This window comes from Staurois parvus, unplaced genomic scaffold, assembly GCF_062004578.1.
Source record: "Staurois parvus isolate SC_StPar_1 unplaced genomic scaffold, SC_StPar_1.0 ptg000025l, whole genome shotgun sequence".
Taxonomy (NCBI): domain Eukaryota; kingdom Metazoa; phylum Chordata; class Amphibia; order Anura; family Ranidae; genus Staurois; species Staurois parvus.
In genome coordinates this window covers 9,337,498-9,409,586 of record NW_028317821.1, presented here as the reverse complement: position 1 = coordinate 9,409,586, position 72,089 = coordinate 9,337,498, and the positions used below count along the sequence as shown (strand labels likewise).

The following is a 72,089-nucleotide window of genomic DNA, read 5'->3' as shown; positions in this document are numbered from 1 at the left end:
AGGGGGTTCCAGGGTATTCCACTAAAATAGGAGAGGACTGATTTCAGTACTTTCTTAATTTGTAAGTCCATTTGGGACCCAGAATTTGGAGGCTCTGACAAAAGTTTGGGTGGAAAAGAGCCTCCAAACCCAGATTAGAGGGACTTGCCTGCCTGCAAGGGAGGTTTGAAAAGCATCAGGAAGGAATCAGCATGTGTCTTTGAGGTGGAGTGGAGTAGTCCACAACTGAAATTGTGCAGGGATGTCTGGTGACTGAGAGAAAAGCTCATATGGCTCCTAGATTGTAAGCTCGAAAAAGCAGGGCCCTCAATCCCCTCATGTTTTGCATTGTATTGGTATTGTTCTGTCACATGTTCTGTTCCCCTCTGTAATGTACAGCGCTGAGCGAACTATTGGCGCTTTATAAATACTGTATAATAATAATAATAATAATATGGCTTTTCTTGTACCTCAAAACAGATGGGTATCCTAATCCCAAATGTGAGGCCTGTATACTGGTGGTGAGCCTTTTATTTTTGGTCCTAAGTAGACCAGGACTAAAGACTGTTTTCATTTATGTTTGCTGAAGAAAGTTGTTTGTGTTTTCTTGTTTTGCGAGACCTATAATGACCATTTACTTTTACAAGCAGCTGTGTAACATACCTGGTGGTAGAACCTGAAGTGCAGAGGAAGGCCTCCATTACAGCTCTGGCTCGGGGGCCCTGGTAGAGTAACAGGGAGCACCAGAGCACAGAGAAGCATGAGTTCCTCGTAGGACTTCTGCAGATGGATGTTGATGTGTGTCTGGAGTGCAGGAGCAGCTGGTGAATGGCACACTGGCAAAAGTGCAGGAGCAGCTGGCAGATGGTACACTGGCAGAAGTGCAGGAGCAGCTGGCGGATGGCATGCTGGCAGAAGTGCAGGAACAGCTGGGCAGATGACACACTGGCAGAGGTGCAGGAGCAGACTGGCAGATGGCACACTGGCAGAAGTGCAAGAGCCGGATACTGGCAAGGATCAGCTACTTTGGGTGCAGGAGGTAGAGTATGGCAAGGTCAGACAGACCCGGTCAGCAACTAGCAGGCAGAGCAAGCATAAACAATAGGCAGAAGAGTAGTCAAAGGGCAGGCCAGCGGTAAGTACAGGCAGCGTTCAAGCAGGGTCAACAACAGATCAGATCGGCAACGGAATCATAGGTAAGAGAATGCATGGGTGCTCAAGAGTAATAGACCAAATGGCCCTAATGCAAGTCCCTTGCCCAGCTTAAATAGCCTGCCTGCCTCCAATGCGCTGTCGCGCATTCACACTTGAGTGCATGATCGTGCATGCACATTTGCTAATCGGGCACGAGCATAACTAACAGGGGCTCTGCGCCTGCGCATAGATATGCACATTCCCTGACAGGCTGGCTGGTGATCTCATGTTTTACATATTACCGTCGTTTTTGAGTCTTAGAGAGACTGTGTTATGCAGCCACATGTTACCCTGACTGAACCACAGAAACATTGATGTGAATAGTTCATGTTTGTGTAGCTTTCCTAATCTATTTTGTATTACTCTGCAGTATATGCATGCTCTTTGCCATCCTGAACCTATTTCATATTATTGCTATTAACCTTGCACCTGTTTAGTAACATGTAAGTTACTGTTACCCTCTGTCAACCAAATATTCACACTGTTAAAGTATTATTAATATATTCTATTAACATTAGTTTGTGTTCTTCCTGCTTGAAAATATGTGGGACTCCAGCCAGATTCTTGCTTTTGCTTTTTATTGGGTAGGAAATGGTTTGAACCCTTGTCAAGATTTAATTGGCGCCTATGTCCAAATTGGGGTATTTTATTAATTTCCTGCCCCAGAGGCATGACAGGAAGTGAGAGGAAAATTCCACCTTTCAATGTCAATGTTATCACCCTAACAAATATATCATAACCCCACTGGGGTATTTCCCCTCTTGTTAGCCAGCTTTGGATTTCCTCTAACTTTTTATTCAGGCAATAACTGGGACAGGAAGTGACAAAAAATCCCCCAAATAGGGACACAGAATGCACAGAAAACAACAGAGGTTCTACCCTTTCCCAATCTATTCAAAAGTAAAAAAAAGAAGGTTGGGGCTGAAGTTCACACTAAAAGCACAAATCACACAAAGGGGTAGATTTACTAAAACTGGAGCACTCCAAATCTGGTGCAGCTGTGCATGGTGGCTAATGAACTTCTAACTTTGGCTTGCTCAATTAAGCTTTGGGAATAAAACCTGGAAACAGATTGGTTTCTATGCTGAGCTGCACCAGATTTTGCATTCTCCAGTTTTAGTAAGTAACCCCCAAAGTGTCTTGATTTTAAAACTGATAGTGCTTGTTCAAAAAAAAGCTATTAAGATAGCTTAATTACTGTTATTGGAAATGTTAATTAGTGTTATTGGAAATTTTAATTATTGGACGGAACAAAATAAATGTTTTCTGATTTTAATCAATAGACTGAACTAGAGATAATCCACATTTCATCTTGCCCTATGCAAAAACAAGCACTGCTCCCATCCAGCTAATGAGCGGATTTGAAGAGCAGCTACAAGGCCAACTCCAGTATCTTCATTTAATGAAATTAAATCAGCCTGCTGCCAGTCTAATACTATTGTCAAAGCTTTCTCTTCAGTCAAATATTTTTTTTCTTTCCTTCTTGTAACATTTAAAATTTTCTTTTATGCTCCGCATCACATTGTATATTTGCAAGAAAATCACAGCGCCATCAATTATTATAATTTAACATAAAATGTTACATTCATTCAGCATGACTAAGTTGCTCTACTTGGAAAATGAACTTTTTACCTGGGTAGTTCTATTTTCTTGGGTAATGAAATTATCCCATTGGAACAGGCTATGCCCATTGTAAATAAGCAATGCTCATTCAACTATTGTAAGCTTTTACTATTCAGACATTGCAGGACCACAGATACACTTACGTAAGGCCTAACGAACAGTAATTATCTTTTGGCCAAAGAAAAAGCCCAAACAAATGCTAAGCTGCATTATCGCTTGGCTTCTGACATGAGCTGATAATCAGATTTTCGTGTTTAAAACCATGATCCTTAAACAATGCTACTCACTGTCTGTGCTTTCCGATATTACCCTTAATTAGAAAGAACAGAAACACAAATCTGAATTATTTGAAAATCTGGTTTCTCTGGTCAGTGGTTTGAGAGGTTTAACTTTGTTACAAATGAGGCAGGCTTTGTGCGACAGTGAAAGCTGAACCAGAAAATCGGAATCTTCACTTGTATCATAACAGTTTAATACAGCTGGATAACATGTTTTGAAAAATGGAATTGAGAGGAAATGTGTATAATGTCAGCTATTCCTGGCCACACAGCAATAAATCACATACAGTACAGTTAACGGCTCAAAAATTAAACTATCTGAATATGGCACAGCTGTCCATTTATGTTTCTGTGAAATTGTCTTGATTTTGTGTGCAGATATAAAGTCATCCATGTGCTTTATTCCATCCAATTTTTCCGCCTCTTCTAAAGAGGGGAACTGCAGGGTTTATTTTGCTTGACTAGGTTGTATACTATGTAGAGTGCTTGTATGTATGGGAGATTGAAAAGCAAAAATACATAAATTGATATTAATGGAGCCAACGAACATTGGCTAATATATTTGTTGTAACCATACAGTGTGGATTGCAATATGTCCCAAGATAAGTCAAAACTCTTGACACAATCTTCCTGCCAGACCAAGGGTTTGCCAGTTTTCCCCTCCCTGTTTGCCCCCATTGAAACACCATTGTAGCAGTAAAATAAAAACTCTACATGTACCTTTTTACAGGTGACTTTAAGTAAGATTCCATCTTCAACCTAACTAGTTGTAAAAATGTCCCCTTACCCTTCCTAACACCTATGCTCACAAACCTGTGAAAAAAAGATGTGTATGTTCTCCTATTCTCAGCCTGCTTTAGTCCAGTCACACAATCCCTTGTGTCAGACAGTGGAGGCTGCAGGGGAGAAGAGAGACCACTCAATAATGGCTGGGAGTGGTGGCATCACCCATAGTCTTCCATGTCCCAGCTGTTGTTGGCAGTCCCTCCTCTCTCCTGCAGCCGCTACTGGCTGGCACAAGGGAGCTGGATCATGTGACCAGACTGGAGAGTCTGAAAATAGGTAAATATATGCATCTTTGTTTACACAGGTTAGTCAGCATAGGTGTTAGGAGGAGGGAATAATTTTTAAGGCTAGTTTGATTGAGCCTGGAATTTTACTTTCAGCTCTTTTTGCCCTCTTTTTAGAAATAAAAAACAACAGAAACTAATGGCTAAGGATGAAAAAAAGTTAGAATCCTATACCCACAGTTGATCCAGAGGAAGGCAATAAAAACCCAGCAAAGCATGATCCAATTTGCTCCTGCAGGGAGAAAAAATTCCTTGCTGATCCTCGAGAGGCAATCGGATATTCCCTGGATCAACTTTACCTATAAATGTTAGTATCCATTTATATTCTGTGTATCATACCACCTGTATTAATGAGACACCAATCTGGAGGAATGAGCACAGTACACAGCAGACAGCAGCATTGTCTGTCTGGGTGGGATGGGAGTGTTAAATGCATTAGCAGACTTGAATACAACAAGAAATTGAAGCCAAACGTCAGCTCACATTTTTTTTTCTTTTTGGGATAAAGGTTTTACATGAAAAATAAAAGCTGATCATTTTAATCACCTCTGCCAATATTGAATGGTCTCATCCATGTAAACTGTTACATTCTACTGGACAGATTGAGCTTCTAAAAAACAGCAGACTTGCTGGCTGAATCACCAGATGAAAATAGAAGAAAGACAGCCTAAAAAAATTAATCCCTCCATCACATCTAAAGCCTGGTATACACAATAAATGAAGAGCTGGGGAGGAGGTCGGTGTACTAACAATGCGATTTTAGTTCAGTAATCTCCCCGCTGGGCTATTGTGTTCTGACAAGGGGGGACACCCCTCCCCCAATCCAGAACATACACTATATGCTTGCAAACATTGGCTGAGAGCGCTGATCGAATGCCAATTGGCCACTGGTTTTCCAGCAAGCTTGTTTGACAGAAGCTGGCCGTCAAACAAGGGCCCATACACACAGGCCGAATGCTGGTCAGTATCTACTGTACTGGCTGATTTTGGCTGATCTTTAACCCATGTGTGCAGGGTTTAAGTATTGGTAAGCTGCAATATATTGTAATAAGTGTTTCTATCTATCCATTTGTATCTGACCCTTGGCAATTGCATGGACCGTCACTCATAAGTGACTTTTTCCATGAATTCTCTTAGCAATTATTTTACAGGGTAGGTTGCCAAGTCTTTCCCCAACCCCTACCATGCAGGAGATCCTGCATGGCCAGGGATAAAACTAGGACAATTTAGACAGGAGCCAATTACTATACCAGCATGTCTTTGGAGTGTGGGGAGAAACTGGAGGAAACCCATGCAAACACAGAGAGAACATGCAAACTCCATGCAGGAGGCACCATGGGTGGGAATTGAACCTATGACCCAATTACTGAAAGGCAGAAGTGCTAACCACTAAGCCACTGTGCCACCCAAGAAGTTTATATTTGGGTTTAATACTGCTTTAACTAATCTCTGCACATGAAAGAAACAGTATATACAATGCAACCACCACGTTGTTACATTTAATTTTCTTTCAAGATTTTGATCAGTTTGCTTAACATTCTTCAGAAACTCCTTTTTCAAAGTCTCTTCTGTGATAAAGAGCACATCCTGGCCATGTGAGAACCAGGGTTTGCTGGTAATAGAGGCAGTTTAGGAGAATAGGAGCTAGAAAGGACTCTGAGCATTAAAGGTGCACACACTTGCAGCCAAACGCATTCCAGTGCCAGCTCAGGCACACTAAGGGTCTAGTCACACCAGCTGCTCAATTATAATGCAGTAGCTGGCGTGTGGTGGGATGACTACAATGCTGATGCGCCAAACACAGCGCATTGCACGGTTCACTTTTTTTAAACAAAATTTATTGAAATGTCACACAGTGACATTTCATTAAGTTCTATTGGCCATTGCATGGTGCGAGACAGTGAATTGGCTCACACTGCGCTGCACTGGAAAAAGTACTGCCTGCTGTACTTTTTTCAGTGCACACAACTGCAACTCTGGAGTATGAACCGGCCAAATAGGAAACAAGGCATTGTGCCTTGTCTTGCTGTGGGACTGCACTGGATTAGCCACCAACTCCTGGTCTGAAGCCAGTGCTGCTAATCTGGACAGAGGCGCTCTTATTAAAACTCTCCCTTTCCAATGGATGACTGCATAGGTAGGCACCTGAGCTGCGGCAGTAGGGATGTTTTTGTGTCCCTATTATCTGTAGTATGCTATACCAAAGGTGGATGTATGGCCTACCTATGGGTCAGCCAGATTTTGTGTACTGGGGAAGATGGGCTGAGAGATGCTGTTTGTCACAGATTCGGGAATTAAAAGGCCAACCTGAGTGCACTGAGTTGGGCCTGGTGTTTTAATTTACATTCTGTCGGTACAGAAATAATCAGTATCAGCATAGATGCTATGCACTTGACTGCAGCCTTCAAAATTTACTGACAAAAATGAAAACACACACTGAAAGCTTGCTAAAATAGCTTCACTTACATATATGATATTAAAAGACAATAATGTTCATTTATTCAACTCTTCTAAAAGAGAAATTGCCCAAAGGAAAGTGCTTTAACAGAACCTAGTAGCAAATTCTCTGTCATTTGTCATCACTTCTACTTGAAGTGACCATTGAGTGCTATTACATCTGAATGAATTGGCTATAACCAGTACTGGAATAAGTTCACCCAGTCCCCAGGCCAAGGATGCAGAACTGCACCCCACTCCTAATACATGCCGTAGAATGGGTGTACCACCTTGCACCCATTCTTTGCTCTCTTTCTTTGGCTGTCCATGGTTGGCATGGATTATGCACTGCCTGTGCATGGTCAATCGCTTGCTTTCTAGTGGCTAGATGGAAGCTGCACATGCACGGTTTATTTTTGTATCAGCTAAGGGTGGATGGAGAGGAGAGCGGGCATGTTGGAGTAGAGCATGACAGCAGTAGTTGTCAGAGCAGAAATGAAGCTGAGGCCCACTGGTTGCTCACCACTGATCTGGAGCTTGAATGCAGTGAGGGTGCACTCTGCCCTATTGCTGCATCCCGGGTGGCTGTCCTTCCTGCCCACCCCTTATCCCAGCCATGACTATATTGATCCATTGCATCTGAACAGATTGAGCATAAATTGGCATTACATCTGAATGGCTTGTAATAGCACTTTGTTACATCTAAATGGACTGTACAGAGTGCCATAACATCCAAATGGACTGCCTAATTTCAGATTTATCTACAGATGGTGCTGCAGGTGAAACCTGTTTTGGCAACTTCTGGTTTCAAGAAAACTGGGGAAAACTGGGGAGCCATGGAGCCATGGAAAGCAAACAGAGCTTTGTGTTTTGTAGTAGGTGTCACTGCATTCGCGTGTGCTGTATTTTAGAGTACTTATGTACAGTGTTTTCTTTTGAGCACAAGAAACAAAAAAACTTCAGTCACTACTGTAGTTACAGACATAAAGGCTTTCTGTAAATCCACAGAAAATTTGGCCAACACACAATGGAAAAGTACAGGTGCAAGGAGTGTGCTAAGACTCAAAGTAAACACCACTGGCTTTTGTGTTTTTTTTTTAATGAAAGAAGTTACCTTTCTGACTGAGAAATTTATTACCTTTAAATATTTGCAGCTCTCAGCCAACAGTACAGAGCTCCACTTTGTATTATTTCTGGACAAAAGGACTGGCTTGTGGTAACAAGCAGATGCTTGAGTGGGCCGTGTGGCATAAGGTATACTATCAATCAAGAAAGCCAATATTTGCTGTACTAGTATCTTTGTGGAGTACATTCATCCCGCTTGTAAATTCGGCTGTGTACTATATGATATGTAAGCCTCTTACTGGATTTACTTAGTCATTTCTGAAGTGTGGTGTGTGTGGAGGATGTTAGTTCTTCCTGCTTTGGAACACTTAACTCTTGAAATTCTTTACTTAAGTCACTGGGTAGATAACATTATGAAAGTTTGCCTGTTTCATTACACTTAGTATATTGTAGAGCAACGTCCAACTACTGTGAGATAATTTTTTTGAAATACATAACCTACCCCAAGCACAAAAAGTTTAATATTGTGTTTGTTGAATGAAAAAAAGCATTATTGATTTTAATGATTTAAATTTGGCCCAGTTGTTTATCAACTTTTATAAGGTTCATATAAAGATCCAAAGGTTCAAATAAAGTGAAAATATATTTTTATTGCTCTTTATCTCCCTGTTAGGTAGGTGTACTCTTCAACATGGACATTGAAAGTTGCCACTGGAGGGGAAAGTGCTTTAGTAAAACCTGTCAAAAATATAATTTCCCTCACTTTGGAGAGATTTCCTCTCATTTCTGTCATGTCAGTATAAAGTGGTTTTCTCTGAATCTTCAATTCAATAATTTCCCATTACATGAGGCCATACGAGGGACATTCCTCACTAAAATTCCTCATACTAAACTGCACACTAGGAATAAAGCTGAATGTGTGGCTATTAAGCTTTACTCTGTAACTTTTTCTACCCCACCATACGTAATGTTGGACAACATGGTCTAATTTTCACTTTCAATACATTTTTAGTAAGACATATCAAGTGTTTGTTTCAATGTACATTTCAACTCTGCATTGCACACAGTAGGAAAGTATCAAATTGAAATCGCACTGATTGTTCTACAAAGTCTGAGCTTACTAAAGCTTTATATAGATTGCTTAGATTTCTGTGTGGGGGCACGGTTTGGGCATATTGAATGCACAGGTTCCACACCTTGAGAAATGTTTTGTGGGTGTCAGTGAGAATACTGTTGAGTTTTTTGTTGATGAAGAATGTTTCTATGCACTGTCTAACATCTGTAAAGTGTACAAATTGCTTCTTCCAGGCTTTGAGGAAGGTTTGCTTGATTGCCAGCAACACATAGGTAGCCAGTTTCATTTGGAATTTGGTAAGGAGGTTTTAGTTAGGTATGTGCAAACCATAGGTCCCTCAGGACCTCAAGCATAATGGAAAGTGTGAAAGATGGTGGTGCACAAGTCTGGTTGATACCATATGCCATAGGGTGAGGGCTTTAATGACAGATTTTGATGAAGTCATACTAATAGAACAAGAGGCAGCTTTGGACCAGATTTGGTAATATGGTCTAATTTTCTATGCCACAAGTAGGGCAATTGAGGGCCTGGATAGTAGCCCTAGATAATGGCCAAAAACTGCACACAAGGACTTCTTTGCAGCATAATATTATTATGGAATGATCAAGCCATTCAAGTTCCATCTTCTCACAAGGAGACATATGCAAAATCTAGGATTTCAGTACCCAGTATTACAGGTTTACCTCATTATTATATGCTATCTCCATAGGCTTCCAACATGAAAAACCTTTAGCTATAGCTTCTAGCAGCGGTTACATTTTAAGACATACAGTAGATGTTCAAACAACAATATTTTTTTAATATATTACTATATTTATGTAAATATTAAATAGTTGATGGAATCTCTCCTCTAAGACCACAAAGAGGAACTACCTAGTAATCAAGTGTTCTCCGTATAAGGATCGACTTGGGTACAATCAGCCTACCCCTACATGGATCAAATCTCGGCCAGTTCATCTATGGCCAGCTTAATAGAGTTTTGTCTTTAACTTAACCACTTGACCTCCAGAAGGTTTTACCCCCTTCATGACCAGAGCATTTTTTTGCTATTCAACACTGCTCTACTTTAACTGGCAATATGCAGTCATGCAACACTGTACGCAAATTAAATGTATATAATTTTTATTCACACAAATAGAGCTTTCTTTTGGTGGTATTTGATCACTGGATTTTATTTTTTGCGATATAAATGAGAATAGACCGAAAAGTTTAAAAAAACTATATTTTCTACTTTCCGTTAAAAACAACCCATATCTAATAATATCAAATTCCATCATAAATTTGGGCCAAAATGTATTATGCTACATTTCTGTGGTAAAAAAAAATCCCAATAAGTGCATATTAATTGGTTTGTGTTAAAGTTATAGCTTCTACAAACTATGGTATATATATCTGAAAATGGATCAATCCTGATGTACTGACATACATTCTTATGTCCTGAGGCCCTTTAAATGGCAGGACCAGGGGCGGACTGACAACTCATGGGGCCCCCGGGCAATAGGGGATCATGGGGCCCCTGTGTCCTTGCCCACACTCAAAGCACACCCAAAAAAGCCTATAAAAGGTACCAGGGGCATTTCATGGGGCCCCCCACTGACCCTGGGCTCTCTGGCAGTGCCCGAGTGCTCGAATGGTCAGTCCGCCCCTGGGCAGGACAGTACAAATAGTACCCTAAATGACCCCTTTTTGAAAAGTAGACAGTCCAATGTATTTAGTAAGAGGCATGGCAAGTTTTTTGAAGTTGTAATTTTTTGTCACAATTTCATTGAAAATTAAATGAAATAAAATGTTTTGTTTTCACATTTTTTTTAATAGTGTCACCAGTTCGGTACAGGGTCATCATATGACTGATGTGTCGATGATCAACGATACTGACTGGTGACAGTATGTTACAAAAAAAAAAAAATCATTTTTATTAATTTTTTTTACACATTTTTAAAAACATCTTGCTTTTTTTTACTATATTTTTTTTACATACTTTCATCAGTGTAGTTCAGTGTCACCATAGTGACACTGCACTGCTCTGGGGGGTAATCATGGATTTTTTTTTAAACTGTGATTGCTCTTACAGTGATGAACAATGTAACCATGATCGTTTGAACTATCATGAAAGGGTTTCCATTCATGGCAGCTTGCTTTCTGTTGATATGCTGTGATCAGCTACAGCTAATCACATAGCACAGGCTGCTGTGATTGGCCCAGGTACTATGTGATAGCTGTGGGCCAATCACAGCAACACTACAGAAAGCACAGCTGTTGTGAAGGAAACTCATTCATAACAGTTGTGTACATATTGTGATCATGTGATTGCATAGCAAACACATGATCCCCCTGCCACTCAAGACAGCTGGGTACCAGGAACCTTAATCCGCTGTGCCCAGTGGACACAGCAGTTATGGGAGCGGCATGCAGACAACTTATTTTTACACTGCTGGGAATAGCCACGCCGCCTGTCCACAGTAAAGATACAGAGGGCGGGCGGCAAGTGGTTAATTATCACTGGCATTTAACAAAACATATATTGTGACAATTCACTAAGCTATAATTCATGTACCCTATACCATGGCAATTATGATTTTCAGCCAAATAGTTGTTATTTTTAGTTCTAATTGCTTAAAAATGATGATTGTATGGCAAATAGTGATTGTTATTGCTTATTAAATAGAGCCTAATAATATTTACATACAAAAATATCCTGTTCATCATAAATTAGGAAGATTATCTGAAGACTGAGTTATTTTCAGAATTTCCCTGCTGCTCCCAAGTTTTGAAAAGGCAAAATCTAGTAAAATCATGTGTTAGATACGTACAATATCTTCTGCTTTGCCATAGGTAGTGTATTGGTTATGAAAACATAAGCAATACAAACATAAAACTCATAAAATAAATTTCTGACTTTTAAACCAAACAATTTCATTGCTATGGACAAAAACTCCACTATTTCCAGTTTTCGTAAATCAACCAGAGACAGCTGAGGTGACAGACACCCATTAACTTTGTATTACCAGAATACCCTAAAGAGCATGTAGGTTAATACACGAGAACACTAGTGATAAATGTTACTAGTAAAACTGATTTTCAACTTTTGTAAAATAAACATAGTCTTTTACCATTGTAGACCTCTTTTAAAGATCCATGGGCTTTGAAAGTTCACCTTTGTGATGTTGTCATCTTCAAACAAATTGTTAGATTCATAATCCACCTGCTTAGTATGGCAAACAGTTTTCTGTTTTAAAGCAATTATGCTGTATATGTGGGTAGATGTCTACATGTTGTATATTATTGTAAACAAAAAAATGTAATAATTGAGAATGACAGATGACCAAAACACTATTCTTTTACTAAGTACAACCTTTTATGTAGTAATTAATATTTAAACTAATCGTAGCTGAAACAGAGTACTGTTACTTATGACAATGATACAACATACATTTAAAAGTTCAATGAAAGGTGAAAAAACACCATTCACTTGCTCCCATAGAACAAATTGGTCTGAACCTTCTATCTATAGATTCCAAATACACTTGAAGAGTATACCGTTTAATTTTGGTGGCTAACAAAAACTAGATATTAGATAAATGGCAGGTTGTAAGATACACTTTATTGCCAAAAGTATTGGGACACCTGCCTTTACACACACGAACTTTAATGGCATCCCAGTCTTAGTCCGTAGGGTTCAATATTCAGTTGACCACCCTTTACAGCTATAACTCCTCTGGGAAGGCTGTCCACAAGGTTTAGGAGTGTGTCTGTATTATTTATTTCAGGTACTTAAATAGCCCTGTCAATTTACGCTGTGCTTTACATGTATATTGTACATTCACATCAGTCCCTAACCCTCAAGGGGAATACAATCTAAGGTCCCTAACTTACATTCATACATACACACACTAGGGCTAATTTAGAGAGGATCCAATTCACCTACCAGCATGTCCTTGGAGTGTGGGAGGAAACCCACACAGGCACAGGGAGACCATGCAAACTCCAGGCAGGTGGTGCTGTGGTTGGGATTTGAACTAACGACCCTAGTACTACCAGGCAGAAGTGCTAACCATTTAACTACTGTGCTGCCCTGTGGAAATGGTTGACTATTCTTCCAGAAGTGCATTTGTGAGGTCAGGCATTTATGTCGGATGAGAAGGCCTGGCTCGCAGTCTCCACTGTAATGTATCACAAAGGTGTTCTGTTGGGTTGAGGTCAGGACTCTGTTCAAGCCAGTCAAGTTCCTCCACCTCAAACTCTCTCATCTGTGTCTTTATGGACCTTGCTTTGTGCACTGGTGCACAGTCATGTTGGAACAGGAAGGGGCCATCCCCAATCTGTTCCCACAAAGTTGGGAGCATGAAATCGTCCAAAATGTCTTGGTATACTGACACCTTAAGAGTTCCCTTCAATGGTACTACCACTGCATCTGGCAGGAGAGGAATTTTGCCCCATCACTAGTGTCAGTGCAATAAAGAGTGCAATATCATTGGTGTTAGTGAAAGGAATAGTGCCCATTACTGTTATCAGTGGGAGAAATAGTCCCCCATCAGTGATGTCAGTAAGAGGAATAGTGCCCCATCATTGGTGTCAGTGAAAGGAATAGTGCCTAATTATTGGTGTCATTGGGAGGAATAGTGCTCCATTAATGGTGTCAGTGGGAGAAATTGTGCCCCATTGTTGCTATCACTGTGTCAGGATTTATGAAAGGAAAGGGCCTGGGTCACCTGCTGGTGGCACTGTTGTTCCTGGAGCTGAAGGAATATAGTTCCAGTGGTCACCATTGGGTAGGCTACAGCTGATACTGACTGCCTGGAAGGTGTCTTCAGTGTTCTACCTGTGAGCTGTGTCCCTGCCTGATCCTGTGACCTGCTCTCAGTACCCTGTTACCTGTATAGAGTACCCTGTATCCTGCTTTGCTGCCCTTTTTTCCTGCCCTAGTCCTGATCCTGCTCTGTTCATGTGATTCCCCTCCATTTTGCGTGTAGTGTTTGTTAGTTTGGGTCTTGTTCTGGGTTTGCTGCACTAGCATGTTTATTTTTCACTTTTATATTGTTAATTGTTTTTTTGGTGTTGGAAGGGTGTTATTTATGTTAATAAATGTTATATAATCTTACTTGATGTGGTTCCCAATTCCTTACTGTGTAGCCTGCTGCTCTGGTCAACCCAGGTGGATACCTGCATTTGGTATCCCTTACACACTGAAAGGAATTGTGCCCCATTGTTTGTGTCAGAGATTGGAATAGTGTCCAAGGACTGATAAAAGGTGAGCAAAGGGCTGCAATTTGGGGATTACTGTTCTAAGTGATCAAAAACAACTAGATTGCCACAAGAGCATTGCTGTTCAATGATAAGTATAGTTTGTAGGTAAGTAAGTAGATCTGCATGAACAACTAGACATATAGAGTTTTCTGAAGAAGAGATTAAAAAAAATGGCAGATTGTTTGCCTTTAATAGTTTGACATACTGCACAAAAGATGAGGTGTAGATATAACTTAGCTGTTGGTTTTTGTATATCCAATTTAAAATGTTTGTGTGTTTAGGCGCTTATTAGTGGCCTAATGTCAATACACAGATCACCCTGCTGTATGATTAAAAAAACCCCAAAAAAACACTGTCCTCTCTTCTCATACAATTATTTTCTCCGGCACCACAGTTAATGTAACAGATGAATATGTTGTGTGATATAGTTGTATGCTTCCATGGGCTAATTAAATGAGACCATATACTTTAATGAAGTTTCTATTTTTATTCACACAGCCCAGAGCAGAAAATGAAAGACACCCTGTACTATGTCCGAGATTTATCTCTCACATGGCGCCATCACCACAACAGCACCATGCCAGAGTAGCAAGTATCAAATCAGCTGGCCCTTCAGAGATTGTGAGAAATAGACCGGGGAAATTACTGCCTAAGGCCAATAGCAGCTGGAATACTTCAGGTAAGAATGATTTTGAATATACATAACAGCAAATTTGGCTATTAGATTATACAAAAAACACATTAAGTTGCATTCTGTCCAGCCACTCTGGTGGTTGCCACGAGCAGGTGGGAAACTGTAAAAGGGATCTTCTTGGCTGTATAGTGTGACAGTCGAATGTAAATCACAGGAACAGCCTAATAACATGACAAAACCTTTGAATGTAGCATTTGTATTTATCTGTTTGGTTGGAGTTCCACTTTAATCATAAGACAGCTCATGTCAGCTCATGAAGACGGCATGCTTGATTTCTCTATGAAGTAGTCAAAAATCTACTGATATACAGTACAGTAAATGTAATTAAGGTGGATATTGTTTTGTGTATTATAGTTAACTATAATTTGTTGAAGATATGTGTCATATAGAAGGACTATTTCTATATACAGTATACTGCAGCTGGAACAGACCTATAGTAATACACCTGCAATGTTCCTGCAATAAAAAAATGTAATCCTGGAAAGTGTTTTAGTTATTGCAGAACACTTGATATTTACAAGAGGTTTCCTTAGGGTTCCTATGACTACCTGGAAATCTCAGTCATTTTGTATGTGGCTTGAAGCATTTCCCCCTATATTTGGGTGCATTCCTGACATGGACCTCAGTGTCATCTCCAATTTTGACATTTAGCATCCTACATTGCTAAAGACACCTGTTTATTGGCGTCTGAAGTTCCCTTCTAAGATAGTGGAAAGATGGTGGCGCATGCCAATTTCTGCTTGGGAACTAAAGTAAAAGGCAATATAAACAATGTGCCCAGGTTTAGGGGACTTCAAACGAATGTACTGAGAACTTTCAGTACTTGCAAACAACTTTGTAGTGCCTAGTTTTAAGAAATAATATTAGTTTGGAGTGTTACTTAGTAATGTAATAATAGGGTCCTTTTTGTTACTGTAACCAGCTATCTGGATGTGTAGGCCATCATGATAATGGGGTCAATTGAATTAGACCTAATTAAAGTAAAAATAATGATTTCAAAAGTCTAAAATAATTTGAGATTTGGGCAATCTGTGATGAATTGTAAAATATATCCTTCAATAATACAGGTAAAAAACACAGTTGCTATCAAATGCTTTCCAAACACTATGGGACCCTATATAATAACAACCTCTATACAAAACAGGTTTGTATAATGGTTAATTTTCTAAGTGGCTCCTTAGTGCTTGAATGGCATTTTAGCACAATTGTGTTTATATTTATAACTCATCATAATTGAGCAGACTCAAATTATTGTATATGTTAGAAATTATTTTAGTTTGAGCAGGATCTAGGGAGTCTATGGATGCACTGGCATAGCACTATAGTGGGGAGTTAGACAGCCATTTACACTAAAGCATGTTCTGACACATTCTAACTTGCAGTTGCCTGGGTTGTTTGTAGAATAGTAGAAGAAACACCAAGTGTGTGTGTGTTGAGCTGTTGGTGGGAAATCAGTGACAGGATTCTGGAGCAGCAGATTAGCATCAAATTGTGCGTGAAAGTGGCAAACGTGTGAGTGGAACTTTAGCTATGTTGCAATAGGCTTATGGGGAACATTCCATGAACAAATCAAGTGTTTTTTGAATGGCATGAGCGGTTTAAGGAACGGCGGGAAGATGTCCATGATGACACAAGTGGAAAGCCAAAAACTCAAAGGACTGATACAAATGTGAGCAGAGAATCTGTTTGGAGGAAAAGACCGGAACTCTGGCCTAACAAATGCATTCTTCACTATGGCAATGCTCCTGCACATGATGTGTTAAGTGTTCATGAGTTCCTGGTCCAAGAATCCATTCTGAAATGCAACCAACCATTTTATTTCCCTGACTTAATACCCTACCACTTTTGACTGTTTCCAAAATTAAAAAAAAACCCTAACAGGACACAGATTTGATGACAGTCCAGACATCCAACTTTCAGGGACAAAGATACTGTGCAATGTTCTGGAACATAAATTCCAGGAATGTTTCCAGCAGTGACACAGTCATCTAGAAAAGTGCATTGCTTCACAAGGGGACTGCTTTCAAGGTGTCAACAGCCGCTTGTGAATAGGTAAGAAAACATTTTTTTTTTTGCAGTTTATTCCAGGAATTAGATTGTCACACCTCGCATACTGTTTATATTTTAAAAGAAAATTTATGTTTAAAGCAATTAATGTAAGTACCTAAATGTGACCTGGCATCAGCCTTTTGCGGTCCCTGTACAGCAAAGCCAATATGCTGCAGTGCTCATATGCTAATAATTAATATATTGACATCAGGAGAGAGTAGACTGTCATCAGTTTTCTTATTGCCCTTCACTATCCAGTCACAGGCTGGGACAGGGGGAAGTATTACTTAATTCTGCTAGTAAAAAGTCAGGTCTCCAGGCAAATCCTTTGGCAGGTAAAACAGCACTTAAATAAGTATTTCAGGGAAATAGTAGCAAATAAACTTTAGCTTTAAATGGTTAGCTGGGCACCCCTTTGTGAGTATACCATGGATGACATTGCTAACAGTGCCTTGTTAATGTGTTGCCTCAGTCTGGAGAACCATTGAAATCCCTTGCCCTAGCCTATTGCACCACTAATAAGCAATTTATCAATATGCTGTGGAATGTGTTCCTGATTGCATTACATGCCTTTACAGCTCCAGCAGGATGTGATGAAAATATAACACATTTGGGAATTATCATTATATACCCCTGTGTTGCATATACAGAATGACACAGCAGTAGCTTTGGTTAAGAAACTACAATACATTTTGCATTGCAATTAAACGTGTTATTGTGTGTAACTATTATGCCATAAAAATGTGCACAATAGGCATCACAATGTTAATGCAAATGCTTTCACTGGTCTCTCTCATTAATACACATATTGATAGAGCCTGGCAGCGGCAGGAACATTCTACTGGAGTAAGGTCAAAAACTAATTATTCACCATATGGTGGCTGCCTCCACAACAATTGTGTAAGAGGAAAAAAGGGAAGTCCCTTAGCTGATTTCTTTGGGCAGTTTGCTCAGTGATGACTCTCTTGACACATGCCATTCATGTTCTTACTGAATAACAGATGGGCTAAGACTGGGAACTAAGGGAAAAGCATGGCAGAACCCTGATACCAGCTTGGGTCTTTTATCCCACAGAATGACTTTAAGTCACATGGTCCAAGAACATAACAAGTGGGGAATTGTACTTGCAGGATTTCCTTGCTTTTCAAACAGGCTAGACGTAATTTTGACTCCCTTTTCGTATTTTGTTTATTAAAAGGATCAGTGCTGTGGATGAAAGAGATTATTTGATTGTGGCATAGGCAGTTTTCTGCCAATGACCCTCTTCTCATTGTGAGCAGGAAAAAGTTGGTTGGCGGTTTGGCAGATAACAATATAGCCGAGCTCCAAATTAAAACTTAAACTCATTTCTTTTCTTTTCACTTGTAAATTTTCCCTGTACGTGTCAAAGGAACAAACCACCAGGATTTCACGAATTCAGACATAAAAGCTTTAAATCTGTTGCCTTTACTTACTTTTTAACCAAGCATAGAAGTAAAATATGTTAGTTGTCAGAAATCCAATTATACTGTGTATAGTGTTGCTCCTTTAGTTCTATTATGACTGATTATTCATAAAGTAAAATAAATATTAATAAACACTGCAGTTTCTTAATGACATGTAAAGTATAAAAAAAAGCATTTGTGTTTGTTTAATTTCATTATACAAGCAGCAATATTGTACTGTAATCCATGACTAATTAAAGCTAATTTCTCAAAAGTTCTTTTAGGTTATTATGGATTACTGCTTCACCATTATTGCTGCCCTTTATACATTCTATATTGGCAGTTACTTGTATCTAATAAACAAATTTAATCTTTGATCTTTTGTATCAATAACTGCACCAATCAGTGGGAGAACCTGGTTTTAGCAAAAGCAGGATTCCAGTGTGATAGTTTCAAGGACCACCCACAGCTCATATTTTTGTCCATTCAACCAACCTTAGCCTTAAAAAAGTCCCACATCACTGCACAGTGTTATCAAGATAGAATATACAGTGAGGAACAGTAGTATTTGAACACCCTGCGATTTTGCAAGTTCCCCCACTTAGAAATCATGGAGGGGTCTGAAATTCACATTGTAGGTGCATTCCCACTCTGAGAGACAGAATTTAAAAACAAATTCAGGAAATCACATTGTATGATTTTTAAAGAATTTGTCTTGCAGTGCTGAACATAAGTATTTGAACACCTGAGAAAATCAGTGTTGGTACAGAGGCCTTTGTTTGCAATTACAGAGGTCAAACGTTTCCTGTAGTTGTTGACCAGGTTTGCACACATTGCAACAGGAATTTTGGCCCACTCCTCCACACAGATCTCCTCTAGATCTGTCAGGTTTTGGGGCTGTCGCTGAGCAACACGGAGTTTCAGATCCCTCCAAAGATGTTCTATTGGATTTAGGTCTGGAGACTGGCTAGGCCACTCCAGAACCTTGATATGCTTCTTACGGAGCCACTCCTTGGTTATCCTGGCTGTGTGCTTCGGGTCGTTGTCATGATGGAAGACCCAGTCACGACCCATCTTCAATGCTCTGACTGAGAGAAGGAGGTTGTTGCTCAAAATCTCACAATAAATGGCCCCATTCATCCTCTCCTTAATACAGTGCAGTCGTCCTGTCCCCTTCGCAGAAAAGCACCCCCAAAGCACGATGTTACCACCCCCCTGCTTCACAACACGAGTGAAACACGAGTGAAGTTTAGACCAAAAAGTTCTACTTTGGTCTCATCTGACTACATGACTTTCTCCCATGCCTCCTCTGGATCATCCAGATGGTTATTGGCAAACTTCAGACGGGCCTGGACATGTGATGACTTGAGCAGGGGAACCTTCCCTGCAATGCATGATTTGAAACCATGACGGCGTAGTGTTCTACCGACAGTGACCTTTGAAACTGTGGTCCCAGTTTTCTTCATGTCATTGACCAGCTCCTCCCTTGTAGTTCTGGGCTGATTCCTCACTCTTATTCTTATCATCAGTGATACCCCACGAGGTGAGATCTTGCATGGAGCCCTAGTCCGAGGGAGACTGACAGTCGTCTTTAGCCTCTTCCATTTTCTAACAATTGCTCCAACAGTTGATCTATTTTCACCAAGCTGCTTGGCAATTGCCCCGTAGCCCTTTCCAGCCTTGTGGAGGTCCACAATTTTGTCTCTGGTGTCTTTTGACAGCTCTTTGGTCTTGCCCATGGTAGTAGTTGGCATCTGACTGACTGTGGGGTGGACAGGTGTCTTTAAAGAGCTCAGACAGGTGCTACTAAGTTAGATTAATGAGTGGAGTAGAGGTGGACTTTTTAAAGGTACAGTAACAGGTCTTTGAGAGCCAGAATTCTTGCTGTTTCTTAGGTGTTCAAATACTTATGTTCAGCAGTGCAAGACAAATAAATTCTTTAAAAATCATACAATGTGATTTCCTGATTTTTTTTTTAAATTCTGTCTCTCAGAGTGGGAATGCACCTACAATGTGAATTTCAGACCCCTCCATGATTTCTACATGGGAGAACTTGCAAAATCGCAGGGTGTTCAAATACTTCTGTTCCTCACTGTAAATGGGTCAGGGAAACCTTTGACTGCACATGAATGAAAATATAAAATGCCATTTTATATATTAAGGATCGTACTATATCTTTAAGAAAATAAAAAAAAATCATATTTCTGATTCCCATTGAGAGATCAAAAAAGGGGGTACACATAACACATGGGAAACAGAAAAAGAGAACAACACAACACCGGGCTTTCTGATTCTGGTCCCCCAGTGGCACAACACCAGTAAGACATAGGGCAGGACATTCTGACCCCCCCACCCCCATTTTCAGCCCTTCTTTCCACTCTTCTTACCACATCACCTCACAAAAATCCCTCCCAACATCTGCCCAAACCCTGCCAGTTCACCAAGCCCCCGCAAAAAAAACCCGGTTTCACTATCCACTGCTCTGCTGGAGCCTGGCTTACTAGAACACACCAGGTAGATCAGCAGAGGCGGCACCTCTATCTAGAGATCTGTGGTGCTAGGGTGGGCATGCATGGGAGTCGAGTTTGCTTGGTATGTGTCAGGAGCTGCAGGGCTGGGACCAGTGTGCAGGAGAGCTGAAAGTTAGAATTGATGAGTATGTAATAGCAGCTCCCCAGCCAGAGATTGGGACCTCTCTGAATGTGCTTCCTGCTCTTCATGGTGGAGGCAGTGACATAGAGATTGGGGCACAACAGGACTGAGGTGGGCATGCAAGAGAGCAGACTCTGGTTTGTTCAGTTCCTTCTGTGCCCATTTTTGATCAGCCTGGCTGAAGAAGATCCTGTCCCCCAGCACTATGTGAACAGTAGAGGTTGAGGCTGCAGGACACTGGTGCCAAGAGCATGAAAGGATGACAGGAGGCACCAGTCACATCTTCCCTCTCTTCCATAGCAGATTTACCACACGTTTGTCCCCATCAGCCCATCCCTTCCACAGCAGACCATTGCACATCTCACCTTATCATCAACCCCCCAACCCCACAGAGGAACTCCAGCACATCTCGCTCCCCCTCAACAAAATCTCCCCACTCTATCCATCACAGCAAGTATTTGGCACATCACTCAAAACCCACTCCCTCCTGCTCAAGGTGCTTGTAATGCATCTGCATGTTAAAACCTCTCCAGCTATGCTCACACTGTGTCCTCATCTCTGCTCACAGTATACACATTCCACTATACCCAACTCACAGCATACACCACTGCTCCCTAGCTAGCACACCTCCACTTGCTGAAGATCCTCACACATTTCTCAAGACTGTCCCTCATGTCATGTCCACAGCTCATCCTCATCCTATATCCCCCTCTACATACTCACACCATGCCCTCGCTAGGGAGGGGGGGCATATGCATTGCCCCCCTCTCCCAGCCACCTAACTATTATTATTATTATTTTTTATTATACAGGATTTATATAGCGCCGGCAGTTTGCTCAGCGCTTTACATTATGGTGGGAGACAATACAGTAACAATACAGTTCAATATATGAGAGGTTCGAGGGCCCTGCTCCTTGGAGCTTACAATCTAGGAGGGAGGGGATAGTGGTACAAGAGATAATAACTGTGGGGGTGGAATGGTTGGAAGAGTAGAGGATTCCAGTATTAGCTGAGGGCGGGGTAGGCCCCCCTGAAGAGATGGGTTTTCAGAGTGCGCCTAAAGGTAAGCAGAGTAGGCGATAGTCTGATGGATTGGGGTAGGGAGTTCCAGAGGATGGGGGAAGCCCTGGGGAAGTCCTGGAGACAAGCATGGGAGGAAGAGACATGTATGTGAACCCGGGCTAACGGTTGTTTTGATATTGAAAAATATAAATAAAGGAGCCCCAAACGTTAGCTTTCCTCATCGGATGATGAATAACAGTCTAACCCTAAAATCTGCTTGCTCCTCCCAGCAGTGCGCGGTTCTCCTCCTGCTGTCTCCTCCATCTTGTTTCCGGAACATAACTCTCCAGCCACCTCATCCATCGGCACCCCCCCCTTCATGCACATCATTTATACCCCAACTTACAGATACCTCTCTCTGGCTGCCTCATCCAGTTCAAAGCATGTCACTTACCAGCCACCTAACCTCCCCTCTCAACAAACTCCCCTAACAACATACTACAACCCATCTGCACCTTATTAGTCAAGCCACACAGCCATGCCATCCCCTCCTTCCCAGCCTCTTCATTCTCCCTGCTGACAAAAATTCTTCCTTTGCCCACCTCACCCCTCCATTTACAGATATCCCTCCCCAGTAGCCTAACAGTCATACCCTCTGCACATCTCTCCTACACATATTACATGTCATCTCCTACCTACCATTATACGCCCCTCAATCCTCTCCTGCACAAACTACTTGTTGTCATACCCTTACCACTTTTCTACTCTGCCTACTGTCGTATACTCTCCATTTCTCACCTTCACATACTTCCGGTCATCATACCCTGTACTCCTCTCCTGCACACAATACCTGCTGTCATAATCCTATCCTACACATATTGGCCACTGTCATATGCAGCTGCTTTCTCCTGCACTTACTGCTTGCTGTCATATTTTCTGCAATCCTCTTCATCACATACAGTCCACTGCCATACATTCTGCACTTCTTTACTGCACATAGCGCCCACTGTCATGTGTTCAACACTCCACTGCAGTACATACTACCTGTTATCATATGCTCCATGCTCCTCTAGTACACATACTGGTTGTTCTACCCTCTGTACTTCTCTTCTGCATATACTACCTGATGTCAAATCCTCCGCACTGTTCCCCTGCATTGTTCCCCTGCATATCTTCCTAAATAAAGCAATTATTCAATATTATTTCTAATAAACCCGGTCTTGGCTGTTTTGGAACAGGCTCACTTTTGCTAGTATATGTAAAGTATTGTGGTACAAAAGCAGGGCTTTGTTTTCAGCGTGAACATGGGGGAACACAGTTCTGGCACCTCCAGCACTGAATGTATGTAACGGCAAGGGGTGGTGGTGTGTACTGCAGGGTCCATTGATGCTGGCTGCTGGGGGATCTTTTGTCTCGGGAGGGGATCTATTTTTGCAAGGGGGGGGGGAATGTGTCTATTGATGCTGGGGAGGTTTACTGCTGATAGTGGGGGATCTATTGTTGCTGGGGATCTTATGTTGCTGTGGAGTCAGTTGTTGCTGGGAGGGATCTATCGTTGCTATCTGCTGGAGGGTCTATTGATGATGGCTGTGGGGAGATCTGTTAATGCTGCCAGGGGACTATGGCTTCTGGGGGATATTTAGTTGCAGGTGGTCCATTGTTGCTGGGCGGTTCTATTGTTGCTGGCTTCAGGGGATCATTTTACTGCTTTTCTTGTTATTATTACAAATTCCATAGAAATTGAGACTTGGTTCTGAATTTTCTAAAACGGTAGTACAGGGAGGCAGGTATGGGGGGAAACACAGGAACAGTGCATGACGGAGACAGGGGGTGACTCAGAAAGAGAGAGTTCCTACACCTATTCTTTGAAAAAAAAAAAAAAAGCCCTGTACAAAAGAATATTTAGGTCTACTCCTGCATTGATAACAGGAATATTATTTGAAAAAAGGTTAATAAATTATTCAGTTTACCCTGACATATTGAATGAAATATTAAATCAGCATTCATCATAGGCGGCTGAGTGTTTTTAGCACCTGACAGATGCGCACCAAACAGTCTAAACAGGTAGTATTTTATGAAAACTCAATTGTTTCTGTTATGAAAAATATACAAACTATGTCAAGATCAAGATCATTTTTCCTATATTGATCAAAGGAAAGTCTGGGAGGCTGCACTAAAGCACATATCCACTTAATGGTATAGAAAAGCAGCTTAAAAACACAGTACTGTATGCCAGTGGGGGAAAAAGGTTCACGTATATCGCGTCAACCTCAGCGCTTAATCATAACCCCATGATTAAGCATTGAGATCTGTGCAATACGCATAAACCTTTTTCCCCCACTGGCATACAGTATGATGTTTTTAAGCTGCTTTTCTATACAGTAAAGTGGATATGTGCTTTAGTGCGGCCTCCTTGAATTCTCTTTGATCCATAGCACAGGTGTGCGAACTGGGCCAGCACACACGTTGAAGGACTGTGGAGTGTGGGAGTGGTGAGCTTACCATCACCACAGTGGAGCAGCATTACCTTCTTTCTCTATCATTTTTCTTCTATCAAAGCACATCACACTTCTGGTCTGTTCAATAATGTAGCACAAAGAACAGTAACTATATTTGTAATGAATGTGACCCACCACTTCTGCTGGTGACTTCTGTCACAGAAACAGAAAGTAACGGAAAATCCAGAATGTAATAGTTGTCACAGGGAATGATTCATATTTGTGGGGGTCTTCTGAAACTCTTCATTGCTGCAAATGATCTAGCATCTGGTCGTTTAAACACACTACTGGACCTGTTCAATAATGTAGTACAAAAAACAATAATTATACACTACTCAAAAAAATTAAAGGAACACTTTGAAAACACATCAGATCTCAATGATGAAAAATATCATGCTGGATATCTATACCGATATCAACTGGGTAATGTGTTAGGAATGTAAGGATGCCCCATCGTTTGATGGAAATGACAATTATCAACCCATGGAGGACTGAATTCAAAGACACCCTGAAAATGAAAGTGAAAAAATTATGCAGCAGGCTAGTCCATTTTGTTGAAATTTCATTGCAGCAACTCAAAATGGTCCTCAGTAGTTTTTATGGCCCCCACGTGCTTGTATGCATGTCTGACAACGTGCATGCTCCTAATGAGATGATGGATGGTGTCCTGGGGTATTTCCTCCCGGATCTGGACCAGGGCATTACTGAGCTCCTGGAAATTCTGAGGTGCAACCTGGCAGCGTTGGATAGACCAAAACATGATATCTCAAAGATGTTCTATTGGATTTAGGTCAGTCGAGCATGGGGGCCATTCAATGGTATCAGTTCCTTCATCCTCCAGGAACTGCCTGCATACTCTCACCACATGAGGCCGGGCATTGTCGAGGAAAGTACTGCCGAGAACCGGCAGTTGTCAGAACAGGGATCGGCACCGATCATCAGGGCACTGATGATCAGTGCCCTGATGATCAGTGCCCAGCAGTGCCACCCACCAGTTCCGCCCACAAGTACCTAGCAGTGCCACACACCTGTGCCCAGCAGTGCCTCCCACCTGTGCCCGGAAGTGCCACCCACCTGTGCCCAGAAGAGCCACCCACCTGTGCCCATCAGTGCCACCCACCTGTGCCCATCAGTGCAGCCCGTCAGTGCTGCCCAGCAGTTCTGCCAGTCATTACCCAGAAGTTGCGCCAGTCAGTACCCGGCAGTTGTGCCAGTCAGTGCCCAGCAGTGCCGCCAGTCAGTGCCGACTATCAGTACCCATCATTAGTGCCAGCTCATTAGTACCGCCTATCAGTGCCGCCTATCAGTGCCCATCAGTGTCGCCTATCAGTGCCCATCAGTGTCGCCTATTAATGCCCATTAATGCTGCCTATCAGTGCAGCCTCATCAACGCACATTAGTGAAGGAGAAAAATTACCTGTTTGCAAAGTTTTATAATAGAAACCAAGAAACTTTTTTTTTCACATTTTTTGCTCTCTTTTTGTTTCTAGCGCAAAAAGAAAAACACCCAGTGGCAAGTAAATACCATCAAAAGAAAGCTCTTTTTGTGAGAAAAAAAGATAAAAGTTTCATATGGGTATAATGTTGCATGACTGCACAATTGTCATTCAAAGTATGACAGCACTGAAAGCTGAAAATTGGCCTGGGCAGGAAGAGGATATAAGTGCCCGGTAGGCAAGTGGTTAACTGACCAGATCAATATCCCAGGAGTTTAATTGACTTGATGCTATACTCTGATTAAGAAGTGTTCCTTTAATTTTTTTGAACAGTGTATTTAGAGTGAGTTCAACCCATAACAATCAACTACAAGTGAACCTTCACTGATATTTTTAGGCTGAAACATATTTTGCCAGTTTGAAAAAATGTCAGAAAGGAATGTGTGTACAAAGATCAACCAATGACATACCGATACAGAGCACACCAGCATCATTTGGCTACAACCACAGAAACCTATGGAAATTAGGTTAGATTTGGATAGAGTGGGGAAGAGTTGGAACCCCTGTCAATTTTTTTCTCGCTGTCTGTAGGGAAGTGTTGAAACCCATGTCAATTTTTCCTTGCCATCTGTGACACTGCTAGGTAGATTCACCCGTTGTTTCTTATTTTGGTGACTTTTTTCCCCGAAACAGAATATAATTGCCACAGGATATGCTTCTTATTTGTGGGGGCCCACTACCACTTTACCTTGAAAATGAACTGGCAAGAGGTTTTAGCATCTCAGAAATGGTCCCATATTGACTAATACAAGATAATTGTGTACAGAGTATAAAAATAAGTGTCCATGGAAAAAAACATATTTACACTGATCTACAGTAAATTGATAACTAAAAAAATGCCAAAATATGACCAGCTGGGGGCATGGGTTGAAAAATGTGATTGGAACAAAAGCATACTGGTTTCACTTGAAAGTTTCTGGTATAACAATAGCCTTCTCTAAAAAGTGCGCAGTCTACTTGATTATAGTGTCTAATGTACTGAAGTAGCTAAAGGCTAGTATAGTATATCATAACATTTGTAACACCACAATATTATAAAATATATTCCTGCTATAGTAAATTCCTATTAGTACTAGATAATGGGGGGAAATGGCTTCTATTAATGGCAATATTTAAAATGTGGACAATTTACACATAGGTGTGTTCTTTGTGTATTCTTTGACTTATTACTTTTTTATCAAACATCCTTTGACTCAAAGCTTTGGCTCAATCAGCATGCATTTGCATATATGTCTGATAGGTGCATTTTCCGAGTGCAGATAAGCCGCTCTGTTTGCACAGCAGACTTGTACTTTAATTAATATCTGGTTGATATATGAAAAGATGTAAAATCACTTTATTAAACACAGTTAAAGCACATTACATATTAATAATGCTGCCAAAAAAACAGCAACCAATGATAAGACAAGATGCTTTGTTATATTAAGTACAACTAGGCAAAATCAGTTTTTAAACCCCAGAATGGGTATATGGTATTTCTTAAACAATTCAGCTTCAAAGAACCCATGGTATAAATCCAAATACTTCTTATGATGGTGCAGATAGTAAACAATGGATTAGTGAGATACGTCTTCTATACGTTGTAAAGCTGCAAAGCTGAAAAGGCTTCTTATTATCAGGATTATGAAATCGCACTGAACTAGGGAGAGAAAGTGATTAATCAAAACTTTTGTTCTATTTCTGTGTCAGCAGACATCCGTGTGCATATGACAATGGCAGCTTTTGGCAAAACGTATGCAGTGTTCTTCCTCTGATTTTAGATATGATGAATGTGCCATATAGGTGACCCATATACAAGGCGACATGTAAATATTCAAGACCTTCTTTTGTTCATATTGAACAATGACTGTCATTAAGAAAAACACTCGGTTTGCCAATATGTCCCTCTGTGAGGATTCAGGGCTATTCCTGATTGGTCACCAGGACACATCCATGTGCCTTTGATAGCGATGACATGGAAGATGTATGGTCAAAGTGCTGCACTCAGCACCACTGCTGAGATGTAAAGAAAAACACAGTGACCCAAACAGACCTGTACTCAAACAATGTCGCACCAACCAAAGACAACATATTGAGAGGAAAAATGCTTGTAAGCTGTGTGTGCGGGAAGATGTATTGGCCAGACAGCCATAGGGCAAACTTTGAACTATTGAAATCTTTAGAAATATTGTCTAGTTTAACAACAATACTTACAAACCTAATTAATCATGCGTAGATAGTTATTTCAAATCTTTACATAGTATATCATTTTCATGTTACAATAGAGATGTCAAGTTTGGATAACTAACCATTATACAGGTGCAGAATAATATAATTAGATTTTTCATATGTAGTTAATTTCATTTAGTTTAATCAATTTAACTTGTGTGGCATTATATAGAGAGTGAATATATCATTATAGAGTTGTCTATATTCCTTTTAGCCAAGTCAAATTGTCAGAATGGTTTGAGAAGTAAGAATATGGGAAAATTTAAGACAGATGATGAATTAACATTTTGAGGCAACAATTTGTTGTTTGCACTAAAGACACATTGGGGTTGATTTACTAAAACTGTGGAAAATCTGGTGCAGCTCTGTGTAGAAATCAATCAGCTTCCAGGTTTTATTGTCAAAGCTTAATTGAACATGCTAAAGTTAGAAGCTGATTGGCTACCATACAGAGCTGCACCAGATTTTGAACTCACCAGTTTTAATAGATCAACCCCATTTTGTCTACAGCATGAACTGGAAATGTCAGAAAGTAAATGTTTAAGGTCATATTTTTTGGAAGCTGGCTTTCCCCATTTTTCTCAACTGAAAAATAAGCAATGGAGCATGTTATTTTACCATTCATTATCAAATACCAGATATAAATTAATGTACAGAAGCTCTATGTAATGTTCTGTCCACATTATTTTAGTCGTTTTATTGAATTGACTTCAGAAGAGCTAACTTTTTAAAAGTATTTTTTGCAGTACAAAAAAAAAAAAATGTTGCAAGTATAGATGGGTGTTGGGCTCTCTGGCACACCTCTTGCCAAGGTTAAAGAAACCCTGTCACATCTTTAACAAAATATCCAGCCAGCTGCTCCCTGCAACAGAAAAGCGGAATTCCTATCTCTTTAGTGGGTGACGAGCAGGGGCGGACTGACAACTCATGGGGCCCCCGGGCAATAGGGGATCATGGGGCCCCTGTGTCCTTGCCCATACTCAAAAAAGCCTATGAAAAAGGTACCAGGGGCATCTCAGGGGCCCCCTACTGACCCCGGGCCCTCGGGCAGTGCCCGAGTTTCCAAATGGTCAGTCCGCCCCTGGTGGCGAGTTTAATTTTTGTTGTCTTCATGAGCTGCAGGTGCCATTGCTATCTAGTGTGTTTCCAGCTGCTCAACATGATTCCTCCTGCTGGATGCTATGTCACTATAGGGCACAGCAGCTGGTGGCTTACTGACACACCCAGAAGAGTTGGATAAGAATGCAGTCTAACGTTAACAAAGACAGTAAAGGTTTTACCCGCTGCCGGTCAGTTACTGGGTACAACTATCTGGATTTTTTAAAAAGTGTGACAGGGCCTTTTGGCCCTAAGGGTGCCATTTGGAAAGTAGGTTTATGGGGTTATATGTCATCTATATGCCTCCCATAACATACAATTTTTAACATGCCGGAATACTATTGGTCAACAGTAATTTTATACCTGCTTTGGACAGTTGATAAGATAAGGTGATCTGAACAGCTACACTTTCCTTTTTTAACAGAGAAAAACCTTTTGGACTCACAAGGCAAAAATGCAAGGTGTTAAATCAATGGAAACTGTTCCCAAATCTGATGAGGGTTCTAAAACCAATGAGCAATGCGATTGTTCTCTGTGCTGGGGAAAGCCCACCTGGCATTGAATATACGTGTTACCACAGTGGAAAATGATTACTTGATGTGCCATGTTTAAGCTTGGTTCCATTGCACTGGATGCAGGAGAGAATCTAGCACAATGGAGAACATTTATCAATTCTGTCACACGGCATGCTAAACAGGAGCAGCGAGACAGATTATAGAACTGTCACATAAACAGGCTAACTGAGAGACAGACTGATTTGCATCTAATTTTGTTGCTAATTTGCTTGGTAAAGGTCCCTCAACGAGTTTTTTCGGCAGTGTGCTGCCTACAGTTTGACCATCGTGGACAGAACAATTATGAAAAGCTGTATTTAATATACATACTGTGTGTTCCCTATATAACAAATGCAGTATACACCGTGTTCCAAATTATTATGCAAATGATATTTTTCTCATTTACCTAAATAATTGATGTACATAACAGTCAGCATAATTCTCATGTTATCATCTATTAAGAGTACAATTCAAATTTTATTGAACAAACCTCCTAATGATAACAGTATTTTTTTTAAACATAAAAAACTTCCAATGCACTGTTCCAAATTATTACACACAGTAAGTTTCAAAACACTTTATAGGTTGTAAAGAACTGAAAATTGTCATTTGTTGTCTTTGCAGCATATTTACTGAAATCAAAAGCTATTTCAATCAAACTTTTAACAACATTTTAACTTTTTAAACATTTTAACAGGTCACGTTACATTTTAACATAGGACCCCTTATTTAATAGCAGCTTCACAAGTCTTGCATCCATTGAACTTGTGAGTTTTTGGACAGTTTCTGCTTGAATTTGTTTGCAAGATGTCAGAATAGCCTCCCAGAGCTGCTGTTTGGATGTAAACTGCCTCCCATCCTCATAGATCTTTTGCTTGAGGATGCTCCAAAGGTTCTCAATAGGTTTGAGGTCAGGGGAGGATGGAGGCCACAGCATGACTTTCTCTCCTTTTATCCCCATAACAGCCATTGATGCAGAGGTATTCTTTGCAGCATGAGATGGTGCATTGTCATGCATGAAGATGATTTTATTATGGAAAGCATAGTTCTTCCTTCTGTACCAGGGAAGAAAGTGGTCAGTCATAAACTCCACATACTTTGCAGAGGTCATCTTTACACCTTCAGGGACCTTAAAGGGGCCGACCAGCTCTGTTCCCATGATTCCGGCCCAAAGCATGACTCCATCACCGCCTTGCTGACATTGCAGCCTTGTTGGAACAGGGTGGCCGTCCACCAACCATCCACTACTCTATCCATCTGGACCATCCAGGGTTTCACGGCACTCATCAGTGAACAGTACTGTTTGAAAATTAGTCTTCATGTATTTTTCTGCCCAATGCAGCCATTTCTGCTTGTGAGCATTGGTTATTGGTGGCCGAATAGAAGGTTTATTCACAGTTGCAAGACTCTGGAGGACTCTACACCTTGATGTCCGTGGGACTCCAGAGGCACCAGCAGCTTCAAATATCTGTTTGCTGTTATGTAATGGTATTTTAGCAGCTGCTGTCTTGATCCGATGCATGGATCTGGCAGAAATCTTCCTCAATGTGCCTTTATCTGCACAAACCCATCTGTGCTCTGAATCAGCCACAAATCTCTTAATAGTGCGATGATCACGCTTAAGTTTTCGTGGAATATCTAATGTTTTCATACCTCGTCCAAGGCATTGAACTATTTCACTCTTTTTGGCAGCAGAGAGATCTTTTTTCTTCCCCATATTTCTTGAAAATGGTGCTCTGCTTAATAATGTGGAACACCCTCCTTTAGTAGTTTTTCCTTAAATTGGGCTCACCGGCCAATCTAATTATCACAGGTGTCCGAGATATTTTTCAGTGATCAAAAGAGCCCTGAGACACAATGCCATCCATGAGTTAAACTGAAAAACAAAATATTTAATCTTTGTGACACTTAAATAGAATTTGCATAATAATTTGTAACGCGGTGTATAGTGCTCTGCTGAAAGAAATACTAAAATGTTGCTGAATAAATTCTGTTCTTTATGAAACTAATTTCCTTATCAACTGTATATTGCAAGGCTTGAGGCAATATAATATAACAGTGAAGATATATTACACACTATTTAAAAATGTTTCAAGAATCAGTCAACCCAAAACTAGTATTTCCAGTATTTCCGTTTTTTGCTTCTTATTTGCTGGAATGGTAGACCACTTTATTGTTCTTAATATCATTTTGGGACTCTTCCTTTTCGTGGCCATTACAGCAAGGTCTCTCACTTTTGGGTTCTTAACTGCCAGAACACTCCGGTGAGAGAGCTGATCAGGAGCCGATCAGCAGACCTTTTTTGATCATGCCCCTTTGACAGAAGATGGCCGAACATTTGGGCGGTCATTCGACCCTTGTGTACTAGGCCTAAGAATACCTTAGTTTGGGTGGGAACATCTCAGCCATTGGCTGATAGCACTGATCCAGAGCTGATTGTCAGACCTTTTTCAGTCATGTCCCTTTGACAGAAGATGGCCAAACATTCGTGTGGACATTCAGCTGCATGTATTAGGCTTAAAGAGTTACTAAACCCGGGACCCTGCATTCACTCTATCTGGTCTCCCACAGTACACACTACATGGAAATGCAATTATTTTAGTAAATATAAACTGCTAAATACCTTTTCTCATCAGCAGTGAGAGCAGTCTTGTGATTTCTATCAGTGTTTATCAGAGCATTGGTTAAAGCCTGTAGGAGGAGTTTTCTCCAGAAGGATGCAGAACCCCTGCCCTCTGTCTGAGAAGTGCTGATTGGCCCTGTGCTGATCACATGAACTCTCCCAAGAAAAAAAAAAAACCTCACTAGCAATACACACCAAACTGAGCATGTGCAGAATGTCTCCACATGATAAGAGGTAGGCACTTGAAGAAAGTAGGATCAGAGAAGTCAGGATCAAACAGCATTTTTACACAATGCAGAGGATTCATCCCTTAGATTCCATAGTAAGTATATCAAGCATGCTTTACTGCATATGCAGACTGATTTTACTGTTGTGGGTTTAGTAACACTTTAAGAATACACTAGTTTGGGTGAAAACATCCAAATCTCCAAGGTGTTTGAGGAGGTGGGGGAAGGAGGGACAGAACACAACTAGAAACAGTAATAGAAAGATCTTATAACTGGATTCCCAGTAGGTTTCAAAAGCCTATCCTTTTAGATTCCGCCACCAATAATGTTGAAATAATGTTTTGCATGGGCTTACTCTTTAAATGTTTTTTTATAATTATTAGGAGTTTCATTGGTCTTTTTCTTCCATTACTCATCTATATTTCTATATAAAAAAATATAGACTGTTTCTGCTTTTGCTTTGCCATGTTCCTATGTAAGGTGGCTAGTTTAAAAGTAAGTTAATCTGGAGCCTGGAGAGTCACTTTAAGCCTCATGTTTAGAAACACTCTGTAGCCAGTCAACCTCAGTTTTTCTTTTATTGCTTGCTGTCAAGCAGTGTTCACTTTGGATCACCTACTCACAACCCTGTTTTCAAGTCATTGCACCTATCAGCCTACTACTGCCACTATTACTTATATAAATGTAGCTCCATGGGAGAGAAGCTGGATGAATTGGTGACTACAATCTCAAATAGAGACTTCCGTTAGTGGAAACTGTAGACCCCTGCGCCTGCTACATGAGCAGTCTCTCATAATATGATGCCTGATCCAGGGGTGGACTGACCATTTGGAAACTCGGGCACTGCCTGAGGGCCCGTGGTCAGTAGGGGGCCCCATGAGATGCCCCTGGTACCTTTTTCATAGGCTTTTTTGAGTTTGGGCAAGGACACAGAGGCCCCATGATCCCCTATTGCCTGGGGGCCCCATGAGTTGTCAGTCCGCCCCTGGCCTGATCTCATCTAGCTTAGTATTTCTGTATGCTTGCTGTGTCATTTTTTTTCTTTTCTCTTAGCCTGCTGCTTACCCTTTTCATTTCATGATGTCTGTTTTCTTACTTTTCTGCTGTTCGCACAAATATTAATCTGATAATTTCAAATATTCTGATAAAATCTATAAAGTTCAATAATTTCCAGCACTTTCAGCTGGTTTGACTGGATTGAATTGAAGGTTATAGCAAGCTGATGGGTTGGAAATTCCTGTTGGTTTTAAACTGAACTTTGAAATTATAGAGCAATTCACTTTTTTTTTTTTTACTATTTTCCAATAAACCTTTTTCTCTTTGCAAAGGGTAACCCATTACTCCATAACTAGTGCAATTCTCTCTGGTCCTCAGAGGGGTTACATTTTTTCACCAGCTCTTCTCTGATGTAATGTTTACAGGTTTTCAGGCCATGCAACTACAATATGAGGTTTCTGCTAATAAATGTTCATATTATCACTAGCTCTGCTCTGCACCCACTACCTGATTCAGAAATACTAGATTGACACTCCAACATACTTCTCTAGATAAAATACTATTATCAATAAATAACTCCAAATTGATCTCCCAATATAATGTAGCTTTAATCTCCACCAAAATAGACCAGACTTCCCAGTTCCACATAACTGGTAAAGTGCACTGGCACAGCTTTCATTGGAAGATTAGGAGGACTTGGACGAGACCTGCATATTTTCTGTTATCTAATCTAAGAAAAAAATAATACAGTTTAATTGATACCATCAAATAGGAGGTTTAGGATTGAGGATTCATTAGTTGAAGATTAGGCATTCCCCACTTTGCTTCCAAGCATGTGGACAGGAAACTTATTTCTTTCATGTACTATGGCCCTGCCCACCTGTGCAAAATGCACAACTTACAATATCACTCCCTAATGGTAAGAACCAAGAGGCTGTATTATCATTCAACTGATTTATTATGGTCTGTACATTACTAGGTATATTTTATTCAATTACAATTAATATTGTCACTGATACTGTTGTATATTTCCAATTAAAAGGAACTATGTATTTGTGATCAGCGTTAAAACAGGAGAAATTTATTTTTTAAATATATATTTACACCACTTTTAGGTGAGTTACTGCAGTTTCTCTTTCTTCCAGTTCCAAAGCCACAGCTCTCTTACAAGATTCTGTATCCCTGTAGAAAGTCAGCATGTAACTGGTTTCTTCTTAGGCCAGAACTCGCCAAGCTCTGGACATCCGAGTGTCCCAGAGATAAAGCAGTAGTAAACACCAATTGGACACTTGTACCTACAGGTAAACTAATAATAAAGATTACCTGAAGGCACAAGGAATATCTCCTAAACTTGCACTGTTCAGGAGATATTCAGTGTTTCTTCAACTAGTGACATTACCAGCACATGCTCTCTGAAAGGACGACATACTCATGCCATCTCTTCAAAGCTCTGTGCCATTGTTGTGACTCCTGTGTGCATGCACGGGAGTGACACCATCACGGTTCTGCCATTCAAACAGCCGTGTCCTGCAAACCTGGAAGGAAAACCGGGTGAAGATTGAAAATTAAATCCATGTGCCATCTTCCTGGAACCCACAGGACCTTCTTTCCACTCCTCCGCATAGGAGTGTCCTACTGTCTACTGTGCTTGGCTTATTCCTCTAAGCTATCTTCTGGAGCTCATTGAACCTACCTTGATACCATACAGAGTCTTGGGCTTCCTTTTCTATTACACAGTGGGGAAGCTTCTCATTAGATTAAGCACAGGAGGAGGGATCTGACACCGAATTAGGTGCATGAGTAAGTTGGTATAACAAAAGCAAACCTTGCTGACCCCCCTTTCCCAATAGATCCTATGGGAATGTAATGGAGCTAGGCCCTCCCCCTATTTGCATTTTATAATTATCTTTAGAATAATAAAGATGGTAAATCCACCAGATTCTGTGCACTATTAGTTTGAAATTGGCCAGTGTTGATCAGCACAGACCTGTTGATTTTAAATTGGGTTAATCTTCACTGCATGCTTCACACCTTTAGGTGGTTGCTGGCACTGACCCTCCTTCTCCTACATCTTGCTTTTGATTTGTGAAGCTACTCATTATAGTGTCCATAAATGAGGCATAGGAGGGAGTAGGCTAGAGATTGCACCCATGGGAGCTGGTTGCGTTTTTCTCATCAAAGTGCCCTGATATGCTAAGGTTCAGGGACATTGGGCTTTATAAAGAACATTTCTGTTACATATCTGCTATATGCTCACAGCTACTTTAAGAGTTTCCCTTAGAAACAACACACTGGCTGCATTTAAAAAATGCTTTAAAAACTTAAATAAAAAAAAAGCAGACTAAAATGTCAACTGATCAATAGATCCAAATAGTGGATGGATTTGTTTGATAAGGTCAGACACCTTGGCGATGGAGTGGATTTTTTGTTGTACACTTATCTCTAATCATTACTGAACAAACCTTATTTTCAAGGTGTATAGAACAGCAAAGCATTTGAATATCTTCACTCAGCACAATATTGCGTGCTGCTTATCAGGTGAAATGCTTGTTATTTTATCTATGTGTCATGGAGAAGGTTATTTGCAGAAAGCAGCTGCTTATACAACTGTCAACGTACTTAAAATGTATTCATATATGACTTCTATGAAACCATGGTTTTCATTTATTAAAGTGTCTGGAATAAAAGCTGTCTAAAAGCTGCATAAAAGGATTCAAACTTGCACTTGAAAATTAAAATGACAGTTGTGAAGGAAAGCTTGAATCTGATCGGTGGCATTATTTCAGGCCCATAGTGCCTTGGAAAAAATATAATTTGTGTGCTGGTCACGTCAATAAAACGAGTCAAGTTTCTGATTTTACTATATACTGTGACATAAAACCATGAACCTTTAACTGACAAGAAATTCAATGCTGCTTACTACATTGTTTAAGCAATTACTAAGTCAACTCTGATAATTTTTATACACGCTTAAACTAAAATTTCAATAACAATTAGAAAATGTATTTTAAAACCATGTTTAATCATAGGAATTGATTTACTAAAGTCAAATCGATGATCCATTTTGCAAGAGAATTTTCTCTTAGCTTAGTAGACAGAAACAATTGAGTACTGTCCGTGATACTTTTTTTATTTGCACTAACATACAATTTTGAGGACAAGCTTTCGGGGTATGTCCCCTTCTTCAAGGTCTAAGCAGTACTATTACAAATCACAAAGTTTAAGCAGAATGTTAAAAGGGATTGAGAAAAAAAAAAAAAAAGGCTACAGATAAGATACATCAAAAGCGAGGGGGGAGGGGGGGGGGATACTACACTCACACAGAGGGGGCCAAGCTTTAGCTAATAGATAGTCATAAAGCTGTCGGATAATGGTTGAGGAATCCCATGTCCAAATTAAGGCCGTTATCTTTTGTGTCAAATAGAATTATCATTCTTAGTTCAAATGTTTTTCTTTCCTGGATGGATTTGGATTTTCCTTTCAGAACTAAAATATTGAGGTCTTCCATATTGTGGCCTGGTTGTGTGAAATGGTGTCCTACAGGTGTGCAAAGGTCACCTTCTTTATGTTCCTTGATGGTATGTCTGTGCAAATTCATCCTTGTTTGTAACCTCTGTCCTGTTTCACCAACATAAGATCCTTTGCTGCATTTTCTGCACTGGATAAGGTACACAACATTACTGGAGGTGCAGCTGTATGATCCGCAGATATTGAAGATCCCTTTTGAGTGTGTGACACTTTTTGATGGATTGATTTGGTTGCACAGTTTGCAGCGTTTCCTACTGATTAGTTTATTTCTGAGGTTAGGGGGTTGTCTGAAAGCCAGTATTGGGGGTTGCTGGAATATTTCTTTCAGAGTTCCATCCTCTGTTATGATGGGTTGTAAATCCTTGATTATTTTTCTTATCCCTTCTAGTGCTGGGTTGTATGTGGTTACTAGAGGTACACGGTTGTTTGTTTTTTTCTCTTTGTACTGAAGTAGATTTTCCCTTCGGGTTCTCAAGGCTGTGTTTATGCTGGTGTTGATAGTTTTGTCCTTGTAACCTTTCTTATGGAAGGCGTCTGCTAGTGTCCCGAGATGTTTATCTCTGTCTCTTGGGTCAGAACATATTCGGTGGTATCTAATGGCCTGACTGTGTATGATGGCACGTTTCGTGTGTTGGGGGTGGAAGCTGGAACTGTGGAGGTAGTTGCATCTGCCAGTGGGTTTCCTGTATATTGAGGTGTGAAGTGTATCATCCCTGATGTACACTGTGGTGTCTAGGAAGTTAACGTGTGTGTTTGAGTATTCCATTGTTAGTTTGATTGATGGATGAAAAGTGTTCATCAATGAGTAAAACTGTTTTAGATTTTCTTCACCTTCTGTCCATATGATGAAAATATCATCAATATAGCGAAAGTATCTGTATGGTTTTTGTTCCATGTTGTTCAGGAATTGTTCCTCCATGTTAGCCATGTTAGCTCTTAGCTTAGTGAATGTGGTGAAAATTTACTTTGCAAAAAATACCCAATCACATGCCAGGAAAATAAAATAAAATAGGATTATTGCTTGTGCATGATTGGATGATGGAAGTCAGCAGAGTTTCACCTCATTCACTAAGCTAAGGGTAAATTTCCTTGCAAAGTGAACAGTCTATTTGCCTTTAGCAAATCAAAGCCATAGTGTTTCAGTAAATGTGGAAAATGATCCTTCACATCTGCTAGTGTCTTGCAGTCTTTTACCAAGTGAACTTTATTGGAAAAGCCAGAGTAGTTGACATTCCAAGCATGCATTTTTAAAAGTAATTTTCAATAATTTTATATCTGCAGCTTTCATTAAAATAATACCTGGTCATTCAGCCATAAAGATTCTTATTCAGGCACTTCCCTTTACAGGCTGACAAAACACATCTCTGTCTCTCAGTTGAGCTCCTGCATTGTTACCCAGTCCCAATGGAAACAAGTGGTCCTTTCAATACACATTACCCAGCCATGCTCCACAGTTGTCACCATTAGGCAACCCATCCTGAGAAATTTCATGCAGCCGTTACTAGAGTGCATGCATATAAACAGGGTATGACTGCAAAAACACTTTAGGAGGTCAGAAGCACAGAAATGCAACAAAGTGTGAAGGAAAAGGTGAAAGCAAGCATTCTATTTTAAGAAAATGGCAAGTGTTTATGATACACAATATTTAGGAAAGAAAATGTCATGTCATCCAGCTAAGATTTACATCTATTTTAAAGCCCAACTCTGGGCTCACCTCTTCCACAGTGCTCCCCTTTCCTCTAGAGCAGTGGTCTCCAAACTGTTGCCCTGGGGCCAGATGTGGCCCTTTGCTTGCCACTATCTGGCCCTTGAGGCACAAGTCCACCTACAACTGACACTGATGATGGGGCACTATTCCTCCCACTGATACCATTGATGGGGCACTATTCCTTCCAGAGACACAAATGATGGGGCACTATGCCTCCCACTGATATCAACAATGGGGCACAATGCCTCCCACTGACACCAATGATAGGGCACTATTCCTCCCACTGATACCACTGATGGGGTGCTATGCCTCCCACTGACACCAATGATGGGGCACTATTTCTCCCATTGACACCAATGATGGGGCACTATTCCTTCCAGAGACACTAGTGATGGGGCAATATTAATCTCACTGACACCAATGATGGGGTGCTATACTTCCCACTAACACCAATGATGGGGCACTATTCCTCCCACTGATATCAACAATGGGGCACAATTCCTCCCACTAATACCAATGATGGGGCACTATTCCTCCCACTGATATCAACAATGGGGCACAATTCCTCCCACTAATACCAATGATGGGGCACTATTCCTCCCACTAATACCAATGATGGGGCACAATTCCTCCCACTAATACCAATGATGGGGCACTATTCCTTCCACTGATACTAACAATGGGGCATTGTTTACTCCCACTGATGCTTGGGCATTTTCTACTCCCACTGGCCAGCCTGGCCCACTGATTCATCACCAATGCTATCAATCTCCAGGAGTGAAGTTTACTGACAGGACACTAGACAATTACTCTCAGCACCAATTTTTTTTTACCAGCACAACAACCCGAAATATACTGACAGAGCCAACATTTTTACTGACACTTCAAAAAAGTTCACAAAACAACCATTTTCAGTGAAGAACTGTCCAAATATCAATATTTAAGAGTCTGCAGGGTTCCCCTTTAAAGTGCAAGGGGGAGCTCTGTCTCGGCCTCGGCTCCTGTATGCTGTTAATCAGGATTTTAGAACATAAGTGTATGTTTAATTTGCGGTTTAACTAACTTCTGAACCTTGTACTCTGTGCGTAACACATCCCTGAATCCTGCACTCTGTATGAAACATACACCTGAACCATGCACTCTGAATGTAATGCATTTCTGAATCCTGCAAACTATACGTAAAGCATTCCTGAATCCTGCACTCTGTAAGTAACGCACACCTGAACCTTGCATTCTGTACATAACACATTCCTGAATCCTGCACTCTGTATGAAACGTACACCTGAACCTTGCACTCTGAACGTAATGTATTCCTGAATCCTGCACTCTGTATGAAACGCACATCTGAACCTTGCACTCTGTACATGACGCATTCCTGAATCCTGCACTCTGTATGAAACGCACATCTGAACCTTGCACTCTGAACGTAATGCATTCCTGAATCCTGCACTCTGTATGAAACGTACACTTGAACCTTGCACTCTGAACGCAATGCATTCCTGAATCCTGCACTCTGTATGAAACGTACACCTGAACCTTGCACTCTGAACGTAATGCATTCCTGAATCCTGCACTCTGTATGAAACGCACATCTGAACCTTGCACTCTGTACATGACGCATTCCTGAATCCTGCACTCTGTATGAAACGCACATCTGAACCTTGCACTCTGTACATGACGCATTCCTGAATCCTGCACTCTGTATGAAACGCACATCTGAACCTTGCACTCTGTACATGACGCATTCCTGAATCCTGCACTCTGTATGAAACGCACATCTGAACCTTGCACTCTGTACATGACGCATTCCTGAATCCTGCACTCTGTATGAAACGTACTCCTGAACCTTGCACTCTGAACGTAATGCATTCCTGAATCCTGCAAACTATACGTAAAGCATTCCTGAATCCTGCACTCTGTAAGTAACGCACACCTGAACCTTGCATTCTGTACATAACACATTCCTGAATCCTGCACTCTGTATGAAACGTACACCTGAACCTTGCACTCTGAACGTAATGCATTCCTGAATCCTGCACTCTGTATGAAACGTACACTTGAACCTTGCACTCTGAACGTAATGCATTCCTGAATCCTGCACTCTGTATGAAACGCACATCTGAACCTTGCACTCTGTACATGACGCATTCCTGAATCCTGCACTCTGTATGAAACGTACACCTGAACCTTGCATTCTGTACATAACACATTCCTGAATCCTGCACTCTGTATGAAACGTACACCTGAACCTTGCACTCTGAACGTAATGCATTCCTGAATCCTGCACTCTGTATGAAACGCACATCTGAACCTTGCACTCTGTACATGACGCATTCCTGAATCCTGCACTCTGTATGAAACGCACATCTGAACCTTGCACTCTGTACATGACGCATTCCTGAATCCTGCACTCTGTATGAAACGCACATCTGAACCTTGCACTCTGTACATGACGCATTCCTGAATCCTGCACTCTGTATGAAACGCACATCTGAACCTTGCACTCTGTACATGACGCATTCCTGAATCCTGCACTCTGTATGAAACGCACATCTGAACCTTGCACTCTGTACATGACGCATTCCTGAATCCTGCACTCTGTATGAAACGCACATCTGAACCTTGCACTCTGTACATGACGCATTCCTGAATCCTGCACTCTGTATGAAACGTACTCCTGAACCTTGCACTCTGAACGTAATGCATTCCTGAATCCTGCAAACTATACGTAAAGCATTCCTGAATCCTGCACTCTGTAAGTAACGCACACCTGAACCTTGCATTCTGTACATAACACATTCCTGAATCCTGCACTCTGTATGAAACGTACACCTGAACCTTGCACTCTGAACGTAATGCATTCCTGAATCCTGCACTCTGTATGAAACGTACACTTGAACCTTGCACTCTGAACGTAATGCATTCCTGAATCCTGCACTCTGTATGAAACGCACATCTGAACCTTGCACTCTGTACATGACGCATTCCTGAATCCTGCACTCTGTATGAAACGTACACCTGAACCTTGCATTCTGTACATAACACATTCCTGAATCCTGCACTCTGTATGAAACGTACACCTGAACCTTGCACTCTGAACGTAATGCATTCCTGAATCCTGCACTCTGTATGAAACGCACATCTGAACCTTGCACTCTGTACATGACGCATTCCTGAATCCTGCACTCTGTATGAAACGCACATCTGAACCTTGCACTCTGTACATGACGCATTCCTGAATCCTGCACTCTGTATGAAACGCACATCTGAACCTTGCACTCTGTACATGACGCATTCCTGAATCCTGCACTCTGTATGAAACGCACATCTGAACCTTGCACTCTGTACATGACGCATTCCTGAATCCTGCACTCTGTATGAAACGTACTCCTGAACCTTGCACTCTGAACGTAATGCATTCCTGAATCCTGCAAACTATACGTAAAGCATTCCTGAATCCTGCACTCTGTATGAAAACCACACCTGAACCTTGCACTTTGTACATAACGAATTCCTGAATCCTGCACTCTGTATGAAACGCACACCTGAACCTTGCACTCTGTACATAACACATTCTTGAATCCTGCACTCTGTATGAAACGTACATCTGAACCTTGCACTCTGTACATGACGTATTCTTGAATCCTGCACTCTGTATGAAACGCACATCTGAACCTTGCACTCTGTACATGACGCATTCCTGAATCCTGCACTCTGTATGAAACGCACATCTGAACCTTGCACTCTGTACATGACGCATTCCTGAATCCTGCACTCTGTATGAAACGCACATCTGAACCTTGCACTCTGTACATGACGCATTCCTGAATCCTGCACTCTGTATGAAACGTACTCCTGAACCTTGCACTCTGAACGTAATGCATTCCTGAATCCTGCAAACTATACGTAAAGCATTCCTGAATCCTGCACTCTGTATGAAACGCACACCTGAACCTTGCACTCTGTACATAACACATTCCTGAATCCTGCACTCTGTATGAAACGCACATCTGAACCTTGCACTCTGTATTCTTGAATCCTGAACTCTGTATGAAACGCACATCTGAACCTTGCACTCTGAACGTAATGCATTCCTGAATTCTGCAAACTATACGTAAAGCATTCCTGAATCCTGCACTCTGTATGAAACGCACACCTGAACCTTGCACTCTGTACATAACACATTCCTGAATCCTGCACTCTGTATGAAACGCACACCTGAACCTTGCACTCTGTACATAACACCATTCCTGAATCCTGCACTCTGTATGAAACGCACACCTGAACCTTGTACTCTGTACATAACACATTCCTGAATCCTGCACTCTGTATGAAACGCACACCTGAACCTTGCACTCTGTACATAACACATTCCTGAATCCTGCACTCTGTATGAAACGCACACCTGAACCTTGCACTCTGTACATAACACATTCCTGAATCCTGCACTCTGTATGAAACGCACACCTGAACCTTGCACTCTGTACATAACACCATTCCTGAATCCTGCACTCTGTATGAAACGCACACCTGAACCTTGTACTCTGTACGTAATGCATTCCTGAATCCTGCACTCTGTATGAAACGTACTCCTGAACCTTGCACTCTGAACGTAATGCATTCCTGAATTCTGCAAACAATACGTAAAGCATTCCTGAATCCTGCACTCTGTATGAAACGCACACCTGAACCTTGCACTCTGTACGTAATGCATTCCTGAATCCACACTTTGTGTAATGCACTCTTCCACAGTTTGTGCAAAACCATTTGTAATGGAAGCTTTTTATTCTTTTTTAAAAAATGATTGTGTTGGGGTTTGTGTCCGTCAGACTCTTGCTTGTGGCACAGCAATCAAAACATATTTTATAGGTACAAGGTTTTGTTTAACCATGCCGCTTAGGCCCCTCCTACTGTTAAGCATTTGGCCACACCCATTTATGCCACAGCACGCTATGCAAGGCGCAGGTCACTTCCTCCCGCAAGTATCCCTCATTCTGAAGTTCAAAAGTATAGTGATGCCCCTTTCAGGAGGGGCATTTCCATGATGCTCTGCCCTGACAGGATATCCTTGGTGTTCTGGTTTGAATAACACCGGGAAGACTGTGAGAGACAGTGTCAGAAAGGAGGTGAGAGTTGAAATCTGACCTGATTTTTCTATTTTAACTACTTGCCCTCCTGAGGATTTACCCCCCTTAATGACCAGGCCTCTTTTTGCTACTCGGCGCTGTACTAATTCAACTGATAATTGCGCGGTCATGTAATACTGCACTCAAACAAAATGTACGTCCTTTTTTTCACACAAGCTTTCTTTTGGTGGTATTTGATCACCTGTGCGCTTTTTATTTTTCACGCTATAAACAAAAAAAGACCAAACATTTTGAAGAAAAACAATATTTTTTACTTTCAGCTATAAAAAATATATGCTAAACTCAAAGTTAGTTATAAATTTAGGCCAAAATGTATTCTGCTACATGTTTTGGTAAAAAAAAATCCCAATAAGTGTATATTGATTGCTTTGTGTGAAAGTTATAGCGTCTACAAACTATGTTATAGATACTGCAATTTACGCAATTTTTTTGCTATACAGCGCTGTGCTAGTTTAACGGACAATTGAGCGGTCATGCAATACGGTACATAAATGAAATTTATGTCCTTTTTTTCACACAAATAGAGCTTTCTTTTGGTGGTATTTGATCACCTGTGCGCTTTTTATTTTTGGCGCTATAACCAGAAAAATTTTGAAGAAAAAAAAATTTTTTGAAAAAAAAAATATTTTCTCATTTCGGTCTTAAAAAATATAAAAACAACCTAAAATTTCGGCATAAATTTAGGGCAAAATGTATTCTGCTACATGTTTTTGGTTAAAAAAAATCCCAGTAAGTGTATATTTATTGGTTTGTGTGAAAGTTATAGCGTCTACAAACTGTGGTATAGATAATGGAATTTACACAGCTTTTACTTTCTGACTGCCCATCACATTTCTTGAGGTGCTAAAATACCAGGATAGTGCAAACACCCTCAAATGACCCCTTTTCGGAAAGTAGACACCCTAAGCTATCTGCTGAGAGGCATATTGAGTCCATGGAAGATTTATTTTTTTTCCACAAGTTTCTGGAAAATGACAAAAACATTATTTTTTTACACAAAGTTGTCATTTAAATGATTTATTTCTCGAACAAGCCATGGATATATGTGGAATTACACCCCAAAATACATTCTGCTACTTCTACCAAGTATGGGGATACCACATGTGTGAGACTTTTTGGGAGCCTAGCCACATACAGGAGCCTGAAATCCAATGACCACTTTGAAAGCCTGAAGGTGCGTAACTTCCTCATTACACTTCCTCACTACCTATCACGGTTTCGAAGGCCCTGACATGCCAGGATAGCACCAAACCCCCCCCAAATGACCCCTTTCTGGAAAGTAGACACCCCAAAGAATTTAAAAAGAGGCATGGTGAGTATTTTGCAGATCTTATTGTTTCTCACAAGGTTTTGAAATATAAAAAAGAATAGAAAAAATATGTTTTTGTTTTTTTTCTTCATTTTCCAAAAACGTGTGGCAACAAATGAGATCTGCAAAATACTTACCATGCTTCTTATCAAATTCCTTGGGGTGTCTACTTTCCAAAAAGGGGTCATTTGGGGGGGTTAGATGCTATCCTGGCATTTCAGGGCCTCTGAAACTGTGATAGGTAGTCTGGAAGTGTAATGAGGAAATAAAGCCCTTTAAAAGCCTGAAGGTGCTTATTGGATTTTGGGGTCCTGTACTTGGCTAGACTGCCAAAACGTCTCTCACATGTGGTACCCCCATACTCGGGAGAAGTAGCGGAATGTATTTTGGGGAGTAATTCCACATATAACCATGGCATGTGTGAGCAGTAAATCATTTAAGTGACAATTTTGTGTAAAAAAAAAAAAAGTTTTTGGGTCATTTTCCAAAAACTTGTGGTAAAAAAATAAACTCTTCTATTGATTCAACATGCTTCTCAGCAAATAGTTTGGGGTGTCTACTTTCCAAAAAGGGGTTGTTTTGGGGGGCGCTCAGCACATAAAGGTTTATGCCACACATCACTCATTCTTCTAACCACCTGAAGACCAAGCCTTTTCTGACACCTTTTGTTCACATGAAAAAAATCAGTATTTTTTGCTATGAAACTCATTTAAACCCCCAAACATTATATATTTTTTTAAAGCAGACACCCTAGTGAATAAAATGGTGGGTACTACAATTTTTTACGGCACATCGTACTCACGCAGCGATTTTTTAAAAGCAAATTTAAAAAAAAATACACTTTTTTTACTTTTAATGCACAAAAACACAATATATTGGCCAATTATTTGATAAAAGATAATGGTATGCCGAGTAAATAGATACCAAACATGACATGCTTTAAAACTGTGCATGCCCCGTGCAATGGCGACAAACTGCAAACATTTTTAATATCCATAGGCAACGCTTTAAAAGCCTTTAAAAGCCACCATTTTAGATTTACAGAGGAGGTCTAGTGTTAGAATTACTGCCCTTGATCTGACGTTCACGGCAATACCTCACATGCATGATGCAACCGCTGTTTACATACCGGCACAGGGTCAAGGCTTATGGACACAGGTGTGCGCGCATGGGAGGGGCGATTTTTTTTTTTTTAGTTATTTTGATTTTTTTATAATTTTTACATTGTACTTTTCATTTTTTTTTTATCACTTTTAATGCTATCCAGGAAATGCAAATATCCCCTATAACTTCAATGGGCATTGTCATATATTCTTTTTGAGAAATCTGGGGTCTATCAGACTCTGGATATCTCCTCTGCCCTTATATTATCTAATCAAACCAAAATCGGTGTGATCAGATGTTTTCCCAATTTACAAATGGCGCTGTTTATATCCTGCAAAACTGATGAAATGCTTGTAGCTTCCGAATTCTTAGACTATAGAGATGATTGGCACCATTTTGGTCTCCAATCAGCTCTATGGTCAGCTGGCAGAAACACCGGCTGCATTCTCAGGTTCCCCCGATGGCACGAAACTGCCCGAGAAGGCCGTGGAAGGCAGCGGGGGAGGGGGGGCATCATCTCCCACTGCTTGTAAAAGCAATCATGCAGCTAATTAGCCACTAAGATTGCTTTTACATGAAAGCCGATCACCGGCTGAAAAAAACAATACCAGGATGATGCCTGCAGCTGCAGGCATCATCCTGGTATAACCATTCAAAGTCCAGTGATGTACCAGTACGTCGCTGGTCCTTGTTGGGTGTATATGCTGTGTTCTTTTTTTTTGGTATGCAGCGTGTGGACTGAATTAAAAAAGAACAAAAATTTCTGCCAGAAAAAGTGTGTGGTATGCCCACCATTAGAATATACCACCCTGCATCCACCCACTTCTAATGGTGGGCACACATTAGGTCACACTTTTCCACAAGCGCCAGTTCCAAGATTGAACAAATGTCTAAATAGTGGCACGCTTGAATAAAAATTGCCCACGTATAAGTGGTACCCCATATGGAAAAAGGATGACACCAAGTCCCAAACTATCTTGCCACTGCTCCCCATGTAGTCTGGGCATCCAGGGGGGCTCCATGTGACTATCTTTTCCCTCGTAAATCCAAAACTTATAAGTATAGCCTGTTGTCCTCTCACAGGTCTTCTACATCTTGACCCCATATCTGGCACGCTTGCAGGGGAGAAATTGTTTGAATGCAAGGCAGAAAAATTAATGAGGGACTCATCAACGCAGATGTTTTGCTGGGGAGTATAGACATCTGAAAATGTTTGGTTAAAGTGATTTGCGAGGGGCTGAATTTTGTGGAGCCGTCAAATTCAGGGTTACCCCAAGGATGACAGAGTGTATTGTCATTGAAATGCATAAAACACATTATACTCTCATATCTATGCCTGGCCATGGCAGCAAAGAACACGGCATATGATGAATCGGGTCTGCGGACCAATACAACCGCAATTCATTTCTTTAAGTAATGCCCATGTTGAGGGTTAGGCCCCCAAAAAATGTAAATTCGAAAACTGTAATGAGTTTCCATGCAAATGGTCTGGCAAGGTTTGAATTTGGGTTGGAGGCGATAAATTGTTGTGTATATAAATTGCTTTGATCCACAATCAACACATACAGATATTCCGTGAAAAACAGCTCCAAAAATCAAGGAGGTATGTGAAAGACCAGGATGTACTAGACCGCTGGTACTTGCCAGTTCACCAAAAGGTAGCATGGCACTAGTACTGGCACTCTGCTGCATATGAGAGTCATCAAAATTTACCGGCAAGTGCTAACAGAGATCAGGCCTGATTCTGCGAACACTGCGGTTTTGTGTGCAATGTATCAAGTGACAGTGACCTACTGACACTGCACTTGCTGGGGGAGAAGCTGGGGAGTAAGCGTAGGGGCTAAACGCAGGTGCAGGCAGGTGCCGGGGCTGATCCCGTTAACGCTGCGTTTTTGGGGACGCTATACTAATGTGAACGCTGGTATAGTGCTCATCTGATCAAAGATATTGACCCATTCAGACACTATACTAGCAATGGAGGTTTATTGTGCATGAGCGTGCTCCTGGCAATCAAGGGGTTAAATGTGATTATTGGTGTACTGACGGGCAATCTGACACTATCTGGGAGGGCGTGAAAACCACGGGAGCGCGAATCATGTATATATATGTTATTTTGCGCACCTGTGCCGCCCTGTAGCAGTATTTCTACTATAGGGTGGTCAGGAAGCGGTTACAGAAGCGGTTTGTGTTATGTTGCTGCGTTACTTTAACTGACAATTGCGCGGTCATGCAACACTGCACCCAAATTAAATTTACATCCTTTTTTCCCACAAATTGAGCTTTCTTTCGGTGGTATTTGATCACCTATGCGTTATTTATTTTTTGCGCTATAAAAAAAAGGCTGACAATTATGAAAAAAAAAACATTTTGGACTTTTTGCTATAAAACATGTCCAGTAAAAAAATGTAAAAATCAAATTTAGTCATAAACTTCTGCCAAAATGTATTCTGCGACATGTCTTTGCTAACAAAAATCCCAATACGTGTAAATTAATTGGTTTACGTGAAAGTTATAGCGTCTACAAATGGCGGGAAAGATACTGGGATTTTTTTATTTATTATACTAATAATGGCGGCGATCAGCGACTTATGGCGGTGATCAGCAATTTATGACAGTGATCAGCGACTTATGGCGGGACTGCAGCGGACATTTTGACACTGGGGGGGAACTGACTTGGGGTCACTGACATCCCCAGTGGCACCAATACAGTGATCAGTGCAAAAAAAAACCACTGACACTGTACTAATGGCACTGGGGAGGAAGGGGTTAACATTTTTTAGATAATGAAAGGGTTAACCGTGTGAGGGGAGTGTTTTACTAGGGGGCGGGGGTGTGTGCTTCACAGGAACACGCTGATCCAGAGAGATAAACTCTTCTCTCAGGATCAACGTGCTCTGAACTGACAGAGAGCAAAGCTGCAATGTAAACACTGCAGCCGTGCTCCCTGTCAGTAATCGCCGGGACCCGGCAGGTAATGACCGGCCGGGACCCGGTGATTGACACCCGCTGCCGCGAGCGGCAGGACAGGTAGGGCGGGCATGCGCCTTGCGCGCACCCCCTACCTGTTTTGCAGACCGACGTTTAAAAACGGCCACCCTGCCTCAGCAAAAACACTGTGGCTGGTCGGCAACCAGTTAAGCACTTGCTGTTGAATTTGTTTTTTTTTTTTCTTTTTTTAAAAGTTTGCCCAAAGTTGAGTTTTACTGATAAACATTATGCTGTAAATAAGGAAGGTCAGGAGGGGTTCTTTGGATAAACATGACTTTAAATGTCATGTTTGAAGCCTACTGTTCATTATGGTTGTAAACAATCCAGCTGTCATAGTCGTATTATTTACTGCCTTTTATTCCCTGTAATACTCATACTTTTTCTGACTGTAATAAATCATAATAAATGGTTCTTATGACTATGTATCAACATTTTTTTAAAGCATAACTAAAGGCAATTTTTTTAGTTTTGGATAGAGTGGAGATGAATTAGACCACCTGTCAGTTTTTTTATGCTGTCTATGCCCCTATTATTTGTCCTGTTTACCATTGTCATTGAAAGCAAAATCACACATTTTTTTTTTAAGGATTTCCCTTAATTTGCAGAAATTTCCTCTCACTTTTGTTTGACTATGAGACGGGAAGTGAAGGTAAATCTCCCCAGTGGGGCACAGATGGTAAAAAGAAAATCTGACAGGGGTTATAACCCTCTCTTATTCTATCCAAAATGAAAAAACAGTTTTGCCTATAGTTCTACTTTAACTTACTAGGCTTTGATGGGCAAATGCAGCATACTTTTGACTTCAGTATGAAATGCTTTTAAGACCAGTCAGAAATCATTACAAAGAAAAGTGCTAAGGAAGATATATTAGATAATACTCTAATACCCAAATCCTAAAGATCTAAAACGGAAAATATTGCAAGACAAATGGAGAAAGTATTTTTGCTTATAAATTTGTAACGTATTGTAATGTCCTTAATGGTACCAAGTCCATTCAGAATTCATTACAGGTGACATTGAGCTGCATTTGACCTGCTTCAAGCAGCTTTTGTATTCCCATAGACATGTATGGGGAGAAGAGCAGGTCTGAAGCAAAGCAACTGCCTGTTGACACTTTCCCTAGAGCAGCCCTCACAATTTCCACTCGCCCGCTCGAGCAGTGTCGGGACTAGTAATATATGGGAGGGGCAGCGGTAGGAGCAGTTACAAGCAGCAATCTCCCTGTATGGCTTTCAGTGAAGCAGCTGAAAGCTGCGGGAGGGAGAGGAGGAGATGCAGCTTCCATTTGCTTCATTGAAAGCCATACAGGGAGATCACTGCTTGTAACTGCCCCCACCGCTACACTTATCATGCACGACCCTTCAGTTTCTTTCTAGGCCCCCCTCCCCCTGCGTACTCCTCAGTGCCCAGCCCTTCCCACTATTCTTCACACTGCTCTGCCTCTCCCTGTGCCCTCTTACATTCCAGTCTGTGCAGCTTCTCAGAAGAGGATGTGTGGGTGGGATAAATTATACAGAGCAGCTGCCAGCCCTGTGATGACAGAACCATGTGAGTCTGACCTTCTTTCCCTTCCTTCCTTCCTTCCTTCCTTCCTTCCTTCCTTCCTTCCTTCCTACCTATCTTCCTCCCTCTCTTTCTTTCTTTTTCGTTCTTTCTTGCTTTCTTTCTTTCTTTCCTTCCTTCCTTCCCTTCCTTTTTTTCCTTTCCTTCATTACTTCCTTCCTTCCTTCCTCCCTCTCTTCTTCTTTCTTTCTTTCTTTCTTTCTTTCTTTCTTTCTTTCTTTCTTTCTTTCTTTCTTTCTTTCTTTCTTTCTTTCTTTCTTTCTTTCTTTCTCTTTCTTTCCTTCCTTCCTTCCTTCCTTCCTTCCTTCCTTCCCTTCCTTTTTTTCCTTTCCTTCATTACTTCCTTCCTTTGCTCCCTTACTTCCTTCCTACAGTCCGTACCCCTCTCCCTGAACTATGCATCATACCGCTGACCTCCGCACTGTGCATCATTTGGTTTCCCTATTGATGTAAAACACCTTTTATGTTTACATTGCTTTATGTCAATATTGTTAAAGTTGCTGTTAACCGCTTGCCGCCCTGCCACTGTGTATATACGTGTGCAGGGCGGCAGTGGAGCGCAAAACCACATTTTAAAACGGGTTCCGCGCTCCCAACACTTTCGCTGGCAGGGGGCGCGCGCGCGCTCCCGCCGACCCGCGGGTGACACGATTTGATTCAGGAGGGATCAATCATTAGATTTCAGCCAGTGATTTCTGGCTGAAATCACATGATCGGTCCCTGTCCTATCCTGTCCTGTGTTGACATATACACAGGGCAGGATATGATGTCATTCTTCTCTGCCTGGACACATTCCGTTCCAGACAGAGAAGAAGATATCCAAAAAGTGAGTACACAAGCACTACACTACAGTTAGAACACTCTAGGACACATTTAACCCCATGATCACCCCCCCCCCCAGTTAACCCCTTCACTGCCCTGTCACCAGTGTCACTGATCAGTTAAGCGATTTTTACTGATCAGTGTCGCTGGCGACTTCCGATATAGTTAGCGCCCCTCCCAGATAGCGCCAGATTGCCCGCCAGTACACCAGTAATCCCATTTAACCCCTTGATTGCCCCCCCAGTTAACCCCTTCACTGCCCTGTCACCAGTGTCACTGATCAGTGAACCAATTTTTACTGATCACTGTATCAGTGTCGCTGGCGACTTCCGATAGAGTTAGCTCCCCTCCCAGATAGCGCCAGTTTGCCCGCCAGTACACCAGTAATCCCATTTAGAGAGGGATGCTTGCCATCTGAATGTTGGAGGATCTGACATCTGGAATGATTATTCCTACATGCGCATAACCCATGCGTTTCTGGTGAGTGCGCATTGCTATTATTTAAGTCCGCAAGAGCTTTGGAAGTTTGCACCCTATATAAGAAACCACGGATACTATTACATTGACTTCTGACTGTCTTCAGTTTTCATTCTTGTAGCACTGCACCATATTACCTTCGTTTACACCAGTAATCCCGTTTAACCCCTTGATCGCCCCCCCCCCCCCCCAGTTAACCCCTTCACTGCCCTGTCACCAGTGTCACTGATCAGTGAACCAATTTTTACTGATCACTGTATCAGTGTCGCTGGCGACTTCCGATAGTGTTAGTGCCCCTCCCAGATAGCGCCAGTTTGCCCACCAGTACACCAGTAATCCCGTTTAACCCCTTGATCGCCCCCCCCCCAGTTAACCCCTTCACTGCCCTGTCACCAGTGTCACTGATCAGTGAACCAATTTTTACTGATCACTGTATCAGTGTCGCTGGTGACTTCCGATAGTGTTAGCGCCCCTCCCAGATAGCACCAGTTTGCCCGCCAGTACACCAGTAATCCCGGTTAACCCCTTGATCGCCCCCTCCCCAGTTAACCCTTTCACTGCCCTGTCACCAGTGTCACTGATCAGTGAACCAATTTTTACTGATCACTGTATCAGTGTCGCTGGCGACTTCCGATAGTGTTAGCGCCCCTCCCAGATAGCGCCAGACTGCCCGCCAGTACACCAGTAATCTCGTTTAAGCCCTTGATCGCCCCCCCAGTTAACCCCTTCACTGCCCTGTCACCAGTGTCACTGATCAGTGAACCAATTTTTACTGATCACTGTATCAGTGTCACTGGCGACTTCCGATAGAGTTAGCGCCCCTCCCAGATAGCGCCAGTTTGCCCGCCAGTACACCAGTAATCCTGTTTAACCCCTTGATCGCCCCCCCCAGTTAACCCCTTCACTGCCCTGTCACCAGTGTCACTGATCAGTGAACCGATTTGTACTGATCACTGTATCAGTGTCGCTGGCGACTTCCGATAGTGTTAGCGCCCCTCCCAGATAGCGCCAGATTGCCCGCCAGTACACCAGTAATCCCGTTTAACCCCTTGATCGCCCCCCCAGTTAACCCCTTCACTGCCCTGTCACCAGTGTCACTGATCAGTGAACCAATTTTTACTGATCACTGTATCAGTGTCGCTGGCGACTTCCGATAGTGTTAGCGCCCCTCCCAGGTAGCGCCAGATTGCCCGCTAGTACACCAGTAATCCCATTTAACCCCTTAATCTCCCCCCCCCCAGTTAACCCCTTCACTGCCCTGTCACCAGTGTCACTGATCAGTGAACCGATTTTTACTGATCACTGTATCAGTGTCGCTGGCGACTTCCGATAGTGTTAGCGCCCCTCCCAGATAGCGCCAGTTTGCCCGCTAGTGCAACAGAAATCCCATTTAACCCCTTGATCGCCCCCCTCCCCCCCCAGTTAACCCCTTCACTGCCCTGTCACCAGTGTCATTGATTACAGTGAACAGATTTTTACTGATCACTGTATTAGTGTCACTGGTGACTTCCGATAGTGTTAGCGCCCCTCCTAGATAGCGCCAGTGTGCCCGCTAATGCATGGGATTTTTTTTACCAAAAACATGTAGCAGAATACATTTTGGCTTAAATTTATGACTAACTTTGAGTTTACGATATATTTTTATAGCTGAAAGTAGAAAATATTGTTTTTTTTCAAAATTTTCGTGCTTTTTTTTGTTTATAGCGCAAAAAATAAAAATCGCACAGGTGATCAAATACCACCAAAAGAAAGCTCTATTTGTGTGAAAAAAAGGACGTAATTTTCGTTTGGGTACAGCATTGCATGACCGCACAATTATCATTTGAGTTAGTGCAGCGCTGTATAGCAAAAAAAAGGCATAAATTACAATATCTATACCATAGTTTGTAGACGCTATAACTTTCACACAAAGCAATCAATATACACTTATTGGAATTTTTTTTACCAAAAACATGTAGCAGAATACATTTTGGCTTAAATTTATGACTGACTTTGAGTTTACGATATATTTTTTATAGCTGAAAGTAGAAAATATTGTTTTTTTTCAAAATTTTTGTGGTTTTTTTGTTTATAGCGCAATAAATAAAAAGTGCACAGGTGATCAAATACCACCAAAAGAAAGCTCTATTTGTGTGAAAAAAAGGACGTAAATTTCGTTTGGGTACAGCATTGCATGACCGCGCAATTATCATTTGAATTAGTGCAGCGCTGTATAGCAAAAAAAGGCATACATTACAGTATCTATACCATAGCGTGTAGACGCTATAACTTTCACACAAAGCAATCAATATACACTTATTGGGATTTTTTTACCAAAAACATGTAGCAGAATACATTTTGGCTTAAATTTATGACTAACTTTGAGTTTACGATATATTTTTTATAGCTGAAAGTAGAAAATATTTTTTTTTCAAAATTTTTGTGGTTTTTTTGCTTATAACGCAAAAAATAAAAAGCGCACAGGTGATAAAATACCACCAAAAGAAAGCTCTATTTGTGTGAAAAAAAGGACGTAAATTTCCTTTGGGTACAGCATTGCATGAATGCGCAATTATCATTTGAATTAGTGCAGCGCCAAACAGCAAAAAAAGGCCTGGTCATTAAGGGGGGTAAATCCTCTGGGGCTCAAGTGGTTAATATTTATTTTTGTACCTTTATTCTGCATAAAACACCTAACAGTTTAATTTCATGAGATAATTTCGAGGGCGTGTTTAGGGGTGGAATTAGAGGCAAGGCAGGGTATGGGTTAGGTGGAGCAACTGGTGGCAAGTAACTCTTAAGGCCTGGCTAGTGGCTCAGGACTTGAAATTTTGTGCCCTGCCCTAGAGTTTGCCATACGCTATGCAATCTGATTGTGTAATCTTTGTACAATATCATTTAGAGTTACCTAAACTATGTAATATGAGGTCAAGCCCAAATAATTTATTCAATTAGCATTACAGGTTGATGGTAGACCTAACAGAAATTGTACAGTATTTGGTCACCATTAGTCTCACCAGTACTATTTATAAACCATTCCAGAGGAATCCCTGGATCAACTTTACCAATAAATGTTAGTATCCAGTTATTTTCTGTGTATCTAAGAAAGGATCCAGGCCTTTTTTGAAGCAATCCACTGATCTGGCCAGGACCAACTCTCGAGGGAGTCTATTCTACATTTTCACAGCTCTCACTGTTAAGAAACCTTTCCGTGTTTGGAGATTACATTTCTTTTCCTCCAGACGTAAAGAGTGCCCCCTTGTCCTCTGTGATGACCTCAGGGTGAATAGCTCTACACCGAGTTCACTATATGAACTATATATATATATATGGTGTACAGATAGATAGAAATATATATGTTAGTATTGTTCAGTGTAAGTTCTATAGGTGGCTCTTTCCTTCTTTGCTGTAATTTGAATTTAACGCTTGTTCACTGATCTTCAGATGAATATTTCTTCAAGAAATAATGTGAACTGTTACATTACCGGTACTTTAAAATTCCTGCATAATGTTATAATATTGGAATGGATGTTATGGAGGCTCAAACAGCATACTTATTCATTTTTTTTTCCACAGGTGGGAGACAAAGGCAGACATCCAATGTAATCTTGCCTAGAGGTACACTGCCAACTGTTTCCAGGCAGCCTGCACCAAGTGAGGCTTCAAGTGATGGAGAGCTTGATGCAACTGGGAATGATGTACATTGTGCAGTATCACTTGGTGATGGTGTTATCTATGCAGCACACAAAACCGAGGAATGCAACAATTCCACTCCATTAATAACTGCTCTTGAAATTGCAAGGTGTTCAAAAGCTGAGGAAACAGAAATACATAGCAGATTTATAACCACAGAACAGGATCAACACCAGTCAATGATAGCACTGAATGAACGTGGCAGCACATGCACAGCCCTAAAAGACCCAGGTAGAGATGACAGTACATATCTATGCTTATTTACTAAGGCAAAGGCTAAAGTGCAATAACCTATACTGATTGTTCTTATAGTCATATGCTGATAAAGATAGCGTTGTTCACTATGAGGTACTACATATTATATATTACTTTAATTCCCTCCTTTATTTTCTAAATTCCCACATTAAAAAAGTATCTTCTTTTTATATGTAATTGTGTAATTCTACTTGTGGGAACTACAGTTTCAAAATGTAACTTTCCATCATTTTGTAGTAAAACCTGTTTTGATTACATTTCTGCTTTTCATTTATCAAGGTTTGTCTATCTTTGTTTATATTTTCTATTTTTATATGCAAAATAAATCATTAGTATAAGGCAGTGGTCTCCAAACTGAAGCCCTTTGCTTGCTTTTATCTGGCCCTTGGGGTACTATTTCATCCACTGATACCAACAATGAGGCATAATTCCCCCACTGACACTAAACTAAGGGGCACAATTCCTCCCAAAGACACCAACTATGGGCCACAATTCCTCTCAATAACACTGATGATGGGGCACAGTTCCTCCCACTGACGCAAACAATGGGTTGCAATTCTTCCCCTTGACACCAAAAGTGGGGCACTATCCCTTCCACTGTCACCGAAGATGGGGCATTGTCTATTCTCACTGACGTCAGGATGTTTTCTACTCCCAATGGCCACAGTTCACCACCCCTAAAGTCTGAAGGCCAGTAAACTGGCCCTTTGTTTAGAAAGTTTGGAACACCATAGCCTGCTTTCTTCCTCATCAAAAAATATTATTCCTAGCAACACATTCCCTGGAACCTGCATCTAGAAGGTACACTTGATATCCCACTGAAAGCTTCACATGAAGTTAGATCCCAGTAGCATCTTACAACCCAAATTTGTAGCTATGCCATTGCACATCCATTCTTCCTAGCCAACTGCAGAACTACGTCAGCAATATTTTTTTTAACAAAGAACATATTCTTCCAAAAATACTCCTTTTTTGAGGCCCAGACAAAACGACATGTAACAAATAATAACAGAATAACCGCACAGCAACATGAAATGACTTAAAGTCCCAGACAAAATATATTAAAGATATAGTAAATTTTATTCACTATACCTTTAATTAATTTCATGTTGCTGGGACTTTAAGTAATTTCATGTTGCTGTGAGATTTTTTTGTTATAATTTGTTACACATTATATTGATTTAGTGCCTACCTATTTATAATTGTATTTCACTATTTAGGGGCAGCTGATATTATTGCTGGCCTAGTGCTGGCACCATTTACAAATTTCTCATGATATTCACTGATCAGGGTTTTTTAAGGCGCCACAATATTGCAAATTCACAATTCCTTTGGAGTTGGAAAGGGTCATGCCTGCTGGCAGCAACATTTTCCAACAGCACCTCTAATAACTGAACTTCAGGAACAGTCCAGTAATCACAAGCAATGTACAATATCATAGGAATCATGTCCGAATTATGTATTGTCACCCTTAAAGTAAACCTGTCCACTGACTATAAAAATTTGAGTGTTTAAATATTCTTCACAAGCAGTAAATGGACTGAACCAAATCCCTCACACTCTGTAGCTACAGGCACTGTGGAGCATGTCATCCTCAAAGTTCACAGCAGAATCACTGCTACTCAGGGCTTCTGTTAGAAACCACGGGGCCCAATACAGCCAACCTGATAAAGCCCCCCAAAAACACAGTATACTAGGCTTCAGTTATGAATGAACACAGTGAGTGATTGTTACCAATTACTCATTGTGTTCATTCAGAAAAGGAAGGGGTTGGTAACTGTGACCGGACCCTTCCCACACCCTCCATCCTGAAGAATCCTATTGTGTGCTTGCAGCTGGCAGTGGGAAGCCAACAGCACTGCAGGGGTAGGGGCACTTAGGGGGGCCTGGGTAGTGTATGGTGCACAGAGAGGGTGATTGGTATGGCGGGGGGAAGGCAATTGCTAAAACCAATCACCTGTAGGGGTCTCTCTGCAGCAGCTGAAAGCCAGGAGGAGGGAGAGGAGAAGAATCCAGCTTTCAGATTCTGCAGAAAGAGACATACAAGGGATTGATTCCAGTAATTGCCCCCCCCGCCATGCCGATTAGCGTCCCTTCCCACATCCGATAGACCCAGCTGCCTGGGCCCCCCTTCTGACCTAGGCCCTGTACGGGAGGACAGGTGGTACCCCCTTACCCATGGCCCTGCTGAAACTCTTCAAGTTTTATCTTTGCAGCTCAGCATTTTCTAATAGCAGTGGTGGAGCAGGGGATGCTGAGCTGATAAGAGAATGACTAGTGTTTTTGGTGTGAACTTTGAGGATGATTTACCCCAAAATTTCAGCAGCTACAGAGGTAATCAATTACTTTTTTGGATTGTTTTTAAGATCACTTACTACTTGCCAAAATTCTGTAAATACTGATCACATTTTCAGCATGAAAGGGTGTTAGCTGTAATACATTTTAGAGATTAAAATGCTGAACAAAACATGTGACTGAAAATATACTGAAACATTTGATCACAACAAAGCCAGCAAGTACTGTACATACTAAAACTTGAATGAGATTATAATATTATAAAAACACTCTTTCTTGTGTAGAAATATTCTACACAGACATTTTAGATTCTTTTATGACAGGTTTAACTAACCCAAATATTTAGTTTATACATTTGTGATTGATTAGTAGACTTAGTTCAGACCAGGGGCGGACTGACCATCCGAGCACTCGGGCACTGCCCGAGGGCCTGGGATCAGTAGGGGGCCCCATAAAGTGCCCCTGGTACCATTTTATAGGCTTTTTTGGGTGTGTTTTGAGTGTGGGCAAGGACACAGGGGCCCCATGATCTCCAATTGCCCGGAGGCCCCATGAGTTGTCAGTCCTCCCCTGGTTCAGATGTATATAGTATAAGCTTTGTGCAAGTTAAATAGCATTTAAAGCTAATAGACTAAAGCTGGCCATAGAAATTCATTCAAAATTTTTCAAAGTAAGAACCTTTCTCAATTTTGTAATCATCGGTAGGGTCAAAGTGGCATTCAGTTTCAACCACAGTGGTATGAAAATTGGAAGGAGAAGAATGGAAAATCTCTCTCGAAGGAACAAACGTCTAACAGTGAATGTGGTTTTCATTTGGAATATCCATTTACTCCAAAATTTAATTTTAAATTTAAAAAATAATTTTAAAGCACTTTTACAACATTGACTGTACTGGGAATTTTCCTACAAATGTTAATTAAAAAATAAATGGTTTATTATTATACAGGATTTACGTCAACAGTTTGCGCAGAACTTTATGTCCAGCTCTAGCTCACAATTGTCACTATAAACAAAACTCACATATGGATTTGAGCAGCAACTGAAGCACGGATCTTTCATTTTGCATTTATTTATTTTATGTTACAAACAACCATAAATTTATATATATGCTTTCCTTTGTATTTTCTTTTCCAGATTTGTCTGAGAGAGCTTCCAGTTGCAGCAGCATCTATACATCTTTCAGTGCATCATTTTCGCAGCTACACTCATCATTGTCATCCTTGTCTTTCAAGTCTGAGGAAACATTTAAAAACTTCTCCAGCATTGCTGCTACAGTTCACGACAGAAACTCTCCCCCAGCGTCCAGTAGATGCGGTAGTCGCGCCCTGAGTCCTGGCCTATACAGTAAGAGTTGCTCTGGTAACGCCAACCTTTTCCAGGCCTCCTCATATTCAGTGAGAAAATATTCGCAGGCATCAGAGTTTTCTCCTTTTGACAAAATGTGGCATGACCATTTTTCTAATCACTGGCCAGTCCTTCCGCCAATCTCCCCACAAAGAGGTTAATAAATGTTTATTTTTTTTTCTTCTTTCTGATTCCATATGGGCTTGTTCACAGGCCTTTGCTTGTGTGTGTATGAATACTTGCTTGCCTTGACTGCTGTGAGGGAATTGTTCCACTAATGCTGGCCATCCTCAAATCAATGGATGCACGCAACAACAGAAAGTGCCTCAGATGTAGTGGTTTCCACAGGTCCTTTGTTAGGTCTTTTGTCAAGCATTTTTGAACCTAATAAATAATGTCAAAAGCTTCTATCATGGGCAAAAATGTTCCTTTTCAAACATTTCTAATAGTATTTTTGTTCTGTCATGTCTCCCAGTGTTGCGAAGAATTTGTGCCGCACAATAGGAATGTGCTGTATCGCGTGCCACTTAGGGCATTGTGCCGCTTTTTTGTGGTGATCTTGACTCAGCAGCTACTTTGTTCTAAAAAAAAAATTTAGTTTCACTTGATAAACACATTAATTATTATAATGCCTAACAGTTTCTAATTGCATGATGTAGTATCCTGTCTAATGGCACACTTTTCCTTTTTTGCCTGAGTGTGTGGTAGTCATTGAAGAAGCTGCTCAGAAGTTAAATTATTGTGAATATTAAGAGCTTGATTTTGCATGGTGTCCTAGAATCTCGTAGAAGCATGCAGCAAACTTAATTTAACCTGCCAGCAATGGCTGATAATGTATATAGCATAAAACTGTTGGTGCTCAGCAAATGTTAATGTAATGTGAAATTGGCCAAGTCATATAAAGGTGCAGTATGTGATGTTCTATGTGCATGCTTTGTATTGGTACTTGCTGTAAGCAGGTTGTTTATCTATGCTTATGTTATGTTGCAGTTTTAGCGGTCTTTTTCTATTCTCTGAATATTTTGTTGATGACTATTTTCAGTGATGGCAATGTATGCTGCAAAAAACGTAATGTATTACAAAAGGTATTGTGAATGTACAGTACAGTCAGGTCCATAAATATTGGGACATCGACACAATTCTAACATTTTTGGCTCTATACACCACCACAATGGATTTGAAATGAAATGAACAAGATGTGCTTTAACTGCAGACTGTCAGCTTTAATTTGAGGGTATTTACATCCAAATCAGGTGAACGGTGTAGGAATTACAACAGTTTGCATATGTACCTCCCACTTGTTAAGGGACCAAAAGTAATGGGACAGAATAAGAATCATAAATCAAACTTTCACTTTTAATACTTGGTTGCAAATCCTTTGCAGTCAATTACAGCCTGAAGCGTGGAACGCATAGACATCACCAGATGCTGGGTTTCATCCCTGGTGATGCTCTGCCAGGCCTCTACTGCAACTGTCTTCAGTTCTTGCTTGTTCTTGGGGCATTTTCCCTTCAGTTTTGTCTTCAGCAAGTGAAATGCATGCTCAATCGGATTCAGGTCAGGTGATTGACTTGGCCATTGCATAACATTCCATTTTTTTCCCTTAAAAAACTCTTTGGTTGCTTTTGCAGTATGCTTTGGGTGTCCCCCTCCCCATATCTTGTGGAGTAAATCTACTCATGCTCAGTTTGGTGTGTATTGCTTGAGAGTTTTTTTTTTTCTTTTTCTTGGGAGAGTGCATGAGATCAACACAGGGCCAATCAGCACTGCCCAGACAGAGGTTAGGGGTCCTTGAGATCAGCACAGGGCCAATCAGAGGTCAGGGGTCCTACATCCTCCTCAGCAGAATGAAAACGTCTCTTACAAGCTTTAACCAGTGCTCGGCTGGACACTGAAAGAAGTCACAAGACTGCTCTAACGGCTGATGAGAAAAGGTATTTAGCAGTTTATTTTTACTAAAGTAGTTACACTTCCATGTTGTGTGTACTGTGGGAGATCAGATATAGTGAATGCAGGGTCCTGGGTGTGGTAACACTTTAAGGTAATTGCAGATCAAAACAAGACTGTATTTTTCTGAAAATAGCCCTTGTGGGCCAGTGACATGAATGTAGGGTTAGAGTTGTTATCTGGCCAAGGGGAGGTATTGTATGCATTCATCATCACTGTTACCTGAGTAACTTTTTTATGCACTCTCCTGGAAGCTGAACCATGGCTGGACTCAAAATAAAGTATAACAGAGATTAAAAAATTCAAGGTTTGCTCAACTGCATGAAGATCTGCGTATTGTTTTTCAACCTTTTTCCAGTCAGGACCCCTATAAAATAATTTTCAGTCTCGAGGCATCTCAGTCTAAGACTTGATTCACATTACTGCGTGTTGAGGCTCAAAAGCAAAATTGTTCCCAACACGCAGACAAACGTGTTACTCTTTAGCAGAGGCGTAGGGGTGCCAATAATTTTTAATGGCACCCCCATGCATTGGCAAGCATGGTGCATTATCAGCGCGGCGTGATTTTAAAAAAGGGATTGGGGATTCTTTACTTGCATTTCTGTGGGTAGGACAGCCCATTGCAATGAACGGGCTGCCCTAAATTAAGCACACAGCCATAGAGATGTGAACAAAGGGCTCATTCACACATGAGGTTGGAGGGCAGTAAAACCATGCGGTTGAGACATTTTTTACCATCTCTTTTTACCATCTCTCAACTGCTCCCCCTTTAGCAGCTAAGGGGCAGAGGCAGCAGCCAGGGTCATACACATGCTGCGGTTGTGGCAGATATTATATCCCCCGGTGAATGGGGTGCACAGTAACTACTCCACAACAGTGTCGCATGATGATGCTGCATTAAAAGGGTTAAAACAGGCATTGAGGAAGTGACATATCACCTCTGCACCACCTGTCAAATGCCTCTATAAAAGTTATCTGAGCATGGATCACTTTTCAGAGGAGCTGCAGTCCTTGACATTATCATGAACAAGCCCTAAAAAAGCACTGTATGTACACTCACAAGCCGCTTTATTAGGCACACCTGTTCATCTGTCTGGTAACACAAATTGCTAATAAGCCAATCACATGTCAGCACATGGTTTAAATGCATTTAGGCATCTAGACATGATAAAGACGACTTACTGAAGTTCAAACCGAGCATCAGAATGGGGAAGAAAGGGAATTTAAGTGACCTTGACCATGGCATGGTTGTTGGTGCCAGACAGGCTCGTCTGAGTATTTCAAAAACTGCTGACCTACTGGGATTTTCATGTACAACCATCTGTAGGGTTTACAGAGAATAGTCTGAAAAAGAGAAGATATCCAGTGAGTGGCAGTTGTGTAGCCAAAAATGCCTTGTTGATGTCAGAAGTCAGAGGAAAATGGGCAGACTGGTCAAGATGATAGAAAGGCAACAGTAATTCATGTCAATGTGGACCAAAATGTTTTCAACACCTTGTTGAATCTATCCCATGAAGAATTAAGGCAGTCCTGAAAGCTATACACATACATACACTATATTGCACTATATTGCCAAAAGTATTGGGAAGCCTGCCTGTACATGCACATGAACTTTAATGGCATCCCAGTCTTAGGGTCCTTTCACATGCCGCGGACCCGTTTAGGGAATCCGGTTGCTCAACGGGGGATCTCCCCCGTTGATCCCTGCTGGGCAAGCAGATGAGAGGTCTGTGTCTGCTCTGCTGCTGCTTCTGCTGCTGCAGAGCAGACACAGAGTTGCTCGCTCTCCTCAATAGGTGGTTGGATGAAAACGGACTGACTGCCGTTTCCATCCGACCTGATACGACGGATGGAAGGGGAATTGGATCCCCATCTGTCCCTTTTTTGCAGATCGGATTGGATATCGGCGGGTGTAAATGGACACATGTCCGTTTACACCCACCGCTCCATAGAGGAGAATGGAGGTTTCCGATCGGGTCCACCTAAAACGGGCAGCTGGATCCGATCGGAACATCCATCTGAAAGAGGCCTAAGTCTGTAGGGTTCAATATTGAGTTGGCCCACCCTTTGCAGCTATAATAGCTTCAACTCTTCTGGGAAGGCTGTCCACAAGGTTTAGAAGTGTGTCTGCGGGAATGTTTGACCATTCTTCCAGGAGCGCATTTGTGAGGTCAGGCACTGATGTGGGACAAGAAGGCCTGGCTTGCAGTCTCCACTCCAGGGCAGTCAAGTTCCTCCATCGCTCATCCATTTCTTTATGGACCTTGCTTTGTGCACTGGTGAGCAGTCATGTTGGAACAGGAAGGGGCCATACCCAAACTGTTCCCACAAAGTTAGGAGCATGAAATTGTCCAAAATGTCTTTGTATGCTGACACCTTAATAGTTCCCTTCACTGGAACTAAGGGGCCAAGCCCAACCCCTGAAAAACAACCCCCGAACCATAATCCCCCTTCCACCAAACTTTACACTTGGCACAATGCAGTCAGGCAAGTACTGTTCTCCTGGCAACTGCCAAACCCAGACATATCCATCAGATTGCCAGACATAACTTTGCATTGCACTTGGTGATGTAAGGCTTGGAAGCAGCTGCTCAGCCATGGAAACCTATTCCATGAAGCTCTCTATGCACTTTTGTTGTGCTAATCTGAAGACCACATTACGTTTGGAGGTCTTTAGCTATTGACTCTGCAGAGAGTCGGTGACTTCTGCACACTGTGCGCTTCAGCATGCGCTGACCCCGCTCTATCATTTTACATGGCCTACCACTTGGTGGCTGAGTTGTTGTTGTTCCCAGTCCACTTAGTTATAACACCACTAACAGTTGAATATTAATAGCAAAGAAATGTCACGGATGGACTTATTGCACAGGTGGCAACCTATCACGGTACCATGCTTGAATTCACTGAGCTTCTGAGAGAGACCCATTCTTTCACAAATGTCTATAGAAGCAGTCTGCATGCCTAAGTGCTTGATTTTATACACCTGTGGCCATGGAGGTGATTGGAATACCTGAATCCAATTTGGCAATATAGTGTAAACACGCACATATATATGCACGTATACATACATACACATACAAACACACACATAAAATTCTATTATGTCCCACATTTTTGGTGTAGCATGCAGGACTTATGGCATGCTTTCAGAAAACACACCAAAAACACAGGACATAATAGAAGTCTATGGGAAACTTCAGGTAACCCACACGATAACTGCAGGTATTGCAGCTGGGATGTGTTAAACCGGTATACAAAATGATAGGAAGTGCAGTGCTGTAGTAATTACAGAGCCAACAATACCACATATACAATAATGTGAAATAGCATTTATAAAGTAATGAAAACCACATATGAAAATATGTAAATGCATTACATGTATTATTATTAATCAATTCAAATACAAAGTCCAAACAGTGGTAAAAACACCATGCCTGCAATTAGTAATATTAACTTGCAATTTTGGTAAATTACTGCCAGCACAAACAAACATAGCCTTGAACCTCCAGAGCTCACAGGAACTCATGTGCAGCCCAATGGCCAGCCTTCTTCATCTTCCTCTTCACACACACACACGTGGCCTATACAGCTACACAGAATGAACAGGCAAGCAGTGTGACCTGGAAAGCACCAGACAGGTAACTCAGAAAGCTGTGGGTGCGCCCGACCAGTCCTTAGTAACCAATTACTCCGTCGGTTGGCAGGATGCAGGCGGGTGGCTCACACACACAGAGCCAGTGTGGCTACTTCATACAAGGGGGCCAGCATGCAGTAACAAAAAAAAACCTTAACTGGTGGCAGTGAAAATATTTCAGCAGATGCCTTCCATAGTTAGGGTAGCTTCTGGTACTTTTGCTACGGCACCTCAGTTGAAAAACACTAGTTTAGACTCCCCCAATTTGACTTTCTTAGCCAAAATTGTGAAACCCCACTAATTGTTTGTTGTATACTAAATAGCCTAAAGAGGAAATATGCCTATGCCTACCTATTCAGAGGGAGCTCTGGTCCTGTCTTGTGATTGGCTCTCAGCACCTGCTTCAGGGGAGAGGAGGGACAGCCGACAAAATACGATCCATAATAAGTCTATGGATGACATCACTGCCCAAACATTGCAGCGGTTGTCCCCCTCTCTTTTCCCCTGAAGCTGGTACTAGAAGCCTGTCACATGACCAGAGCAGAGCAGGTTTAACCACTTTCTGACTGCGTACTGTTTCTTTACTGCTACAGTACCAGCTGGATGTGCAAAATCACATATATACTGTATCTGTGATTTTTCTTTTCTGGGAGGGGGGGGGGGGGCGTGTCATTTGTAGATGTTATAATGTTCACTTAAACCAATTAATATACACTTATCAGATTTTTCTTGCCAAAGACATGTAGCAGAATACATTTTTGCCTAAATTTATGAAGATTTTTTTTTTTTTTTTTTTTTTTTTATGGGATATGTTTTATAGCAAAAATTAAAAAATATATATTTTTTAAAATTTTCGGTCTTTTTGTATTTATAGTTCAAAAAATAGAAAAACCCAGTGGTGATCAAATACCACCAAAAGAAAGCTCTATTTGTGTGAAAAAATGATATGAATTTCATTTGTGTACAGTGTCAGTTAAAGTAGCGCAGTGTTTTATAGCAAAAAATGGCCTGGTCATGAAGGGAGGTAAATCATCCAGAGGGCAAGTGGTTAGATAGGTTTAGCCTGGACTTTCAGTTTAGGCACCTCAGTTATCAGAAAAGTGTATCCACAATGGTATGCATCAATTTATAGTTTATTTTTTTTTACATTATGCTATGTAAATAAGAACAAGTAGCAAATTAAATGTTGGTTATCTCCGTTTGGCTGCAATAGTGGATACACAAAGATATCACTGAATCAAGAGGCCCGGGTGGAAATGTAAAAATTGCTGTGATTCATAATGGATGTACAGGTGTGAGAGCTAAAATGTGATTAGGAAAGTTTAGCATAGCACAAAATATTCAGCATGCTGGTCCTGATACCCACTTGAACCAGTTACTCACTGCAGCTTGTACTTCTTAGAATTATTTTTTCATTTAGAGGTTGGTAAATGGCATGTCAAGTATTTTTGGGTCTGGTTCCCTGTTCATGAGTCAGATTGAAATACAGCACCACAAGCACTTCTGTTTTGACTCCCATGTGATGCCAAAAACCTGCTGACTACATGTGAATGCCATTTGAATTGAACCTGCTCTCCATTTTATTATTTCAAAAGTAAACACCTGCCATTAATATTTTAGTCACATAGCTTGTTCTGTGCTTCTTTCTGATTTAGTTTAACTTTATTTCTGGGTCCAAATTATCTCTGAATCATAGCTAAAATCTACCAGCTGCCACCCTTGTTTCCAGTAAGAGTGCTATTGAGAAGGAAGAGGAGAGGTACTGGGCTCTGATATTTCATCTGTCTTGAAATATATGGTGGTGAGATTTTGTGGAGTGAACTTGGCAGCTCTACAACAAAGTGAGGGGTCCCTCAAAAAAAGGGGGCCACATGAATTTAGAAATCCACCTAAAAACTGAGAACAGAGCTTCAAACACTCAAGTTGGCTTCTGCTTATTTTTCTGTTATCAAATTATTTAAAGAAATTATTTAAAATTATTTAAAGCAATAAAGTATCTTGGACTGAACGGTTGGCACTCTGTTTTCAATTTTTATGTTGACCATCCATTAAAGCAGTGTAATTTAAAAGTGAAATGGCAGTTTACAGGGCTTAGCCATGACACGAGGGACAGTTAGGTGCCAGTAGCAAAGTGAAACTAAATCAGAAAGACACATAGGAGGCATTTCTGGCATATAAAGCTAAAAGTAGACATCTTGGGAGTCTGTTCTTAGGTAGGACATTTTAAGGAATAGTACAGAATAGAGGATCACCCTCTTCATTTCACCCAAAAACATGTGCACTGAATTAGAAGTCCTGGGACTTTTTCATCTATGTAATATAGAAGTAAATTGTGTGTGTGCATAAAAGAATCAAGTTTAACTTGTTTATCTTTTTTTAGCAGTAAGCCATTTGTAAAATGTTTGCAATGTCACCATGGCTTCTAGTTTAGCCTTTAGGGAATAAATAATTGTTAGAACCAAACATACATATATACCTGGAAATACGACAATGGTGACTATGCTCACACTTTCATCAACAACTAGCTAGGAAAGGAAATTTAGCAAGAAAAATGTAGAGTTATTACCAAAAATACTGTAAACATATTTTTTATTTACATCTCTATATTTGATAAAAATACATTGAAAAGGCATCCTCAGCAAATACACGCTTGGCCATGATGGCATCTTTAGAGGCGCCCCTCTACTATTTGGTTATTTGAGGAATGATTAGGTGCATACTCGTGAGAAAAAAGAAGAATCCTTCATTATGTTTTAACAGTGTATTTTTTCCCTCTGGGGGGAATTCACAACTTATTCAAGGTTAATTGAACAGCAATGGGAAAAGAAAATGTTGGGATCTATCCAGTTAGTGTATTAAATGAGTATCTCTTACAAATGTTTCTGTGGCTTTTAATGTAGAAATATACCCATATGATTTATTGCAAATTGTTTTTTTTAACAATGTGATGTCAACATAATATAATGTTTTAAGGAGGAACTCTGGGATAGGCAAAAAAAATCATCCATTAGTACACTCCCCTACACAAAACTCTAAACAGTTAATAACATTTTTAAAATCCTTGCTATTTAGGAGAAAAGTCTAGTTGAATCTTTATGGCCTCATCTCTGTAATTCAAAAGATAACAGCATCTGCTCTGTAAAGTAAGAGGTATAATAGCAGGGATTACATCATGTCCTTTCCTCTCCCTCTGCAGTGAAAGGAAACTACAGTTTCCATCAACCACAGGGAATTGTAGTAAATGTGGGTGGTACACTAAGCCTGTACATGTTGAATGTGTCTGAGAGTCCTGGTCCACCCACCACTGCAAGTGGAGTAGAATTACATCACTTCAAGAGCTAAAGAAGGGATGTGCCAAGACTAGTGGCTGGGACAATAGGAGGCATAGCAGCCACTGGTCTTACAAACAGGAAATCAAAGAGAATGAATGGTTTTATTTTAAAATGAATAGGATATTTCAGAGCAACTACCGAGTAAACCAGAAGATGGATGATATATCCAGTGAAGGCAGGACATCAACAACAAGGACATGAAAATAAGTTTTTGCCCAGAGTTCTGCTTTAAGTATTTGGAATAACAACTGTAAACAATTTTTATAGTGAATTCTCCTTTTTCTGTTATTTTGCTTTTGCTGTGTGTCTCCACTAGTGAGCTTCACAGCCATTTTGGTCCGGAGGCCTTCATCTCCGGCTGAAAACAAGAGATAATCAAACAATTTTAGTTATTGCCAAAACAAGAATATTTGGGAAATCCTCCAGTGGGGACACTTGTTACTGTGACAACTGTCTAAGTGGATTTCCCTCAAAAAGATTTGCTCTCACTTTCTGATGTGTGTGCAAGACAGTAAAAAAGGTTAACCCCAATGGTACACAAATGGCAAAATAATTAAAGAGGTTTAACCATCCCCTATTCTATTCAAAATAAATAAAACATTATTGGCTTTAGATATTATTTAAAGAAATATACCTGCACTACTGTATAAACTGCTTGAACACCACCAAGGCTGCATTTATATCTGTCATTTTTTCTGTGGTGCATTTTAAAAATATTTTTTCCAGCAACTTTAGTTTAAATCAAAAATCTATTCCACAGAGATGTACAGTATGGTAACTTAAAACAGGTGTAAAGCAAGTGCTTGTAAAACATTCACTGTAGTGCAACTGCATTGACTAAAAATCACAGTACAGTAAATGTAGCCTAAAATGTGTTTCAGAGTACAATAAAACATCAACCAAGGTACAATCTACAGACCTTGCAATTTGAATGATATTAAATTAGTTAAAATTGTTTTTTTAATACATGATTGCACTGGTGCAACTCTCTTAGGACAGCAGTGTTTGTCTAATATAATATTTGTGCCAGTCAGCAATCCATGAACAGTGTATTTAAAAGCATGGAAATGTGTCACTTTGCAAGAGCTCTAAGTGTCTATCTAGAAAGTGCTGCCGCACTGCAGTTTTCACACAGTATAGCCGCAGTCACAGAAAGAGTGAATAGGCACTTTTAGGACTTTTATAAAAATTGTCTAGAAGCACAAAAGTAAATTAATATTCATTTCTCCACTAAAATGTAGGCCATCGTTTCTTTAAAAATTCAACACAGAACAGATATTGTGACTGATCAGTTACTTTTAGCTATTATTTTAAAATGATGTATTAAATATACCTAAAATATATTTAAAGCATACTTAAAGCAATGTTGAAGCTGATTTGTTTTTAAAGGTGCAGGATCCACTGTGTCCTGATTTGGGCTTCCCTATCTGGTCAGTTATTGATCTAGATCTAGTAGGCAAGATGAGTGTGCATACTTTTCATACTTCAAAACCTGGGTCTGGTTCACATACAGTTTTGCAACTATTACTAGAAGTTCACACATTTTGTGGTTAACCCACTGAAGTGTATGAACAACAAATCTTTTTATTTAGTTCTGGCTATCTGTACGGTTAGTAGGGAAGCTGGGCACTGAAAAGGGGAATATTTAGAAAGCCACCAGCTCCAAAATCCAACACACACAGAAATATGGCCTTTTCAAAGGGGGCTGAGTTATCCATTCCTTCAAATTGTTGACTCTTGTGACTCAACTGACAAGAGAAAAGGCTAAACACTGCATTATACAGTAGATTGTTTCTTACTTCAGCCAAAAGCTTGCAATTTGTGAAATTTGTGAATCCACAATGAAACTTAACCCCATCCTTACTCACTGGCTACTTTTTTCAGGTCAATGACTCACTAGATATCTCAGGATGATAGCTCTGGAACCTGAACCTTAAAAAGCATGCCAGCTATACTAATTGCCATATCTCCATATTTAAAGTGGTTGTAAAGGCTCGAGATAAAAAAAACCTTCTCTGTGCAGCAGCATCTCCAGCCCACCTAATACTCACTGAATCCCCCTCTTGATCCAATGATGTGCACTGGAGTCTCGGCTATCCCGGGTCTCCCTCTTCTCATTGGCTGAGACAGTCATTGGCTTCCGCTGCTGTCAATCAGAACCAGTGAGCAATTGAGAAGAAAGATGGGGTGTGGCCAAGCTACTGCTCCATGTGTGAATGGAGCAGCTGGGGCCCCCATAGTAAGCTACTTGCTGTGGGGGCACCTGACAGGAGGGAGGGGTCAGGAGTGCCAGAGGGGACCCGTGAAGAGCAGGTAAGTATGATGTGTTTGTTGTTTAAAAACAAAAACATTAAGCCTTTAGTATCATTTTAAAGGTTCACTGATGACCATTCTTCACTGACTTTCATATGAGATAGTTTTGAGTTGCCTCTAAACTGCTTCTGTATTGTTTTCTGTCGCTAATGAATTATGTTCTCCTAGATTGTAAGATCGAAAGAGCAGGGCCCTCAATCCCCTCATGTTTTGCATTGTATTGGTATTGTTCTGTCACATGTTCTGTCCCCCTTTGTAATGTACAGCGCTGAGCGAACTATCGGCGCTTTATAAATACTGTATAATAATAATGTTAACTAGGGATACCCTTTTTTTATCGGCGAGTATGAGTACCGATACTTTCGGTCAAGTACTCCCCCATACAAAATGTATGGATGCAAATTGCACCGCAAAGAATAGCATTCAATTTGAACAGGAATGTGATTCCTTTCCAAATGGCATGCAGTTTCCCCACTGTCCCTGTGTGAACCCAGGCTGTCATAGCCTGAGTTCACACAGGAGTGGTGCAGGGAGGTTTCCCGCAGTGGAGCGTGGGCATGTGGGGATGTATACTGTGGTGGCAGATGCTCCATATTCTCACTGGTAGGAGAGGAGAGAAAGCAGCAGGGATTTCAAATCTTTCTCTACTCTCCTTGCAGGGATGACAGTTTGGGATAGAGGGCTTTTGATTGGTCAGCATCGTCACATAGACTGTGCTGACCAATCAGATGCCATCTAGCTCGTACTGTCATCGCTGCAAGGAGAGGGGAGAAGTCCACAGGGATTTCAAATCCCCAGACCTGTAAAGTGGTTTCTCTCCTTTCCTTTTCTTCCTCTGAGAATATGGAGCATCTATCTCCATAGTATACATCCCCATACGCCCACTCTCCGCTCAGCATGGGATGCCTGCAGGGAGGTTTCCCGCACTGCTCCTGGGTGAACTCATTATATGAAAAGCCTGGGTTCATACAGGAGCAGTAGGGAAACCGCATGCGATTTGAACAGGAATTGCATTTCTGTTCAAATCGCATGCTAATATTTGCAGTATTTATATTGAAGCAAAGTATCGGTTTCTGATATTGGAAGCATTTTCATGAGTACGAATACTCGAGAAAATACTTGGTATTTGTGCATCCCTGATGTTAATTATTACAAATGGCTGCAT

At 41.0% G+C, this 72,089-nt stretch overlaps 1 protein-coding gene across 1 annotated transcript; it reads left to right on the top strand.

The window, feature by feature from the left end:
* Nucleotides 1–14,468: 14,468 nt before the first annotated feature.
* LOC149471235 (uncharacterized) lies at nucleotides 14,469–60,111 on the top strand. The gene is made up of 3 exons (XM_089651820.1): nucleotides 14,469–14,643; nucleotides 55,661–56,035; nucleotides 59,489–60,111. Exons 1-3 carry the CDS (start codon nucleotides 14,517–14,519, stop codon nucleotides 59,857–59,859), a joined length of 873 nt encoding a protein of 290 aa, XP_089507946.1. The 5' UTR covers nucleotides 14,469–14,516; the 3' UTR covers nucleotides 59,860–60,111.
* Nucleotides 60,112–72,089: the final 11,978 nt, after the last annotated feature.

Excerpts from the sequence above, each read along its gene's own strand:
- LOC149471235 (XM_089651820.1), top strand. The coding sequence starts at position 14,517 with ATGGCGCCATCACCACAACAGCACCATGCCAGAGTAGCAAGTATCAAA. Across the intron at positions 14,644-55,660 it reads TAGCAGCTGGAATACTTCAG|CATACTTATTCATTTTTTTT; the intron begins GTAAGAATGATT and ends AGGCTCAAACAG. Across the intron at positions 56,036-59,488 it reads CACAGCCCTAAAAGACCCAG|ATTTGTCTGAGAGAGCTTCC; the intron begins GTAGAGATGACA and ends TTTCTTTTCCAG.